Source organism: Meriones unguiculatus, assembly GCF_030254825.1.
Source record: "Meriones unguiculatus strain TT.TT164.6M chromosome 13 unlocalized genomic scaffold, Bangor_MerUng_6.1 Chr13_unordered_Scaffold_47, whole genome shotgun sequence".
Taxonomy (NCBI): domain Eukaryota; kingdom Metazoa; phylum Chordata; class Mammalia; order Rodentia; family Muridae; genus Meriones; species Meriones unguiculatus.
The window spans coordinates 338,223-410,311 of NW_026843653.1; the positions used below are offsets into that span (position 1 = coordinate 338,223).

The 72,089-nt window shown below is 38.0% G+C and overlaps 1 protein-coding gene across 1 annotated transcript; it reads left to right on the plus strand.

Annotated features, from left to right (window-relative positions):
- Window positions 1-12,081: 12,081 nt before the first annotated feature.
- On the plus strand, window positions 12,082-35,436 carry LOC110542747 (vomeronasal type-2 receptor 116-like; the record flags this gene model as incomplete). The annotated part of the gene is made up of 6 exons (XM_060376576.1): window positions 12,082-12,239; window positions 18,093-18,384; window positions 19,152-19,964; window positions 21,970-22,197; window positions 26,753-26,876; window positions 34,550-35,436. Coding segments are annotated over exons 1-6 (2,502 nt in total), but the record flags the coding sequence as incomplete, so codon positions are not given.
- Between the last annotated feature and the right edge of the window lie 36,653 nt (window positions 35,437-72,089).

Here is a 72,089-nt window from a genome sequence, read left to right on the forward strand (position 1 = left end):
CCGCTCTTCACTCTGCTGCTGCTCTGTGACATTTCGTCGTCCTCAGAGCACACAAGGCCTTTCCCCTATACTAGGCGTCTGTGCATCTCCCTGGCACGCCATAGTCTCCCTGGGATACGATTGTCCAGGTACATTGTGACGTCATCGCCCCGCCCCCTGTCCCAGAAGTCAACACACTTTGTTGCTGCTCCTGCTGCTATTGCAATAAAACATGTCCAGTCCCTTGGAGCTGGAGAAGAGTTTGTTTCTAATTTCAGTGCCAATAGCTTGTGAAGGCTCTTTGGGTCTCTGCAACTTTTATTACGTCATTGGGAGTCAGACACAGGTAATAAATCTCTTTTAAATATATATATTTTTAAAGAGCTGGGTGTGGCGGCACACCCCGTCGTCCCAGTGCAGGCAGTGGCAGGCGGTCTCTGAGCTTTTTTTCACCCCAAAATCCCATTATTAGATGAATTGTAGCTATTTTGTGTGACAGTGATTAATACTCCATTTTTTAAATTACATGACGAACTGCTGGCATGATGACTCAGTCGGTAAGGCGGTGCCTGCTGCTCCAGATGGACCTAGGTTCAATTCCCAACATCTACTACTGTCTGTGAATCCAGTTCCAGTGCATCTGACTCCCTCTTATACACAGGAAGGCTAAGAGATACTTTTCTAAAAAAAATAAAATAAAATTTATTAAGGAGAACAAAAGCTCTGATCAAAAAAGGATTGTGAGGACGTCAGGGATGTCGGATTTAATGTCTATGCACACACACACACACACACACACACACATACACAGATAATATAATCAGAGGTCCTTTCATCCACCCACTCATAAATCTTATAAAAAATTTAGTATATAAGAAACCCTCCTAAAAAAATTCTTAACAGTCTAAGGTCTTGCCAGATGTGATTACATAAGCCTTTAATCCAGGTACACAAGAATCAGACACAGGCCAATCTCTGTGAGTTCAATGTCAGCCTGGTTGACAGAGAGTCTAGGACAGACAGGCCTACACAGAGAAACCCGCTATTCAAAACAAAGCAAAACAAAAAATAAGATTCAAACAAAAATCTGAGCCAGGTTTGGTGGCACAGGCCTTTAGGACCAGCACTCTGGCGGGCAGCAGCAGGCCAGTCTCTGTCAGTACAAGGTCAGGTTATTCTACAGATCTAGTCCAAGACAGCCATGGGTAAAAGGAGAAACACTGTCTCAAAAATACCAAATCATTAATGTATATAAATATATTTTAACCTGTATGTAAATATATATTTATTCAATCTATATTTTAATATATTTATATAAAATATTTAATAAATACATAATGTAATTAATATATATTTAATAAATAGTGTTTTAATCATATATATAAAATCTGAGCCAGGCATGGTTGTACATGTCTATAATCCCAGATCTCCAGGAGGCACAGCTATGCTGTTTTGTGTGAGTTAAACATCACCCTGGTCTATAAAGCAAGTCCAGGATATGCAAGACTACAGAGAGAAACCTTGCCGAATAAAACGAAGGCTTTCATACCCACATGTCTAGATATGTCTGAAATCACATACTGTGACTTCAACTAGGCTATTAGAAAGTCATGTCAGGCATGGTAGCACAGATCCTTAGTCTCAGCACTTGAGAGGCTGATGAAGGTGAATCTCTATAAATTCAAGGTTAGCGTGATTTACAGTGAGATTCCTGGATTGGCAATGATGCACAAAGACACCATGTCTCAAAAAACAAAACAAAACAACTCCCACCACACATTAAATTAAATTAAGTTAAATTAAATTAAAACAAAAAATCAGAGCCTAGCAGGCTGAAACATGCCTGTAATACGAGTACTCTGTCTAGAAGTAGGAGGTTGATCTATGTGAGGTCAAGGCCTGCCTTGTCTAGAAAGTATGTCAGGTAAGTCAAGTCCATTCCGAGAATCTGTCTCAAAAAATAACATCCTGGTATGTAAACAAATAACTTCTAATAACGGAAGGCCACTGCTTTAATCATTTCTGAGGGCTGTGGTTGGAGCTGAGGACAGAGGTCTGCTGAGCTGGAAAACTATCCCAGTCATTCCTTTATTTTTTATTTTTATTTTTTCATTTTATTCACATAGCCCAGGTTCACGTTCACTTTGGATTCATCCAGGTTTTCCTGCTCTGCTCTATCTACATTCTTCCCCACATCTACAATAGCTTTCTTCTCCCCCATACCTGGTACCTATCAGGTTCCTTTCTTTTATATTTCTGTTTTTGTTCTCACAGCACTTCTGGTCACTCACTCAAGGGAGAAAAAACTTTGCATTTTCCCTGTGGGGAATGTGACTCCCACTAAACTGACTCAAGCTGGAAACCCAGTCCCCAGGAAACAGCTTGAAAGCTCTCTTATGGACTTAACTGTGTTCTTTAAACAACATGTTGTAGGCCTGTGGATGCATTTTAGTATAGTATTTGTCTGGCATGTAGAAAGCCCTGGTTTTCATCTCTAGCACCACATATACTATGTATGTTGGTCCCTTCCTGTGATCTCATTATCTGAGAAGCAGAGGCCAGAAGATCAGAGATTCAAGGTTAGCCTCAATTTTATACTCTGACTTCAACCTGGCTACAAGAGACCCTCCTTTAACACAACCAAACACACAAATCGTTAAATGTCGACACCAACTGAAATACAACAGGTGAGAGAGCAAGGGCAGAACTGACACCATCTTGTTTTTCAGACACCATTTTGAATGTCCCTGTCCTTTAGGTGACTCAAGTTCTCCCACGAAGATCTTGGCAAATAAAAATATATACAGAAGGAAACTGGCAAGTGAAAAATGCCAGGGGAAACTTGGCAACAGCAAATAGGCCCACAGGATGAACTTGGCAAGAATAATTAGGCTCCGCTCCTGGAGCCAACCAGTGAAATAAAAGTACATACATAGTTCAGGGCATTGCCCAAGTCAAAGTTCCTTTTTCAATAGCCTGTTTCCTCCTTATGGATTGGCCAACTGGTCCAAAACAATCAGCTTAAAGGTCAATCTACCTCAATCTGCCTACTCACTTCTTACCCAACTGTGTAATGCCAAGGCTTGGAATTTCCCACTTGTTGTTTTCCTTAAAAACTCTACCCTCTCTAGGCTCAGGGACTCTCTTTCTGAATTACTGTGTCAGGGATGATTGATGGCTTAAGCTCAAGCTTGAATAAAAACCCTTATGTGTTTGCATCATACTCGTATTCCTGCTGGTCTCTTGGAGGGGGGGGCATCTCAGGATCTAGGCATAGCAACATGACATCTTTTAAATATAAACCTTTTTTTTCTCCCAGGATTACCATGATCAGATGAATTTTTTTTATGCTGTAACAATTCAGGCAGAATGTTGGGTGAATGTTTTGAATGGCAAACATTGTTATAAACAAAAATGAAAATCCCAAACATTCAATTTTACCAATAAAGAGTCAGGGGCCATATGCTGCAGTGAAAGCCTTCTAACTCAGAGAAGAAGAGAAAGCACCCAGCTGGAATTACTTTTCAGCTCAGGTCCAGATGGGAAATAAATCCCAATAGGTTCACTAGGTCAACTAACACCCAGGAGGAAAAGGCCAAAAAACTAGAGGCTGAAGGCTTGCTAGGTCAAAGTCCCCAAAACTAGGGAGCTATGGGCTGAAGCATAAGCTAAAGCCAGAGTTTAAGATAACCCCTTTCTTCTTCTCCACACTGTCTTCAATACACCTCAACTCAAAGTCCCTCCTGCTCTTTAATCTCTGTCAGCTTGTTTTTAGGTCCACCTCTTGACCTATGGTTAATTTGCCAAATCCCCTTCACAGAAAGCTCAAAACATAACCTTAATTTTGTATCATTATACAAATGATCTATACCAATGTAACCAATTATGAGCTTAATTTTGGTATCAATGTCCAAACATCTATAAGAATAGATTCAATAATCTACTATTTTCCTATTGTTCCTATATTCCTTCTGTTTTTAAATTTATTTTTTATTGACTTTAAATTATGGTTGTAGCCCCATCCCTCCTCCCCTCTCAGTATCACCTTCCCTACCTTTCTCCCTGATCCTTCTACCCTTGCTTGTTCCTAAGTAAAGGGAAATCCCCTTTTCCATACAACCCAGACCATCAAGTTGCGTTAGGAAATAGCATGTCTTCTTCACTTGTAGTCTGGCAAGAAAGTCCCACCAGAGGGAAGTGATCAAAAAGCTGGCAAGTTAGTCAGCCTTCAGTGAAGACCTCACTTCCCTTACTAGATGAGTCACAAGATTCCTAAACTTCTCATCTGCTACATCTTAGTAGGGGCCTAGGTGCAGTTGCTGCATGGATCTTGGTTGATGCATCAGTCTCAGCTAGCATCCCTGGGGCATGGTTGGTTGGCTCTGTTGGTCTTCATGTGGAGCTCCTGTCACCTCCAGGTCCTTATCTCTTTCCTCCCACTTTTCCACAAGACTTCCTACTCATTGTCATATGTTGGCCTATGAGATTCAAGATATGTTTTGAGGCACTACTACATAGAGTCTCTCAGAGGATATGTCACAGGCTCCTGTCAGAAACCTTAGCAGAGTATCATTTACAGTAACAGAGGTGGCCACTCTCCCATAATATGGGTATTTATTTGGGACAGGCATTGGTTGGGTATTCCTTCACTCTCGGCTCTAACTGCTCTATCATTTTTCCTACACATCCTGAAGGCAGGGTAAATTTGGGATTGAATTTATTGAGGGTGTGTTGGTGTTCCCCTCCCTGTACTAGGAGACTGCTCTAGTTAGAGGGTGCACTGTTCAGTCTCTATGGCCTCTGCTATTAGGAGTCTCTGCTTGAATTTCCCTCATATCCTCCCAGGAGTCTATTCTGAGTTAGATCTCCAGCTTGTCATAGAGATACAACACCCTCAGGACATTTCCCTAAAAGCCTTCTGTCCTTTTTCTCCATTTCTGATCTCCACTCTCTTAACTATCTACACCCCCTCTCCAGCTTTGTTCCCTCTCTTCAACCACTACTTGTGTCCATGCTGACTCTACAACCAAGTGAGATTTATGCATCCTCCTTGGATCCTCCATGTTGCTTATCTCCTATGGGTCTGTGCCTCATAGTATACTTATCCTATATGATGTAGCTAAAATCCACATGTAAGTGAGTACACACCGTGTGTGTCATTCTGGATCTGTGTTACCTCACTCAGGATGATCTTTTCCAGTTCCACCCATTTTCCTAGAAATGTTGTGATTGCTTTGTTTTTAATGGCTGAGTAGTAGTCCGTTGTGTAAATGTGCCACGGTTTCTTTATCCATTCTTCAGTTGTGGGATATCTAGGTTGTTTCCAGATTCTGGCTACTACAAATAAATCTTCTATGAAAGTAGTTGATTAGGTTGTCCTTCTTGTTGAGCATCTTTTGGGTATATATGCAGTAGTGGTGTAGATGGGTCTTGATGTAATCTCCTCCCAATTTTCTGAAAAAGCACCAGTGCTTGTAAAAGTTTACACTCACACCAGCAAGGAAGGCATGTTCCCCTTTGTCTTCATCCTAGCCAGGATGTGCTGTAACTTGAGAATTTGATCTTAGCTGTTCAGACTGGTATGAGATGGAATCTCAGAGTCATTTTGACATGCATTTCTCTGATGCTGAGGGAAGGTGAACATTTCTTTAAGTGCTTCTAAGCCATTCAAGATTTCCCTGTTGAAAATTCTGTTTAATTCTGTGCAAATTATTTAATTGGGTCATTTTTTATTGGTGTTTGATTTCTTGGGTCCTTTGTATAGTTTGGATATTAACACTTTGTTGAAAATAGGACTGATCTTCTCTTCCTAATATATAGAATGACATTTAGTTCCATTGATAGTGTTTTTTTTTTTTCCTTATAGAAGTTCTCAGTTTCATGAGGTCCCATTTATTAATTGTTGATCTTAGTGCCTGATCTGTTGGTGTTCTGTTCAGGAAGTTGTCTCTTGCACCAATGAGTTCAAGGCTCTTCCCAACTTTCTCTTCTAACAGATTTAGTGTATCTGTTGTTATATTGAGGTTTCTGACCACCTTGGATTTGAAAGGGTTTTTTTTGCAGGGAGATAAATATGTATCTATTTGCATTTTTTCTACATGCAGAGACATTTCTGAAGATGCTGTCTTTTTTCCGTTGTACAGTTTGGCTTCTTTGTCAAAAATCAATTGACCAAAGGTATAAGGGTTTATTTCTGGGTCTTTGATTCAATTCCATTGAAAAACTAACTTGTCAATCTCTCTAACAGTACCATGCAGTTTTTATTACTATTGCTGTGTAGTATAACTTTAAGTCAGGGATTGAGATAATTCCAGAAGTTATTTTATTGTCTAGGATTGTTTAAGCTGTTAGGGGTATTTTGTTCTTCTATATGAAGGTTAGAATTGTTCTTTCGGGGTCTGAAAAGAACTGTGCTGGTATTTTGATGGAGATTGCATTGAATCTGTAGATTGCCTTTGGTTAAATGGCCATTTTCACTATGTTATTCCTACAGATCCAGGAGATAGAGAGATCTGTCCATTTTCTGACATCATCTTCAGTTTATTTCATCAGACACTTGAAGTTCTTTACATACAGGTCTTTCCCTTATTTGGTTAGAGTCACATCAAAATACATTATAGTAATTGTGGCTATTATGAATGGTATAGTTTCCCTAATTTCTTTCTCTGCACATATGCCCTTGCATACAGGAGAGTTACTGTTTTTGTTTTTAAATAAATCCTGTATCCAGCTACTTGGCTGAAGCTGTTTATCATCTATAGGAGTTTTCTGGTGGAATGTTTGGGGTCTCTTACATACACTACCACCTCACCTGGAAATAGCAATATTTTTACTTCTTCCTTGCTGGTTTTATTATGCCCTTGATGCCCTTAGTTGTCTTATTATTCTAGCTAGAACTTAAAAGTACTATATTGAAGAGGTATGGAGAGAGTGGGCATCCTTCTTCTGTCCCGGATTTTAGTGGAATTGCTTTGAGTTTTCTACATTTAGTTTGATGCTTGCAATAAGCTTGGTGTATATAGCCTTTATTATGTTTAAATATAGACCTTGTATTATTAATATCTCTAAGAATTTCATCATAATGGGGTAGTTGGATCAGATGCAGACATTTTCAGATGCAGAAAATGTCTGCATCTGATCATGTGATATTTTTCTTTGAGTTTGTTAATATAGTAGATTACGGTGATGATGTTTTGTATGTTTAACCATCCTTCATCCCTGGAATGATGGTTATGATGTGTTCTTGGATTCAGTTTGAATTTTATTGAGAATTTTTTTGCATCGAAGTCCTTGAATGAAATTGGTCTGAAATTCATGGTCTTTGTTGGGTCTTTGTGTGGCTTAGGTGTCAGGGTGACTGTGGCTTCATATAATGAATTTGGCAATGTTCCTTCTGTTTCTATTTTACGGAACAGTTTGAAGAATATTTGTATTAGCTCTTTTTTAATGTCTGGCAGAATTTTGTGCTAAAACCATCTGGACCTGGGCAGGTTTTTGTGTGTTTGTGGGGCGGGAGGGGGGGATTTTTGATGATTCCTTCTATTTTCTTAGTGGTTATTGGAATGTTTAAACTTTTTTTCTGATCTTGACTTAGCTTTGGTAGGTGAAATCTATCCAGAAAATCATTTGTTTACTTTAGATTTTTGAATTTTGTGGAATACAGGCTTTTGAAGTAAAACCTAATGATTTTTTTGGAATTCCTCATTGTCTTTAGTTATGTCCCCCTTTAGTTTCTGTTGTTGTTGATCTGGATAAGCTCCCTCTGCGTTTAAGTTAGTTTGGGTAATGGTTTATTTATCTTGTCGATTTTTTTCAAATAAACAGTTTTTTGTTTTATTGACTTTTTTGTATCAATCTCTTTGTTTCCAATGTATTGATTTCAGCTCCAAGTTTGAATATTTCCTGTCATCTACTCTATGTTGGTGTATTTACCTCCCTCTGTTAGGAACTTTCAAGTGTGCTGCTAAATTACTAGCATGGGATCTCTCCATTTTCTTTATACAGGCACGCCATTATTTAAAATGCTGTGAGCTTTTCTTTTAGCATTGCTTTCATTGTGTCTCATAAGTTTGAGTATGTTGTACCTTAATTTTCATTGAAAACTAGAAAGGCTTTAACTTCTGTCTATGTTTCTTCCCTGACCCAATGGCATTTCTCTTGTTGTTGAAATTAACCTATGGTTGTCTGATGAGATTCACAGAGTTATTTCAATCTTCTTATATCTGCTGAGGCTTGGTTTGTGACTGATTATATGGTCAAATTTGGAGATGTTTCCATGAGAAATATTCTGGAGGTATCTGTTTGGCCCATTTGATTAAAGACGTCTGTTAGTTTCTTTATTTCCCCATTTAGTTTCTGTCTTGATGATCTGTCCTTTGGAGAAAGTCGGTGTTAAAGTCTCCTACTATTAATGTGTAGGATTCAATGTGTGATTTAAGTTTTAGTAATATTTCTTTTATGAATGAGCCTGCCCTTGCATTTGCACTGTAGATGTTCATTATATTGAGTGGCTGTTGTGGTGGATTTTTCCTTTGATGAGTATAAAGTTTTCTTCCCCATCTCTTTTGATTAATTTTGATTGAAAACCTATTTTATAAGTTATGAAAATGGCAACTCCATCTTGCTTCTTGAGTCTGAGATACAGTTAGAAAATTATTCAATAAAATTAAAACTGAGATTAACCTAGAAATTAAAAAAAACTGAAGAGGTCAAGCAAAAACTCAAGTGATAAGGCTTTCCAACACAGTCCAAAACATGAAAAAGGCACTCTCAAGTGCTATTGTGTTTAGCACGTCTTTTTCATTTCAGGGAGTGAATTCAAGGTTATTCTTAATTTCTCATCCATCAGATTTTCTATTTCTTGATTTTACTGAGTTCTTCAATCTATTTTTTGGTGAGTTTTGTGCAGCATGATAGATAGGGATCTATTTGAATTATTTTATATGCATACTTCCAGTTTGAAAACAACAATGTGTTGAAAATGCTGCCTTTTTTCCAGTGTTTATTCCAATATTTCTTATTTTAAAACTATCAAGTGTCCACAGGTATGCGAATTTCTGCCTGAGTCTTCAATAACATCATTGACCAAAGTGTTTGTTACTTTTCCAATAACATGCTGTTACTTTCTGCTATAGTTTTGTAGTTCAATTTAATATTTGAATGGCTGATACCTCTAGCAGTTCTTATTTAGGATTGTTTTAGCTGTCATCGTTTGTTTGTGCTTCTATTGAAGCAGAAAATTGTCCTTTAAAAATCTGTCAAGAATAGTCTGGAATTTTTAAGAGAATTGCACTGAATGTGGCTTTTTAATAGCCACAAAGGACATAAAGTACCTTGATGTAACTCTCATCAAGCAAGTCAAAGATGTGTATGAAAAAAACTTTCAGTCTCTGAAGAAAGAAATAGAAGAAGATACCAGAAGAGAATTCTTGAAAGAAATAATTCAAATGGCTGAGAAACATTTAAAAATCTGTGTAAGATCCATAGTCATCAGGGAAATGGAAACCAAAAGTGGTTTGAGATATGGTCTAAAGAGAGTCACAATGGTTAAGAATATTCAGACATCGCTAGTAGGAGTACAAACATTTTTAGCCGCTAAGGACATATTTATGGCTCTTCCTCAGCAAGATAGGAGTTGTTATGCCTCAAGATCCAGCTATACCAGTCTTGGGCATATATCCAAAGAATGTTTCATCCTTCTATGTAAACATTTGTGCCAACATGTTTATGACTGCTCTAATCAACACTTCCAGAAATTGGGTATAGCCCAGATGTCCATCAAGGGAAGAATAGATAAAGAAAACGTGGACATTTATACAACAAAATATTACTCAGTCCTTTTACAAAATAAATCATGAAATTTCAAAGTAAATGCATATCTACAGGTAAACTAGAAAAAAATCAGTCTGAGTATAGTAACACAAGTTCAAAAATGCAAATATGGCATGTATCTACTTACATGTTAATATTACTTGTAAAGTGAATGATAAGCAACCTACAGTATGTATAACCATGTAGGATACACACAGAATGAGGGACTAGTGTTTGAGAAGAAGTAAATAGATCTCCCAAAGATAGGGCAATAAAATAGTGATTTATAGATGGAAGATGGTCTCAGAAAGGAGAATCAGTTGGATGTGGGAAGGGAAGAAGACATTAAGGAAAATAATATGAAGAGAGACAGCTAAAAATAAGTGTTTTGTTAATGTTACTGTAGTAACTTAATACAGCAGAAACTTCCTAACATATATACATATCATGAGGTGATCCAAATGAAATAATACGAGAGTCCCAACAGGATGTCACTCATCATCAAATGAAGACCGGGTTATATGTACTTGAGGAGGTGGATAAAGGAGTCTTATTGGAATGCCCAAACAATGCACACATTTGTCAATATTATAATTTGCTCTCCATAAATTCACTGCAAGTTGCTATCGCTCACACAACTCACTGAACATAGAGAAATTAAGCTGGTGCCTATATAGAAATTGCATTATATTGGTATATTTATCTATATCTAGATGGGTAGTTAGAGAGATAGATACATAGACAGATAGATATTGTTTGTGTATGTAATCTGTATATATATTTTTAAATTCCAGTAACCAAAACTTTGTAAAATTATACATAGGAGGCATCAATTAATTATTTTGTTTGTTTATATATAAGAATTAACATTACATCATTTTTTCACTTTCCTACTTTCAAAGCCTCTTGAAATTTAATATCTGCATTTTCATGAATGGATTTTACATAAGTTAGATATCAAATTTTGATTTGCATTATATTATATGTATCTTATTATAACAATACATATAATAATACCATGAAATTATATCAGTAGTAATTATGATAAAGAGTATTACAGTAAACTAGAAAAAGTATAGAGATGTAGTATTTTTCTTTTTGGTTGTTATGAGACAGTTGACTAAATCTAGCCATCTCAAGTCTTCTGCTGCCAGGTTCAAAACTGCGTTCATATTCACAGGCTCCAAAACTTACTCCTATCATGATTCTTAAGGTGATTCATGTTTGACTTTTAATCAGGAAAGAATGTAAATAGGAAAGTGGCTGTTAATCTAAACTAAGCCCACAAGCCATAAATGTGTTGCCTGTTATGACTTAAATTGACTATAAGCAGCTTGCCCCCACTTTTGGTCCTGTGTAATTATGAATTTGGTGCCAGATGTCCAGGATAAGATCTGAATGCAAAAGCTGAGTTGAGTACCTTGGACCCAGGTGTCCTGCATAAGGCTGAGTCACCAATATTTACTTTCTTGGTCAAAAGTATAATTGGAATCTCTAGCTCTCCAGCCACCCCACATCCCTCCTCTAACCCACTGATAAGGGATGTCTTCCTCCTCTACTATCTTAATGTACCCTATCAGGTCTCATCAAAATATTCCAGAACCACTTTCCCTGTTGCCTAGTTTATCCACCTTGACTGGTGGAAGTGATCAAAGAGCTAGAAAAGTGATCAAAGAGTGACTGCCCCTGCATCTCTTACTAAGAGAAATCAAATGCTCAAATTTCCTTTCACAACAGCAATCCAAAACATGCAAGCTGTTTTCCTGATGACCTACAGTTTTGCCTCAGACTATGGTGCTCTCCAAAGTCACTGTGGACCATAATGAAATCATACAGGTTGTTGAAGGAAGAAAGAAAGAACCAAACATGTTTTTAACCCACATAGAGGAACCAGGTGCAGAGCTCCAGGGCTATGGGATTACAAGAGTACATGGATGACAGGGAAATACAACAATAAAAAGACAGCAAATTCAGAGCAAGTCTGGCTACAGTGACAGAAATATCTCAGTAATGTCACCCTCAGTTGTCTGGACTTTGCTACAGTGTTTGCACTGACCTCTTATGAGAACCATTGGGTATGCACAGACTGAGAGACTGAAGCAACAGTAGGAAGCAGATAGAGCATACAAAGTCTTCTCTGAAACTGTTGAGGTCTGAGCCTGTTCCAGGACCTAAGCCAATAATCTCCTTGGATCAATCCAGATGCAGAAGACTCTCTCTGTGTAGTGAAGAGCCTAAATGTTCCTTCTTTTGCTTTGTCTCATCCTACTCCAGCAACCTGCATATACAACTATGGGGATCTCATGTTTTCATTACAGGGAACCCAGCAACTACATGGAGGCAGACATAATCCTCGGCACATTTATCCCCATTCACATCCCACTTGATCTAACCCAAAATGTCCAGAACCTTTTTGACAGTGAACCAAGTCCTCTATGGAACACCTTTCAGTGAGTACTTTTTTGAATGTGCTATGTTTGTTCTGTCTACAAGATAGTACATCACCTGCTAAACACATGTAATTCCATTGAGAATTATGAACTAGTTACAGAACAATGTGACAGTTTGACATTTTCCAGCTTCATTGTGCATCTACAGACGTTTCCACTTCTCTTTGTTATGTTTCCAGTAAGAAAGAAATCAGGAAGAGAAACCACCAACTTTTGTGTCTGCTCCATGGTGTGATTCCATGGACAAACATTTTTTTAACATATTGATGCTAATATGTCAAGATAAGTTTCCATTCTTCTCTTGTCTATTTGGCCATCTAACTGTGTTATGTTTTAATATCTGTTTATTTCAAAAATTGGAGAGTTTCTGCTAAAGTGAACTTGAATATCCCTATGTCCTCGGTACAAAACTTAGAATCTCCAGTTTCATGTGTTCTGGTTTTAGTATATTTAAAGGATCTCAGGGTTTAGACACTGGTCATACTTAGAAATTATTTATTTTTCATTGATATTGTAATGTAGTGTTCTGAAATTCATGACATTCATGCCCATATTCTGTCCTCTGCTTAGTTAGCTGTGCTGGAAACCCAGTGTTCTGTGATATGATTAGAGGTTTTATGATTTTCATTTCCAACTTTTCTATCTGTCTTTCTCCTCCCCACAATCTCAATTTTGTCTTATGATTTGTCTTTTAGGGTACTCAGTCTTTCCTGTGTATTGCTGTTTATTCTATCCCTCATCCAAGTTCTCATAGAGAATATTTATTCTTGTCTCAATGCCCAGTTGAATCCATTTCTTGGTTCTGTCTTCTTTTCTGTTGTTTATCTCTTTACTTTCTGAAGTATTTATCTGCCACTTTATCTCTCTGATAAACTGTGAGTTAGGTTGTTGATTATTTATGATATTGTGGAGGAGTCAGTAGGCTTTTTCATATTCCTGTTTTTTGTTGATGCTATAATTGGTACATGTGTTCATTTGAACATCAGTTTTGGGATTAGGATGGTCCTTTGATGAAAAGTATCTTTTTGAAACCTCAATACATATTTCCACTCTGAGCAGGAAGCAAACATACTAGCGTAAGATCCTGGTAGTTGTATTGTTGTGGAGTACTTGAATAGAAAAAAAAAATCAGGATTCCTAATTTATGTTGGAAGTAAAGAACTCATAAGAATGTTTTCACAAGATAGAGAAATCATTGTTCAGGAGCCCACTGCAGCTAGAAAGAGAAGGAATGCCAACATAGGAGGAAGGAAAGTGCCCATCTTCAGATATAGACAATAGATAGAAAGACTGCATTATTAGTTGACAAAAGTCTTGATCTAGATTCTATTTGACCAAAAGCAGTGAACAAATGTCTGTAAACAATTAGAGTAGACTGAAACTTTACAGATAAGCTTGGGCAACAAAAAGGATGATTCTGGACTAAAAAATGAGCAGCCTTTCCTGTCTCTGAATGTGTAATTGCAGGTAAGATTTCAGCACAATGAGAAGCATTGAAGTATACCTTCAGCAGGAATGAAAGGACATTAAAAAGTCTGATTCTGTAACTTTGAGAAGACTAGCCAGGGCTTTCACCTGGTGGTTTTCATAGCATATCAGAACTCCACTGATTCATATTTGAAAACTCAAAGTTTAAACTCTTTAAGTGTCATTTTCACATACTTTCAACCACTCAGATTTTTATACCTTGCATTTACATGCCTTAAATCCATTTCTTAGACATTCAAAATTTACATCAACTTTAAAGTGTTTGTTTCCAACATCCAGGCATGGCATTTAACCAGAGACAGATTTGTTTGAAGACTGAGAGAAATGATTGACAAGCAAGTTCTTTTAAAGGAAAGAACCATAAAATGTGAACTGTTAGGTATTAGTAGCTTCAGTTTGAATTTCATTTAAATCTAATTTTGTGAGATTAGATTTTTCAGTGTGAAGCCAGCAAGATAATATCTTCTTCAAAGAGGAATCTTGTATCTGTAGAAAAGAACAAGGCCTGAATTTCATGTATGATATGGACTGACCATGCAGCTGCAGCATTGTTCAGAGGAGCTGTCTAAAGTTTCATAACTTCTGTTAAACTTTTATAGTGACTACCTGCTATGAAAATGAGAAGAGATCTGAGATGGGTAGATTTGAGCAGGAAGTATAATCCAAATGGCCTCTATACCAGTCAAAAAGACAGAGATTTAATAGATACCTGGGCACCCAGTCTGGGATCCTCCATGCATTTTCAAGACTATATAGTGAGCAGAGGTCAACAGTCTTTGGATGCCACACAAAACAAAATTGTCTTCAGCTGCCACACAAGGCATCATGAGCCTTCAAATATCAGACTTGTGCAGCCTGAGAGATTTTTTATGGAGCAGGAACTTGGGAAAAATAACCATCCTTGGCCAGGCAGAGTAGAGCATTTAATTCAACAATGTCTATAGGTTGGGCAGGGATTTATTGTTGGGTGAAGCATGTGGCAATTCATGGTTCAGTTGACCTTACCACAGTTGAAATATGATAAAAGTAAAGGCCATTTCTGCCTATCCTATTTTTGGATAGGCATGACAACTGACTCCAGATATCTGTTAGAAAATTCCTTTTTTATTAAATTCCTTAGATCTATACTCAGCAAAACTCTCTGAGGGCTTTGGGGTAGAGCATCTAATTTATTACCATATTTTTCACTTGAATATTTTCATTAATTAATTCAATTTACATATTTGTCATAGGCCCCACCAAATCCTCCCAATCCTACTCTGTCTCCCACATCCTCCTCCACTATTCTGCCCACTACCTACACACCCCAGCCCCTGTAGCCTTATGATGACTGAGTTTTTGTTCCTCCCCTGTGGTCTGTTAGGGCAGTTCCATCCAGGAAAAGTGAACAAAAACAGAAAACATAGTCCATGTCCACTCCACTAACTAGTGGGACCACATGAAGCCTAATCAGCACATCAGCTACTTATATATACAGGACCTAGATTGAGGCCATGCATTATCCTTGGTGGGTGCTTCAGAATCTGTAGGTCCCTCTGGGCCCTTGTTGATTGGCCTTAATAATCTTCTTTTGGAGTTCCTGCCCCACAAATATAAATGAACAAGTATACAGATATAACCAATTGAATAGATTTTAGTCTTTATTATTGCTTTTATGTGATTGGAAAAAACATAAGCCCTCAGCTCAAAGGGTAAAAAAGAGAATATTTCTTGAATACATTTGAGAGTCTGTGAATATAATTTAGGTTATCCCAGATTTCATGATACAATGTGGAAACAGCTCCATGCATTTTTCATAGTAACAGAATAAATAATGAAAACTATAAATCCAATACATCACTGGAAACCTCAGAGAGGACGTTGACAGCAAAATGGGGCAAGGTATCATACAGGCCCAAGATGGCCATGTGATGTCATTCTTGTCTTTTAGATTGGCAAAACCCAGTAGTATGCTGGGTTACTACATTCTAAAATGATTTTATACATCAGATATAGGATATCATCTTAACTGCCGAGATGTCAAGAAATGTCTACTCAGGGTGCTACAGGTAGCCTGGGCTATGGTAATGAGCCTCTCAAACTACACCCGTGCAATATCTCCACAACAATGAAGTTTTTATAGCCAGTCTTTGCAAACACAGCTCTTTTCAGGACTTTTCATTGATACATGTATACATTATACAGTTCAATATTTAGTGTGGGAAAATTCTTAGGGAAGAGTAATTCTCTTTCAGTTGTTGCTAGTTGCCTGCTTTTGCCGAATAGATTGTCTCTTAACATAACATCTAGCCACAAATCTCAGATTAATGTAGTACAACCAAATGGAATATCTTCCTGGTGATGGCAGGTCAGAAGGCAGAATTGTTAATTCAGTAGAACCCAGTGGACTTCAGGCTCATGATTTCTGTTAAGCTCCCTCTATTAGGGTCACCCAGACTCTTATCGATCAAAGGTTTTGAAACAAGCTCTGATGACCCATCCCCAAGCACTGAAGGCTGTGTGTGACACAGTTCAACCAACCTACCTGCAACAAAGTTCCACTTTTCTCCCATTGTGAGCACTTTTTGTACTGTCTTAATGTACTTGGAGTTTTCCTTTCTTTTCTATGCTTCTTTAACTTACTCCCGCCCACCTTACCCAGGAAACTCTGCTCATTCATTTAATCTGCAAGCTTAGAGTAATACCTTTCCTTTATTATTTTTCACTACTTTTTGAATTTTTTATAAATATTTATTAATTTTTACATTATGTTTACAAGTGTTTTGCCTACATGTTTGTGTGCGTGCCACTTGTGTGCATGTTACCTTTAGAGGCCAGTAGAGAACATGGATGCCCTAGAACTGGTGATACATATTATTGGAACCTAAAAGTGGCTACTATGACATGAATCAGTGTCCTCTTCAAGAGTATTGAGTAGTCATAATAACTCAGTCATTTCTCATGCCCCAAGAACACTTTTTTACACAAGTTAAATTATTTTTATTTCATGTATTTGAGTGTTTAATTTCTTGTATATGTGCATGGTGCCTAAAGATGCCAGAAGAGATCTTATAATCTGGAGCTACACATGGTTCCAAGGCCATCCTGTGGGCACTGAGAATTAATGCTAGCTTTTATTCAAAGGGACAGTGTGCCTCGATGTCTGGACATCTGTCTATGCCCGAAAGAGTCACTTTAAAACTACAAGTACAGATAAACAAACTTCTTTTTTTTAATACTGGTTTACAGTTAATTTATTCATCATTTAATGATTCCATTGAAAAAAAAATAAGTGAGGATATACCCTGTATGTCTTTCTGCTTCTGGGATACCTCACTCAGCATGATCTTTTCCATTAAAAGTATTTTTATGATCACATCACAATGAATTATAAATATATGAGGTAATAAATGTGATAAATACATTAATTTTATTATTTTCCATGAAGTGTGTTAAAACATACTGAACAACACCCTTAAATATATGTTATTAGTTTTATTAATGGAATTTTTTTTTCAATGCAGTTTATTCAGGAACCTTGAACAATCATTGGACCCTGGGGAAAGCCAGCCCACAGCTTAAATAGCCTCTGGGTAGCCAACCCAGGCGTGCCACGTGGGCAATGCAGATAGGTCCACATACATGGAAGCAAGCCAGATCCTCAGCCTTAGCCAAATGTGGAATTGTTCGTGACAGAGAGCACTCACCATCGGGAAGGTGGAAGGCAGAAACCAGCTCCATCTTTAAGGCATAGCATTCCGCAGCTCTCTACAGTTCCCCCTTTTTGTTTTAGACGCATCAGGCAAGAGTAGAGGTCTGATCTCTGATATTAGAAATAAATTGGGACTTTGTACCAATGTTCATTTAGGTGTCATCCACCCAAAGAGCATCAGACCCGTCCGATACCTTCTGGACATCTGTCTATACCCCAAAGAGTCACTTTAAAACTACAAGTACAGATAAACAAACTTCTTACAATGTTTACGTGAGTTTGAAGTTGAATCATTACAAAATAAAAGGACATTGAGCTCTTATTCACACTCCTGGTGGACACCATAGTTACTCTTCCATATCCCAATGATATATCCCAATGATTCCATGAACAGAAACATCATAAGCACCATTTAATCAGCATTTATAAGACACAGACAAGTGACACTTTATCCACACAATGCACAGCAACAAAATAATTACTAGATACAGTTTAATTTCTGAGAGTTTAGGAACCATTCCATGATGTTCCTGAGTTGTCAGGGTCTTATTCACAACAGCTTTACATGTCACAGGCAAAGTCGAGGCCTAAGACCTCTATGTTCCTGAATTTGATAAAGACTCCCTGTGATAAATGAACTGACTATACTTTTTGTTCTACCTCTCCGTTTTTAGCTGGAGATGGAAAAACTATCAAATTTTGCTGACCTTATACTTTGCCATTGAGGAGATCAATAAGGACTCACAACTGCTTTCCAATATGACCTTGGGTTTCCATGTCTACAATGCCTTTAATTCTAACAAAAGAACCTTGGAGGGTCCTCTGATGTCATTGTCTGGAAGGAGTGATTATATCCCTAACTACAAATGCAAAACACAACATAAAGCTCTAGGAATCATTTCAGGCACCAGGCCGGGATTTTCTGCTGCTATTGGAACACTTTTGGAGCTCTACAAAGTCCCACAAGTAAGTCAGAAAAGTATTTGAATGCACAATCACATAGGAAAATATTAACAAAAGAAAAACAAAAAGAAAAAGTAGTTTATGTTTACTGTATGCATATTTCAAATAGCAGTGAATGAATTACCTTGATATTTCAATGATTAACATTAGAAAGAGTTTGGTGAAAAGCATGAGCAGCACATTCTGAGACTTTTGAAGCGGATCACTTAGTAGTTAGTATTCATGATTCTATCTCCAAATGCTGGCAAGGTGCACTGTGGATACTCAGGCTTTATTTGCTCATGAGTCAAAGTGTAAAACACAGATACCTCATAATCTAGCATATAAATGTTTCACAATTCATAGAGTGCTCAATATCTGACATAAGAAAATTGAAATTACAGGACATGTAATTAACTTTGGAATAATCCTCAAGACCATCACCAATGAAAATATTCCAAGGAATTTTCGTGAACTCATTCAGGATAGTAGATCTCAGAAGAGTAGTTGTAGAGAATACCTACTTAGATATATTCCCACTACTGACTTGCCAGTCTATACTGAAGCAAAGCATCTGTCATTACTACAAGGCAGTCCTACAAACAGAGAAACCACTGGGTGAGTGTAAGTGTCAGGAATAATCAAGATTACAAAATTCACAGAGTAACTCTGATTGTTATCACTCAGTTTAACTATTCATATGTCTACAGTGAACCCATTTCCTTTCATAGGATGATGATCCCAAATACCTAGAAAATCAGAATAGCTTTTTTTATTCTTTGCTTCTTCAGGTCATATACGGGCCTTTTGATACTGAGCTTAGTGACAAAGAAACATTCCCATCCCTTTATCAGATGTCTCCAAAAGACAGAGGTCTAACCCAGGGGGTTATCTCTTTATTGAAGTACTTTGGCTGGAATTGGGTGGGGCTTTTTGTGGTTGATGATCTGAAAGGAAAGGAGTTCCTCTCTCACCTGAAAGCACAAATGGCATCAGAAGATATCTGTGTGGCTTTTACGCAAACATTCCCTGGCTACTGGAAGCTAGGGTTAAAATATGCTGTTGGTTTGGTGGACTTGAACCAACATACACAAGTAAATATACAGATATTCTATGGTGATATAGATGACTTGCTGTTATTCTGTAATGATAATCAAGTTGTTTTAGCCAGAGGGAAGGTGTGGATCATGGCAAAGCAACACTTAATATATTTACAGTCTGCAGCAGAGGAAGATTCTGTGATAAAATTTTTCAGAGGAAGCATCTCATTTTCAAAGACAAGAACTATCCCTGGCTTCAAGTGCTTTCTTGAGAATCTTACACCTTCCCAGTACCCAGGAGATTTTTACTACTCTAAATTCTGGATTGACAATTTTTTGTGTTCACCTCCTGCTTTGCCATGTAAATATCCAAAACCCTGCCCAGCAAATATTTCCCTTAGGATTAAGCACGAAAAAATTGATATGATGACCATTTCTGAGCCCAGCTATTCCATATGGAATTCAGTGTATGCAGTTGCCCAAGCCCTCCATAAAATGCTATTGAGCAAAACTGAAATGAGATCTAAAGAAGACAGAAACACGGACTGGATTCTACCATGGCAGGTAACCCTCACTCATAAACAGGGGAAGCACTGGGATCTTACATTATTAGTAATTTACTGTGGTCAAGCCAATAAAACATTTTCATCTTATAATTAAAAGTATAAGTTAAAATGGAAACGGTCCAATTGCACTGTATGTGTATATGTCTGTGATTATCTTACATGATTTTGGGACTGAAAGCACTGATTTAAAGACAGTAAATTTGAATGTCATTTAACAAATCTTTTCCTAGTGTGAGATGAAATTCTGTAAGATATAGATGTAATCAGTGTAAAAACAAAGTATGTTCAATAATCAAAATTTATATGCTTTCATGGAATGTGAGTGCCATAAGATACAGACATAGTGATCATATATCCAAAGCTGCAATTTCACTTAAAATGCAATTTATTTTCATAACACAAGACCATAGAAAGAACTTTTTGTGTAAAATAAAACACCTATACTAAAGTCATAAGTACTGAAAAGAAATTGCTTTTACAAATTATCCTTAATTGTGTAAAATGAAGGTAAAACCGAACTGTGCTTCCATTCTTAAATGTTCAAGCACAAACAGTGTTAATAAGCTGAGGCCATATCTCCATGTTTTAGTATAAATGGATGTTTTGGGGTTTTAAACCAAGATAAAACCAAGACTCATTCACACATAGGAGCCTCGATGATCACCTTCAAATAGCTTATCATCAAGAAGATTATTGAACATGTCAATTGAATTTTATTTTATCAAAGATAGATAAATAAAAAAATAATTATGAATGCATAGTGTACTATGTAATCTTGAGTATCATGGAAAACAATATTTGACAGACAGTGACACAGTTTGTGAACCTGGCTTTCCAGAGTTGTAATATTAGGTAAGTTAGTATATCCCTTGTATAGATAACAGAATACCTAAGCCACAGTTCTTTATAACACAAGTTGTTATTAGGTAACACAACAATGAATATCTTAAGTTGAAGTATTAACCCATTGTATTTGCTAGATATATAATTAAATCATGGTAGATGGATGACTTAGCAATTATAATCACATGCTGCTCATACGGGGTACCCGATTTTGGTTGTCAGCACAGATACAGTGACTCACAACTGTCTTTAACTGTAACTCCAAAAACTCTGACACACACTTTTTCTCTCTGCAGGCATCAGGCATGCACTTTGTGTACACATATACATACTTGTGGGCAGTGAACAAAAATAAAAATAACACATATCTAGGGGCCTGAGGTGGCTCAGTGTTTAGAAGTACTTCTTGCTCTTGAAAATACCCATTTTCTTCTTGTTATCTGGATAAAAGCTTACAACTGTCTGTAACTCCACTTCCTTCTTTTTGGCCTTCAGAGGCACCAGATATATTTGTAGTGCATATTACCCCACATAGTGTTCATATCAAAGCTGAAAGTCAAATGTTTTGACCCAAAGAGGAATGAAGGCAGGCAGCGTGTCCTTTTTCCATTTCCTGAGTTATAACTGACATACATTTTGTGTTATTTAATATACATTTTAAATGTATCTGGGGCTCTGTATAAACTCCTACTAATACAATCTCATTAATGAAATCTGTATGTACATGTATATCTGTTTACCTAATTGAAACACACTCATATTCTTTGTTTGACACTAAAAATGGACATATCTTAATACATATGAACCCCCTGAAATAATGTTGTTTACATTTTACCCAAAATTTTCACTACAAAATTTTACATTTTCTAATTATAAATATTTTGCTGGTGCTGGGGAAAGACACAGGGCCTTGTTCCCTCAAAGAACATGATCCACATTTTCCATATCTTAGACATTTCTACTTGTGTTCAGTAATTTTTGCCTTACTTTCATGGGAAGAACTGTTCATCTCACTAAAACAAGTGGAGTGGACATTTAAATAAACTAAGCCTTTTCAAAAACAAAGCCATGTTAGAGAGAGAGAGAGAGAATGGATTTCTCTTAAAGATCATCAACCAGTAATTTGTATGGGCCACTCATCAAATGATGTCTCTCTTCAGTTGCATCCGTTTCTGAGGAAAATTAAAGTGACAAATGCTGCTGGAGATGAAATAAGCTTTGATGAAAACAAGAATATTATGGAAATGTATGATATACAAAATTTTGTTGAACATACTAAGCATAAGTCATTATTAGTTAAAGTGGGAAAGTTTCTTTTCAAGAGTCCAGAAGATCAAGGCTTTTTCATCAATGAAGTTCTGATTAAATGGCCAAGCAACTTCAATCAGGTCTGGAATTTTTCAATATTTAATATGTAGAAAATATTTGTAAAGAGTTATTAAAATTATGTGATGTTTCTTTGAAATTTTAAAAATATTTTTTTAATTTCAGTTTACTTTCTTTATATCCCAAGGATGGTCCCTCCATCCTCACCTCCCACCTTCCCTTTTCCCCCTCTCTTCTGCTTTCTTTCTCCCTTTGCCCCAGAAAAGGGGATCTCCCCTCCCACCATATCAACTCTCTCCAGCACATCATGTCACATCTGGACTGAGCATATCATCATCCACTGAGGCCCAGCAAGGCAGCCCTGCCAGGGGAAATTGCTCCAATACTAGGCAGTAGAGCCTATGTTAGAAACAGGCCCCAATCCCAACTAACTTGCCAGGTGACCCACATGAAAAGCAAACTATTCATTGTCCACATATGTGAAGAGGGCCTAGGTCCAGACCGTGCATGCTGCTTAGTTGATGACTCAGTCTCTGCAAGCTCCCATGGGTCTGAGTTAGCTGTCCCTGTTAGCGTTCTTGAAGAGATCCTGTCTCCTTCAGGTCCTTCCTACACTTCCACAAAACTCCTGGAGCTGTGCCCCATGCTTGGCCACAAGTCCCAGCATCTCCACCCAGCTGCTTGGTGGAGCCTCCAAGACAACTGTTCTGTAAGGCTCTCTACTGTGTGGTGCGTTAAAGGTTGAGCCAATTACTGGTTGTACTTTCCCTCAATCTTTGTTCCCTCTCCATTGCCGAACTTCTTGTAGGCAGGGTAATTTTGGATCAATTTTTTTGATGTGTGTTTTCCCTTCACTTCACTAATCCTGCCTGGGTAGGAGGTGGTCACTTAAGGCTTCATGTTTCCCTCCCTGTTAGGGATCCCAGCTAGAGACCCACTCATCCTCCTTGGAGCCTACCCTACCACTGGACTCCATCTTGAGAAAGAGATGACTCCATTTTAGTTCCCTCTTTTTCCCAGCCCTAGAACCTCCCACTGCAATTGTCCACACATCTGATCCCCATCTTTGTTTCGCTCCCAATTCCATCTCCTGTCCAGTTTCCCCTTCATCCAGTTCTGATGTCTAATCTATTTCCTCTTCTGAGTATCATTCTGGCATCCTCACTTGGGTCCTCCTTACTTAGCTTCTTTGGGTCTGTGGATTGTAGTAAGGTTATCCTGTACTATAGGTCTAATATCTGCTTATAAGTGGGTGTATGCCATGTATGTATTTCTCTTCTGGTTTACCTCACTAGGGATGATATTTTTTCTTTCTATCCATTTGCTTGTAAATTTCTTGATTTCCTTATTTTTAACATCTGAGTACTGTTCCATTTTGTAAATGTAACACAATTTCTTTACCCATTTTTTGGTTGAGGGACATCCAATTTTTTTTCCAGTTTCTGTTTTTTAAAAATATAGTCACTATGAATATAGCTGAGCAAATGTCCATGTTGTATGGTAGAGCATCTTTTGGGTATATGCCCAAGAGTAGTATAGTATATCAGGGTCTTGAGGTAGAACTATTCCCAGTTTTTTGAGAAAGTGCCAGCTTGATTTCTAGAGATGATGTACAAGTTTCTACTTCCGTCAGCATGGAGGAGTGTTCCCTTTTCTTCACATCCTTGCCAGCATGTGTTGTCATGTGAGTTTTTATCTTAGTCATCCTTACTGGAGGAAAATGGAATCTTAAAGTCGTTTTGATTTGCATTTCTCTGATGGCTAAAGCCATTGGGAATTTTTTGGGTGCTTCTCAGACATTTGAGATTCCTGTTGTGAATTTTCAGTTTACTTCTGTACCCCATGTTTTAATTGGATCATTTGATTTGTTGATGTTTGATTTCTTAAGTTCTTTGTGTATTTTGGATATTAGCCCTCTCTGTGATGTAGGGTTGATGAAGATCTTTTCCCAGTTTGCAGGTTGTCAGACTGTTCTATTGACGTGCCCTTTGATTTATAGAAGCTTTTCAGTTTCATTAGCTCCCATTTATTAATTGTTGATCTTAGAGCCTGTGATATTGTGGTTCTTTTGTCTGCTATTCTAATGAGTTCCAGGCTTTCCCCCACATTGTCTTCTAATAGATTTTTGAGTCTGGCTTTACGTCAAGTTTTTTGAGCTACTTGGACTTGAGTTTGTGTAGGGAGATACATATGGGTCTATTTGCATTTTCTGCATGCAGACATCCAGTTAGAAGTTCAATTTGGTTCTATTGACCAAAATGTTTCTGTGCCAATATCATGCAATTTTTATTACTATTTCTCTGTAGTATAGGTAGAACTCATGGATGTTGACACTACCTGAAGTTCTTTTATTGTACATAACTGTCTTGGCTATCCTTTGTGTTTTATATTTTCATATGAATTTAATGGTTGCTCTTTCCAAGTATCCAAACAATCGTGTTGGAAATTAATGGGAATTGTATTGAATATAGTGATGGCTTTTGGCAGGTTGGTCATTTTTTGTATGTTAATCTTACTGATTCAGGATCATGGGAGAACTGTCAGTCTTCTAAAATCTGCAGTTTCTTTTCTCAAAGACTTGAAGTTCTGGTCATACAGGCCTTTCAGTTGCTTGGTTGGAGTATTTTTAGCTATTGTGAAGTGTGTTGCTTCCCTGATTTCTCTCTCAGCCCTATTGTCACTTGCATATGGGAGGGCTACTGATGTTTTTTTTTTTGAGTTAATTTGGTATACAGACAATTCTATGACAGTGTCTAGTACCTGTAGGAATTCTCTGATAAAATCTTGGGGGTCACTTATATCAAATAATCTACAAACAGTGATACATTGACTTCTTCTCTTTCAATCTGTAGCCTTTTAATCTCCTTTCTATTGCTCTAGGTAGAAAATCAAGTACTATATTGATGGGTTATGGTGTAATAGGCAGCCTTGTTTTGTCCCAGATTTTAGTGGAAATGCTTGAAGTTTTTGTCCATTTAACTTGATGTTAGCTATTGCCTTGCTGTATGTTGCCCTTATTTTGTTTAGGTATGTGCCTTATTTCCCTGATTGTGTGATGTCTCTTTGAAATTTTAAAATAATTGTTATATGCTGTTCTTAGTTGTATTGTGATTGTGAGCTTGTGTGTGAGTGCTCATGATGTGAGCACATGTACCTGTTAAGGCAATAATCAACACTGGTTATCTTACTCAGTTGCTCTGCCTTTTATTTTCAAAATGGACATAGCTCTGAAACCTTCATGATTTTGATGTATTCAATCGACACCATTTCCTTGACTTTCTCACTGTCTTCAGGATCACAAAATTTGTATTATAGGAATATTTTCTACACCCAACTTTTTTTTCCATCCCTTCAGCATGATCAAATTCAGGTTCTCATGCTCATGTGACAAGCATGCTAAACACTAAATCATCTCTTCAGTAGTATTTTATTACTTTAATTCAGAAATAAAATTCTATATTTCAAAATTATGTATATATACACATAAAAATACATAAAAAGAAACTACTTCCTCTAGCTAAAATTAAATAAATTAAATTTCAATGTGTGTTCATTCATGCTGCAGTGAATATATGAATTTTCATGGTTATATTGGTGTGTGTTTGTGTTTATATGTGTACACACACATGCATACAAACATATGTATAAATTCACATATTTTTATTATGCATGCATGCTCATGCTCAAGCATCCTTCCATTCATACAACTCATATTCAAGCATACCAATAGATTTACAAGGTTGTGAACTAGCATGAACAAGAAACAAATTTTGGATTTTGATACAAGACATTTCTGTAACCAATGTATATGTGCTGCCAGATATGTGTATCAGGAACTGAACTCATATTTCTCTGCAAGAGCAGTATGCACCCTTAACTCCTGAGATAGTTATCCAGAAGCAAATTACTGTTAATATATACATATTTATGAGACAGTAAATCCAAATCAAGGCATAAACGAGATCTAAGAAAAGATATAAATAGTTCATGTTCTACACAATTTTTAACATATAACAAACTAAGGTTGTGTTAGAAGTTTAGTAGTTAATGTGATTAACTAAGGTGCAACTAATTAAAATCCTATGTGATGAAGTCATTAATGTTTAAGAAGAAAGGCATAGAATTATTCCTAGCATTGGGATTTGAGGGTAAAAGTCACAGTAATAGATCAAAATTCACCAATGGACAAACCATCTTCCATGAGAAAATTGAACTTTCTTTTGCAGCTGAAACACTACAGGACTGGAAATGTAAAGGTAGAAATAGATGAGTCAAGAGTGACTGGGTTTCTCTCTCACAGTCCAAACCTTCCATAACTCATATGATAAATGAGTTCTGGCTTGCTGCATCACAGGAGATAATAAATGGATGTCATACACATTTCAAAAAGGCTAGGAAGAAGTGAGTCACAGTTTAGTCACCATACAGGGATGTTGAGCATTTAGTATTGGGAAGTGTGCTAACTTCAAATCTCCATTCTACACTCCCTTATTAAAATCTCTGAGTTCCTCGTGCATACATAGAATTTACATAGAATATGTACATATAAGTTATTTAGCCTAAAGTATTTTAAATTAATGTACAATATTATGACCAGTTTTTCTGTGTTGCCCTCAGACTCCACAATCTGTATGTGCACAGAGCTGTGGTCCAGGGTTCTGGAAAGTTCCACAAGAAGAAAGACCCGTCTGCTGTTTTTCTTGTGTATTTTGTCCAGAGCGTCAAATTTCCAACCAGACAGGTAGAAAACTAATACCTTTCCTCAAACTGTTTGGGAATGTAGAAGGAGAAAGCTAAGAAGTGACTATGGTGTTGGATTGCTGTGCTTTTCCCTATGTCTCTTTCACTTATCCCTTAATCCATTAGTAATTACTGATGTTGTCACACAATGTATGAATGTTTGAGTGGCAGTTCTCATGCTAATGTGTCATATTCAACCTACTTTAAAACCCTCCCTTTTGGTGCATGTAATGGCCATCTCAACTCTTGCAGTGACCCATGCTATAGGCTCCCCAGTGAATGTGAGAGCTCCAGTTGTCCAAGATAAAATTTTATTTCTGTAACAAAGAAAACCTAATGATTCCTGCCTAAAATAACTCCATGAAAAATACATATGTGATTGTTTCTTCAATGCACAAGAAATGAAACTGCATTTGCAACAATTATAGTTGTCATTTTCAGTATCAACAATAGTAGAAAAAGCCAGTTTTTGTAAATATAAATATGGCTGCCTGTTTAGGATTATACTCAACTATGTGGTAGCATATACAAGTAGCATCATATTGGAAAAGCAGGTTGTATTTTTGAATATACACACATAAGCAAAAATACAATATTTAATAAAAATAAGAATCCATGAATATGAGAGAGAATAAATATAAGGTGGATCCAGAAGGGCTAGAGAGAAGAACAAGAAGAGATATAGTGAGGTAATTGTGTTATTTTTAAAATGAAAATTTTTATAAAAGGAATAAAAAGTCAGAAGGAATATACATTATAATGATGATAATTACTATTTATTATATTCAAAAAAGACAACTTTTAGAAAAATGGATAACCAACAGTACTTTTATGTTTTATTGACAACAATAAAATGTTGAAAGATTAATTAAATATTCATTATTTTCTAAGATCTAAGGCTATCATAGAATAAATTCTTGGCAGTGTGCTATATGACTTCAATTACTTTGTTGAAGAGATATGGAGAGAGCAGGCAGCCTTGTCTTGTCTGTGATTTCAGTGTGATTGATTTGAGGTTCCCCCCATTTAATTTGATGTTATCTATAAGCTTGCTGTGAATTGCCTCTACTATGTTTAGGTATGTGCCTAAACATATTTAGTATTGAGAAGTGTGCTAACTTCAAATCTCCATTCTACACTCCCTGTAGAGTGTAGAAATACACTCCTGTATTTCTGATCTGTCCAAGCCTTTAAATATGAACTGGTGTTGGATATTGTCAAATGCTTTTTTTGACATGTAAGGAGATGATCAAGTGGTTCTTTTTCTTTCAGTTTGATTATATGGTAGATTACATTGATGGATTTCCATAGACTGAACACCATTACACGCCTGGAATGGAGCCTACTTGGTCATGTTGGATTATATCTTTAATGTGTTCATGGATTTGATTTGCAAGTATTATATTGAGTATTTTTTCATCAATTTTCATAAGGGTAATTGGTCTGAAGTTCTCTTTCTCTGTTCGGTCTTTGTGTGGTTTAGGTATCAAGGTGAATGTGGCCTCATAGAATGAGGTTGGTAATGTTCCTTCTGTTTATATTTTGTGGAACAGTTTGAAGGGTAGTGGTGTTAGCTCTTCTTTGAAAGTTTGGAAGAATTCTTCACTGAAACCAGCTAGCCCTGGGCTTTATTTTATTTTATTTTTTTGGATGGGAATTTTGATGGCTGCTTCTATTTCCTTAGGGAAAATAGGACTATTTATTTACCTGATCTTCATTTCACATTGGTAAATGAAATCTATCATGAAAACTTTCCAATCCAAATAGGTTTTTAAATGTTAAGATGCATAGGCTTTTGAAGTAAGATTTAATGATTCTTTTGATTTCCTTGGTGTCTACCTATGTCCCCCTTTTCATTCTTTATTTTGTTCATTTGGATAGTGTCTTTCTACCTTTTAGTTACTTTGGCTAAGGGTTTGTCTATGTTGTTGATTTTGTCAAAGAACCAGCTCTTGGTTTTGTTGAGTCTTTGAATTATTTTATTTTTAGTATATTGATTTTAGAAATGAGTTTTATTATTTTCAGCTGTATACTCCTCTTGAATTTGTCTACATCTTATTGGGATTTTTTTTCTAGGTCTTTCAGGTGTGTTGTTAGATTGCTTGTATGAGATGTCTCAAATTTCCTTATAAAGGCACTGAGTGCTAAGAAATTTCCTCTTAGCACTACTTGCAATGTGTCCCATAAGTTTGGGTATGTTGTACCTTAATTTCCATTCAATTCTAGGAAACATTAAACTACTTTATTTCTTCCCAGACACCTGTCATTGAATAGAGAGTTGTTCAGGTTCCATGTGCGTATGAGCCCTTTTGCTATTTCCGTCATTACTGAGATCCAGTTTTAGAACATGGTGGTGTAATTGGATTCAATGGATTATTTTAGTCTACTTGAATCCATTGGCTCTTGATTTGTGCCGGAACACATGGTTAACTTTGGAGAAGGTTCCGTGGGGTGCTGAAAAGAATGTATATTCTTTTGTGTCTGGATAAAAAGTTCTGTAGACTCTGTAGACATATCTTATGTCCATTTGGTTCATAACCTCTGTAAGCTTCATTATTTCACTAGCTTCTATTTCAATGATCTGTCACTTGTTGAGAGAGAGTGGGTTGTTAAAGTCTCCCACTATTACTATGTTGGCACTGATGTGTTATTTCGGCTTTAATAATGTTTCTTTTAGGAATTCAGGTGCCCTTGTATTTGGGTATAGTTGTTCAACATATTGAGGTTGTCATGATGGATTTTTCTTTGATGAGGATGAAGAATCCTTCCACATCTCTTTTGATTAATTTTGGTTGGAAGTCTATTTTATAGATATTAGGATGGTACTGCCACTTTCTCCTTGGGTACATTTGATTGGCAAACATTTTTTCAGCACTTTACCACAAGGAATTGTCTTATCTTTGTGACTGAAATGTTGTTTCTTGTATGCAGCTGAATGCTGGATCCTGTTTTTGTAACTATTCTGTTAGCATGTGTCTTTTTAGTGGATTGTTGAGTCCATTGACGTTGATACATATTAGTGACCAATGAATGTTAATTCCTTTTATTTGTGGAGTTGGTTTGGATAGTGTGTTTCTGTGCTCCTTTTCTTTCTTTCTTTCTTTCTTTCTTTCTTTCTTTCTTTCTTTCTTTCTTTTTTTTTCTTTTGGTGTGACTTTATATATAGCCTATATTTCTTGGGTTTAGTTGACCTCATTGGGTTGGAGTTTTCCTTCTAGGAGCTTCATTATGTACATAGTACTTCACAGATACTGTTTAACCTTAATTTTGTCATGGAATATCTACATTGACTGTAAGTTTTACAGGGAATAGGAGTCTGGGTTGGTACCTGTAGTCTCTTAATGTCTTCAGGACAACCTCCCACACCCTTTTGGATTTCATACGCTCTGTTGAAAAGTCTGTTGTAATTCTGATTGGTCTGCCTTTATATTATACTTGATCTTTTTTCCTTGCTGCTTTTAATATTTTTTTCTTCATTGTGTAGACTTAGTGTTTTGATTATTATGTGGTACAAGAATTTTCTTATCTAGTCTATTTGGTGTTCTGTAAACCACATGCATGTTTATGGGCATCTCTTCAGATTTGGAAAATTTTCTTTTGTGACATTATTGAAAATATATTCTGAACCTTGGAGCCTGGAATCATTTTTTAGTATATTCCTATCATTCTTAGGTTTCATCATTTCATGCTGTCCTTGAATACTTGGACATTTTGCATCAGGAATTTTCCATTGTTATGTTTGCTTTGAGGGATGTATCAGTTTCCTTAATTGTATCTTCAAAGCATGAAATTCTCTCTTTCACTTCTTGTATTCTGTTGGTGATGCTTATCTCTGCGGTGCTTGATCTCTTCTCTAAGTATTCCATCTCCACAGATTTTTTTGGTTTGTGATTTCTTTATTGATTATAATTCCATTTTCAAGTCTTGAATAACTTTATTAATTTTCTTCACCTGTTTGGTTGTGGTTTTCTCTCTATGATGACCTCTCTTTATTAGGTTTTATTTACCTGTACTTCTTTGAGAGATTTGTTCTTTTCCTCTTTATATGCCTCTGAAAACTGCATAAATAGAAACTAAAGGTCCTGTGTTTGAGTTGCATTAGAATATCCATTATTTTTTTGGGAGGAGGGGTTATGGTGGAGCAATGATGTCATGATTTTGGTTGACTATGTTCTTATGCTGGTCTTTAGCCATCTGATTGTCTATAGCCTTAGCTGTTTCTTCCTGAGACTCGCACCAAAGACTGAATATTCCTGTGTTTTGAGTCTAGAGTAGTGTTCAGGAGATGAGAAATGTGTAGTGGCTCAAGAATGGGTGCTGGCAATTCAGATACCAGTGTCTTGAAGGGCAGTGTGTGGGCACACAAAGAGGTGTGGGCTGGAGAATTGAAGATCATTGGGTGTGCATGCACTGGAGGCCAGGAGTTCTGGGTGCAGGTGCTAGTGTGGTCATGAGCATGGTACAGGAGAAGGTGCCCCAAAGGGCTCTAGGCACAATTGGCATCCTTGGAGTTCCTCTGAAGAAAGCTGGGCTACAGCTTGCAGGCTTGCCCAAAACTGTGTTCCTTGTTCTCAGATTCCTCAGAGCTCTGCCATCTTGGATCCAGGAGCTGTGTGATTCTATTGTTCACTTGGTGCCCACAGGGTGACCAGAAGAACTGTCATTTTGTGGCTAGGATGCTGTCCCAGGAATCCTGGTGCTGCCCTCAGGGTAGTAAGAGGGATCCGAAGTCTGGCTGCTAGAATGCAGAGTTCCTGGATCTGGGGGTCCAAACACACTGGAGTATGTGGAAGGGCATGTTGTCTAAACTTTGCTACTCCTGGAGCCATGAGATGGCCTGGATCATATTGACTCCAATTCTGGGATGTCCTTTCCAGAATGGGAACCACCAAAGTTGATGCTCTGTATCTAGCCACCTGTCCACTTACTGAACTCATAGTCTCTGAACCTCTATCTCTCAGATATGGTGCACAGTGGTCTCCACCATCTTGAATTCTCCTTTTTTAAAAAATCTTTCATCCTTCCTTTCTTTTTTGAGGGGAGGCTTTGTGAAAAATTGAATTTCTTCATGGGTACTTAGTTGAATTATTGTTGAATTCATGTTTAAATCATTATTGCTTCACAAATCTAAAACTTATACACATAAAGTGCACATATATGTGCATTTTAGAGCTTACTGGAATAGGGTATTTTTTTATGTTTCCTTTGAATATTCTAAATTTCTTTGGTTTCTGTAGTAATGTTTTTCTGTTGTTTCTGATTTTGTTAATTTGAGTCCTCTGTTTCTTCCTTTGATTTACTTGAGACAAGTATCTGTTAATTTTGTTTGTCTTCAGAAAGAGCTAGCTCTTCCTTTGTTTATTCTATGTATTGTTTTCTGTTTCTATTTCATTGATTTTTATTACAGTCTTTTTATTTCTTTTTAAATATATTCTTTATTTTGTCTATGTAATATTGCAGCATCTGTTCACACCTCTCCTCCCAGTCTCTCCTAACCTCACCTCCCAAGCCATGTGTCACTCCTCCATTTCTTTATCAGAAAAAAAAGAAAGCCTCCAATGGATAGCAACCAGCCTTTTCATATAAAGTTGCAAAAAGATTATGTACAATTTCTGCTATTGAGGTTACACACGGCAGTATGATTGTGGGAAAATGATCCAATGGTAGGCAAAAGAAACAGAGACTGCCTTCATCTTGGTAATAGGTGGCCCCCATGAAGACCAAGTAGAATGACTGTTACATATGTGCAGAGAGCCCAGATCTGTCTCATGCATGTTCTCTTGTTGGCAGTTCATTACTGTGAGATTGTATCAGGAGCCTTTCTGTGGGGCCATCCTCAGCAGGGAAATGAGAGTTGGAGAGTCTTTGCATACAGGTTGCTCCACAGAGCAGATGAGGGGACTGTGAGGGAAGGGAGTGAGTTAGGTACAGTGGTTAGGGGAATCTTGCTGCCGTCTTCTAAAATTCAGGATTTTCTGTGGCTCTAACTTACTATCAACAAGGCACGTGTTTATTCAAGTTTCACAGTACAAACAGACACTAATGATTATATAAGTGGTACAGAGTGGCTGTTTAGTTTATTCATCACATACTTAAAAAGTACAAACAAAAAAGATTTAATTATTATTATTATTAGCTGTATAACTTTAATTTAAGGAATCTAAATAATGTCTCCTTCAAGAAAACACATTTAATATATGACAGTCTGCTTTTAGGCTGGTAGTTTTTGCAGTATGACCACAGTCCTGATAAACAGATAATACCTAATCTGGTCTTTCTATGAATAGCAAATACTAATAAATAACTCCCTTTATTATATATATCATCATCTATGCTATGAAGTAGGAAATTTTTATTTTAGTCAGTCTATCATATTTATTGTGTTTTATTCCATCAGGAGTGTATCTTCTATGTCCTCCTGTCTTTAAACTACATTTTCAGGAAGCTCTAAGCCTATAATAAAAGAATGTCTTAAATCTGTAACAGAATATCCTGTCCTGCCAAGGTTTTATATTTTCTCTGTTTACCCTGAACCAATATACTGTTTACAGGCAGATACCCCAAAAACATTCCTGTAATAATGGCCTCATCTTTCTATCTGCTTATCTGTGCTTAATGATCTCCAGGGCATAAAGAAGATTTCCAAATAATGGATAAGTAAAATCAAGTATAGGATTATCATAAAAAGACTCAAAACTATTTTTGGTAGAAACAAACAAACAAACAGAAATTGAATCATGCAGAAAGCCCCTAGTAATGCAACACACAGAAAACAAACAAACAAAAAAAAGAGTTAGAGACAGAAGAATATGGATTGGACATTCAGCTCAGCTTTGCTGGAATTTTGTCAATTAGCTGTGCTGGCTTCATGAGTCTCACCATTCCAGTGAATATGGTTCTGAATTTCCTCATTTCTGATTTAATGATTGATACGTATAGACTTACTGTATGTCATGTAGGGCATTGTTTTAGTCTTCAAAACATGGGTAGAAGAACAAGAATGAAAATTAGAACAATTCCCAGTATTAATCTGGAACTTAATAATGAAAGACAATGGAACCTGTCCTGAGTCAAAGGATGTCAAAACTATAGATATTTATGGGCAACTTCCAAAGCAGTTGATCTGACCCTATAGCTGAAATTGTTGATGCAACTGTTGTGTATTTACTACCAAATCAGAGTTGTTCCATAGGTCATGGAGGTGGTATCTAACTTATTCCATGTTCCCTGAGAAAAATTATATAGAAGCAGGATAAAAAATATCCACTGAAACTGTGAGAAACAAGAAAAATGAGAAGAGCCCATGATGGTGATGGTGGAAACAAGGAAGTGTATTTCTGTTCAAAATATAATAATATATATATATATATATGTACTTAGTAACTCAATGTATTAAAAAAAGCATTTGAAGGATTACTTAACAATTTTACTTCATCTGAATATGAGTAATAAAGATAACAATGCCCTAGAGAAACAGTGATAAATTGTTAAGCAGAAAGATTATTATTAAGTAAATAAGATAAAAAGTAGAAATGGAAATTATACAGTTCATGACCTTGGCAGTATCAGGAAGCAGAATATGCAAGGCTTCATTGGAAAGCACTCTCATGAATTAAATGTGCAATGACTAAATAATTGCATTAGCTGAAATATTGATTCACTTCTTCCCAACAGATCAGCAGGAGTGCTTATTTTGCCCAATTCAACAGTACCCAAATTCTGAGAGAATCCAGTGCCTGCCCAAGATAGTGACCTTCCTGTCCTTTGAGGATCCTCTGGGCATGGCTCTGGCCTGCACAGCTCTGTTCTGCTCTGTTAGCACAACTGCAGTTTTGGGGATCTTTCTCAAACACCGAGAATCACCCATTGTTAAGGCCAATAACAGAACTCTCAGCTACATTCTGCTCATCTCCATCCTCCTCTGCTTCCTCTGCTCCTTTTTCTTCATTGGCCGCCCAAACACAGCCTCTTGCATACTGCAACAAATGACATTTGCACTTGTGTTCACTTTGGCTCTTTCCACTGTTTTGGCAAAAACTCTAACTGTAATTCTGGCCTTTAGAGTCATGAAACCTGGGAGAACAATGAGAAGGTTGTTTGTATCAGGTGTCTATAACGCGGTTCTCCCCATTTGTGTCCTGATCCAACTTATTCTTTCTGGAGTCTGGCTGGGAACTTCCCCTCCCTATATTGACACAGATGTACATTCTGAACATTATCATGTCATCATTTTATGCAACAAGGGCTCAGTTACTGCTTTCTACTGTGTGTTGGCTTACTTGGGAACCCTAGCTCTAGGGAGCTTCACTATGGCATTTCTGGTGAGAAACCTGCCTGACACATTCAATGAGGCCATGTTCCTGACATTCAGCATGCTGGTGTTTTGCAGTGTCTGGGTCACCTTCATCCCTGTCTACCAGAGCACCAAGGGCAAAGCCATGGTAGCTGTGGAGGTTTTCTCTATCTTGGCCTCTAGTGCAGGGCTGCTGGGGTGCATCTTTTTGCCAAAGTGCTACATTATTCTCTTAAGACCTGAAAAAAACTCTTTGAGATATATTAAAAACAAAAATAGTGAATAAGCTGTTAGATCCTTTGAATTTGATGTTGGCTGTGGTCATACGGTTGTGTGCTTGGTTGCTTTTTGTTTTACTGTAGTGGGGTTATTTATTTTCTGTGTTTTCTTGAATGTAGCTAACTTTCTTGGATTGTATTTTCCCTTCCAGTGTCTTCTGTAATGCTGGATTTGTTTGTAGGTATTGTTAAAATTTGTTTTTGTCATTGAATATCTTGTTTTCTCCGTCTATGAGGACTGAGAGTTTTGCAGGGTATAGTAGCCTGGGCTGACATCTGTGTTCTCTTAGGGTCTGCATGATATCAGTCCAGGCCCTTCTGGCTTTCATAGTCTCTGTTGAAAAGTCAGTACAAAGTCCCAATTTATTTCTAATATCAGAGATCAGACCTCTACTCTTGCCTGATGCGTCTAAAACAAAAAGGGGGAACTGTAGAGAGCTGTGTAATGCTGTGCCTTAAAGATGGAGCTGGTTTCCGCCTTCCACCTTCCCGATGGTGAGTGCTCTCTGTCACAAACAACTCCACATTTGGCTAAGGCTGAGGATCTGGCTTGCTTCCATGTATGTGGACCTATCTGCATTGCCCACATGGCACGCTGAGGTTGGCTACCCAGAGGCTATTTAAGCTGTGGGCTGGCTTTCCCCAGGGTCCAATGATTGTTCAAGGTTCCTGAATAAACTGCATTGAAAAAAAATAGTGAATAAAATTGATACATTAGTTTTCTAATAAAATCTATTAGTAAACTGAAATTAAATTACCCACTTTTAAGTAACTTTTATTGAAATGTATATTTAAACAAAAATAAGAGTCCCTCACTTTGTCTCACAATCACAGACATTCTATTTCAGAAAAGAAGCTACTGCTAAAAACACATTTTAGTAAGTTATGCAAATTAATTATTAACTTGTGGAAATATACATATTCAAAATGTAATTACATGATAGTAATTGAGATAAATAGTACATGAACTAGTTCTCTGTTATTTTGGGAAGCATAGCAGGGTTTTGTGTGGTATTTGGGATTCTTTTATAGAACAGGCAAGAGAATCATTCTCTAGAAAGGGGAGGGCTTTTAAACAGTTTGAGACATTCTAGAAATCAGTGTAGAGAATTTTCTAAAAGTAAAAAAAATAAATTTACTACCTGATTCTGCTCTCTTTTCCTAGACATATGTAAAAATGACTCGACATCCCACTCTAGAAATATGCTCTCAGTCACCTTTATTGCTATTCTATTCAAAATAGGTAGGAAATGGAAACTCATAAATATCTTTAACATAATAAATGGATAATAAAATTATCATACACATAATAGATGTAAGTAGAAAAATTATAATTTAGGTAACCCATATCGAGAAGATAAATATCTCTCATTCTCTACACTGGGGCATCTAACTCCAAATGTTCATATGTGTGTATTCACGATGGAATAACTGTAAAAACAAGAAAACTTGGTGGGCAAGCAATACAATGGCAGGGAAAAGGTCATCTGATTGGAATAATGTGCGGGAGTTATTCTAAATATGAAGTTGGATAAATATAAATTAAGGAAGGGAATGAAATAACAGTAAATATTTATAAGAGTTTTAAGCAATCATACTGTGAATCATCTGTATAAAATTTTTACAATACATGTAAGTCTATGCATGGATATAAACATGATGCAACCTAAATATTTTTAATAATGCACACCATTAAGTATACTTCACCACTGACCAAAGAAGCTTTTCTTGGCAACAACAATCGTGACTGAAATCCACAACCAGTCATAAGGCAAAATTCTGAACAGTCACACCTGATACATCTACAAAACAATTCTCAGATCTAAGGCTCAGAGGTCATGCAGAACAGGTGGAAAAAGAAAATATATAAAGGAATAGCATCAGAGTATGTTCTGGTAGTGTGTCCCCTAATAATACCAGAAGCTACAGCCCTAACATTTAACAAGATAAAAAATAAAAAAAGCTTACCAATATACTTGCATAACCTTGAACTGCAAGTTGGAAAATGCTAATAGACATGCAAATTTCCTCCAGAAACAAATCATTGGCCTCAATCCTATGCAAAAATTTTCAGGGAATTAATAAAGGCTGAGAGTGGGTTAAATATTCTTCCCAGGAAAGAACATAAAATCAGTTAGTCATCTAACCCCAAACAATCAGCCCTGAAAACATGCATAGAAATCACACTATTAGGCTTTGCAACTTATATATAGAAGTCTACATTATATATATGCACATAATATGAATTAATGAAAAAGAGAGACAGGAGAGGTGTTTGGGAAGATTTAGAGGGAAGAAAGAGAAAACAGAAAATTATGTTATTGTATTATAACTTGAAAAATGAACTAAATATTGGTTCATTCATTCCTGATTTTAAAATGAATTACTATTCAGTAGTTTAAAAAATAAAATTTTCAGGTAAATGGGTGGAACTAGAAAAAAATCATGTTATCTGAGGTAATCCAAGCATAGAAAAACAAACTTCAAATTTTCTCTCTTCTATGCTTCCTAGCTCAAAACTGAGTATTTATGAACTGAAATGTGAGTCCATATCTGGCAGTAATTGCAAAAACCTGGAATAGAAAAAGGATTATTTCCAAGGTGAAAATGGAGTTATTTTGGGGGCAGTATGATATAGAAGGTTACAAGTGATTTCAAAGTGAAAATGGGAACACAAAAGGTGTTATAATAATTATGGAGGTGAGACTGAGAGAAATACTAAAGGGAGGACGGTAAAATAACAATAAAGATGTCTGAAAAAAGTAGTATGGAGTCATACTAGTATCTAGCTACCTAAAACATTTATAATCCATGTAAGTTGTATAAAACTAAAATTTAGTTTAAATGAAAATTTGCCATCTTTGATAACAACTGTCCCTCCATCTCACAAAAACTCTAACACCAGGCATGAGAAGTCCACTTTTGTGTTACTGGTGGGGGTTGTCTCAGAGACTCCTCAGACATTATATGCTGCTGCTATTTCCCTTTTTGTCCCAAACTTGGAAGCCATTTCCCTTTTGCTGATGACACCAAATACTTCACACGCTAGCCCAGAGACATCTGAGCTGAAACTGACTTGAACACACCCTCCCTGAGGACTAGCATTCATGTATCAGAAGTTGCAATGCATGGTTTCAAAAGAGGAAATGAAGCAATAATAGTCCTACCTTGCTATGATGCCTATCAACCACAATGATCAGCATCACATGATAACCTTAAGCATGAAGTAGTGGCACACATACCTTGGCAGAAACCAACCTACAAAATTCTTAACCTCATCCTTAGTATATATCCTTATTATCACAGATAAGCATGATCTTCATCCTGAAAATTTAGGATTTTTTTATGTAATTGAGATGGAGGGAGTACGAATGTATAAGAGACGAAGGATCAGGTATTTTGACATAAGATTTTATTTCCTCACAATAGCTATAGTTACACTGAAAAAATATGTGTGTGTATGGGAGTATCTGGAGGGAAGAAAGAGTCGGTGTAATGCTGAAATTATATCAACTGGTAAACAGAAGTCAAAATAAAAAGATAAATAAAATCACTAATGTTTCTTTGCTCATATTTTTAATTGATGGGATTGAATAAAAATTCAAGGAAAATAAAGGACAAGATATAGTCCCTCTTTCTAAAAATGAGGAACTAGAAGAATAATTTAGAGTGTTCTCCATTTGTAATCTTTCTTAGACCATGGTTACTTTTTTGAAATTTTTATTTCAAAAAATTTTTAAAAAGTAAATAAAAATTTCTTGAGACTATATACTAAGAGCCATTCATTTGGGGAAGCTTAATATGCATGTGAGCTTTCTGGAAGAGAGAGCTGGTGATTTGTAAGGTCTGTTCCCCAATGCACACAGAATTGTTTCCAAACCCTGACACTCCTTTATTCTGTGCTACTGTGTCTCTTAACAAATTCTGGCTTAGCACCAACACTCACTTTTTGGATTTTTACCATCTCTGATTGCATAAACTTCCTATGGGATCTTTATGAAGATGCATTGTTATTCAGGTGAATTAATTCCTGATTATGGAATTCCTGATTTGACTAAAACAATCTTAGAAGTTAACTTGTTCTAAAACAAGTTTATAATTTTATGGCAGCAATAAATACCTTTCTGGATGCCTCCCAACGCCTCACTAGGATTGAGATAGATTTGTGGCTTCAGAGAATTTCTCACTCTAGGGATGGCTTCATTAATTCTTGTACACACCATAAATATAGGGAGTTTTTCTGGTCCCCAAAACCAAAATATAATGAGGACATATATCTTTTTGTAACCTCTTGGACCCTGTTAACCTTTAACACTTGTCAACTTTTGTCACTATGAACTTCTATAATGGATACCCAAATATGAAATGTTTAGTTTTAATGAAAATACATGTAATCTGTTGCATTTTCAAATTCATCTTTATCTGTAATCATTTTTGACTATGAAGTAATTCCTTTGTCTCAGAAATATAAAACCTATGAACATACAATAGCAAGATTGAAGCAGACTGGGATTTGCTTCATCTATGCATTTTAAATATGTATATTGATGTTTGCATGAAATATGTCCAACTGTTTTTTTTTTGTACATGTGACATGAATGTATGTCAATTCACTGCCTGCAAGGAGCTCCTTTTTATAAACCATGCAATATGTGCATAAGTACATACAGGTTTATATGTCTGATCATTTGTCTATGTGTAAGCATGAGGGAATCAGCCAAAACAGGTGGTCAAAGAAGATGTTTTCCCCAAGGGCAGCCTTAATATGCTACAGTTTCAGCAGGGGAGATGCTAGCTGAAATCAACATCATCATATGTAAGCTTGTGGGAATTTCTTAAATTTCTTGTTCCATCCACTTTTTTTCAGTGAGTTTATGTGGCTGAGACTTCTCTCTTTTATCTCCATTTATCTTTCAATTGCAGAGGGTTAATGGGCCCCTAAACCTCTACCATCCCTCTCAGCCTACCTCAGAAAGAGGACAGAGGATTGCCACTGAGCCCATAGAGGCCTGAAGAGAGTCTCTGATTCAACAAGCCTGGACCTGTTTGTCATTTTAACTAAGACCACCTGTTGTTAAACAATAAAGACATTAGGGAAAGAGTGATTTTGGTGCCAGAGAGAGCAGAAAGACTTAAATGGTTCAGCTGGTAAAGTGGCTGGCTCCAAGTCTGGAGTTTGGGGGTTCGCACCTACATAAAACTATTTACTTCCTCATCAAGATGTCCAAATAAATTAAGTTTAGGTATACAGAAAGATACAAATATCAGTCCCTGACCCTGAATTCACCTGCCTCAGTTTTTCCACCCTGGGTATTGACTTCTGGATATTAACACTTACAAATAATTTTAAGGATATATTTTGATTACAAAATTTCTTCCTTCTCTTTTCTCCCTCCAGGCCTTCCCACATGTTCCCATCTGCTCACCTTCAAATTCACAGCTTCTTTCTTCATTGTTATTTCATGTGTTATATATACATGTATTTTGAAATATAAACTGCTGATTTTTATGAAGCTATCTGTATATATGTTTTCAGGGATAAACAACATATTTCTTTTTATAAGGAAACTGAATGTTCTAAGTGATTGTAGTTAAGTTATAGTTAAATATAAGAATGAACACAACCAATAATAATAATTTTTTTAAATCTAAGGATAACACCAAAATAAAAAAAATAATGGGAATTTATAAACATGTTCCAGTAAAACTTCAGCAGTAACAGACTCAATTTTACAACAAAGTGGCAAAGATTGTTAAACAGAAAAAAATTGATTAGAATTTTTGCTGCCTTCAAGAAAGTTTAATATATCAATGATAGTGATTTGATTTATTTTTATTTCTATTATTTTTCAATTCTGATATAACTTCAAGCATAATATAACTTCACCATTACCTCTTCTCATTCCTCCTTCCAAAAACTCCCATACATTCCTCATGGCTCTTTTGTAAAATTGTGGTGTCTTTTTTTCATTGATATTACACACACACACACACACACACACACACAACACAATAAAAACATTAACAAAGAAAAAAAATCTCAGAATGGAAAATGCTTCCCCCAAAAGTACCCCATGCTCAATAACTGCCAGTACCCATAATTCATAATGAAACCTCAGAGGCAGGACTAAGGCCAGAAATTTATACACTGAACCACCATATGTTCTCCCCATCAAGCCACTTAAAACCTGCAGCCCATGATACTACAGCACAGAATCTCCACTCCCCCCCTCAAAAGACTAGTGCATCAGTGTTCTGTTTGAGAGAAAAATCCTCGACCTGGAAATGCCTGTCTTTTCTTTTTTAATTCCATGTCAACTGCATCAATCCTGATCTAAAAGACACTACAGTGTGCTGCTGGGAATTGAACTCAGGACCTTTGGAAGGACAGCCAGTGCTCTTAACCTCTGAGCCATCTCTCCAGCTCCTAAATTTTTATTTTTTATATTATTACATTTTATTCACTTTTATCCTATCTGTAGCCTCCTCCCAAGCCCCTCTCTAAGTCCACTGATAAGGGAGGACCTCCTCCCTTTCCTTCTGCCCCTAGCCTATCAGGTCTCATCAAGACTGGCTATATTGCCTTCCTCTGTGGCTTGGCCAGGCTGCTCAGGGTAGGTATTCAAAGAGCCAGCCACTGAGTTCATGTTAGAGACAGAAGTTCATCTCACCCTAGGAAAATATTTGCTGAAATATATTTAAATTTAATGTCTTCAAATCAGTGCTTTCAGTCCCCAAACCATGTAAGATAATTACCAATATAGACAAATAGCCTGTGATAGAACCTTTTTCCATTTAAACTTATATATTTAATTATAAGGAAAATAAATATTGTATTGGCTTGACCACAGTAAATTACTTACCAATGATTTTAGATCCTAATGGTTCCCGTGCTTGTGAGTAAGGCTTCCCTGCCATTGTAGAAGCCCCTGCTTGTTTTAGTCTTCTTTAGACCCATTTCTGTTTTGTTCAACAATATTTTATGGAGGGCATAGGCCACTGCATACACTACATTCCATATGTTGTAGATGGACTCACAAATGGTCATTACACCATTTTTTTTTTGTTTAATCTTTATAGAAATATTTGCTGGGTATGGTGTATTATTTTCAGATAGCAAAACAGGAAGTGAGGAATTAAAATTGTCAATCCAGAATTTATGGAATTAAGACTCCCTTGGGTACTGGGAGGGTTGTAGGTGCCTTGAGAAAATGCCTTAAGCCAGTGATAGTTCTTGGCTTTGAAGAGGAGATGCTTCCTTTGAAAAAGTTTACCAAACCATTCTTATTTGATACAGACTCTAAATATAATGTGTTGTTTTGCCATGTTCCACACTTTCCTTCTGGCTGAAAATATTTTATTTAACATGTAGAAAAACATCAATTATTCATATCATCATAGAATACCTGCACATTTAACTGTGTATGTTGGTTCAGATAAATCAAAACAACACCAAATAGTATCCATGTTTCAATTAGCTGGGAGTTTTTCTGTAAAACCACACAGATGTCTTTCTTACTTTTCTTCCTTCCTTTTCTCTTCTTTATCCTCCTCCTTTTTGTCTTTGCCCATGTGTGTATGCCTTCAGGCCAGCAGAGGTGGCAGGATCCTTATGTACTGAGTTCCAAAAATCCTAACTGCTAAGCCCAGAGCAAAAATCCTAACTGCTAAGCCCATAGCTACTCAGCCCCCTGCACCCTAAACACTATTTATACACTGTTCAGCATGTGTGTATGCTTTCAGGTCCACAGATATGGCCAGATCCTTATGTACTGAGACCAAGCACCCTAACCACTAAGAATAGAGCACCTTACCTAATCAGTCTCCAGTACCCGAAAATTATTTATAGTGTCCTGCCTGCTCGCTTACCTGCAGGCCAGCAGAGGGCACCTATACAACCTATACAAGCTCATGCACACCCTGAACCCCTGGCAGCATGCACCCACCTCCTCCAGGATGCATGCAGACATGGTGGGAACCTCATGCACAAGCCGCTCAGGGACTTCAGGGAGACAGAAAGGTGGACAGCCTCCCCATGTGAGTGGGACTCAAAGTTTAAGCAAACAGCTTGGGATAAGAAGGATGCTGACAAGGGGAAACCAGTCCTGACAGTGGCACAGGTTATTGGAAGTCCCACCCCTTCAGGCTTTGCTTCCGTATCCACCATGCGGGGAGCCAGAGACTTCCTGGCTCAAAGGCTCTTAGGCCGACCCACCATCTCCCCGGCCTGGCCGCTTCTCCGGGGATGTAAACACAAAGTTTCTAGTCACAGACAGACTTATATTCCTTCAGCACTCCCTTCGGAGTGCTCCCTGATCATGGAAGTGCCAATCATCCCAAGATTCATTGCAGCAGAGGTCCACCTGCCTGATAACTACAAATATGGCTTTGGAGCATGGACTTCTGGGATTGTAGCTGAGAACTATATAAATGCCATTCTGGCATTGTGATGCATACTGGGATTGCTTCCCAGTATCCTACATGGATGGCCTGAGTGTCATCTACAAATCCCAGTATCTACCACGTGCTGTTCCCAATATAAAGTGCCTGAGTTCCTCAGCTTCACTCACTGGTTGCTTGGCAAGGAGCCTGGAAGTAGGAGGCTCAGAAAGCCTCTTCATGCTGCTGCAGGCAGCTGTAGACCATCACCATCCTCAGAGCCCACACAGCATTTCCTCTGGTCTCCCTGCCATGCCATAGTGTCCCACAATTGGCCAGGAGCTGTGTGAGGTCATTGCCCAGCCACCTTTTCCAGAAGTCACCACATCAGGAGCTACAGGTGCTGCTTCATTAAATCATGTCCAGTCCCTTGCATTTGGAGAAAGTATTCTTGGGTCTCTGCATCTTTGATTACAGCATTGGGAGTCAGACACAGATAATAAATCTTTTTCAAATATTAAAAAACAGCCGGTGTGGTGGCACATGCCTGTCATCCCAGCATTCCTGCAAGCAGTGGCAGGCATGTCTCTGAATTTTTTAATATTCATTTATTTTATTACAATGTTGTCTTCACGTACACCTGCACACCAGAAGAGGACACCAGATCTCATTATAGATGGTTGTGTGCCACCATGTGTTTGCTGGGAATTGAACTCATGAACTCTGGAAGAACTGAGGGACCACCTGGGAATGAGAAACAACTGTGATTCTTTGAATTGAAACCAGGTGCAGAGAGCTCTTGAAGGCGGGGTGAACTGTTCTGAGAAACAACCAGCTGTAAACTATCTACAACCAGCTGTAAACTATAGAGCAAAAGTGACCTGATTTTAAGGTATAAAAACCCTGTGCTTTGCAATGTTCATGGTTGGCTCCTATCTTTGGAGGGGTGACCCTATTGCAATAGCAATAAAACCTCTTGCTTTTGCATCTTTGAGAGTCCTGGGAAGGGCACGATCCTGAGCAGTGAGACACCAGGTCTTACATTTTTGGTGCATTGGCCGGAAAACAGCGTGCCCCTTCCCATCCCTCATCAGACTGGGTTTGAAAGACGAGCTCAGAACAGGCTAGTCTGATTTCTGGTATACCACTCTGTATCTGGGAACTGGAGGACGCTCCAGATTCCATCTGGGGAGGCTAGGTCTGTGATGGTCCTCCTCCCACCTGTAGGAGTCGGCTGCCAGGAGGCAGCCTTTCCATATGGGGAGGCCAGGTCCGTGATGGTCCTCCTCCCATCTGTTCTCAATCAGAATTCCGTAATACCACCCATAAGGGCATCCTTATCTGAATTTCCGGTCATGCTCTCTTTGTCTCTATCATTGTTGTTTCTTTGACCTTCTTGATCCACCAGCTTTTCCCCACTAATCCCCCAGCAGATCTGCAGCAGGGTGCCACCGGTCCCTCAGCAACACCAGATTCTGAAAGCGAGAGTGCTGCCAGCAGTCACTCTGCACTGATGTAGTCGCCACCAGATTCTGAAAGTGAAAGTGATCCATGGGTGGGAATGTGGAGTCGCCGAGCAACTCAGCCAGACTCCATGGCCCTTCCTTTGCAGGCCTATGGGCCCCCTGATGATGATGGAAATCAATAAGTGGAAGGCCCACAACCGCCTTTTCTGAAAATCCTCAAGCTCTAACTGATTTTTTTGAATCTGTTCTATTCTCACACCAGCCCACTTGGTATGATTGCCAGCAACTCTTGCAGGCCCTCCTGACTACCGAGGAACGGGATGGGTTCTCCTTGAAGCGAGAAAGAATGTGCTGGGAACGGACGGGAGGTCTTCCATCCTCCCTAATGAGATTAAGAATGGCTTTCCCCTCACCTGCCTCAACTGGGATTACAATACACCTAGAGATAGGGAGCACCTGAAAGTCTACTGCCAGACTCTAATGGCTTGTCTCCGTGGGACCGTGATGAAGCAAGAAAATGACCCAGGAAACATTTGCCCATGGCTTTTGCCTTAATTTTCTTCAAGATTGACTTTCTATGCTAAACTCCCAAAATGATGGACTGTGATCTGACAGTACCAAATTAAGCATGTAAATCCATTCATGACCTGAGATCCTTTTAGTTAGGGGATTTAGTCACAACATCAAAGTAGCAAATTAGAACAAAAAGTTATATGCAAAGAGTGATTTTACTGCTGGACAGAATCTTGGAATATTTTCTTTTAAAGGACTGTGGAAAACATCAGGACTTAAGATGGCAAAAGCATTACAAAGGTGTAAACAGAGCTTCATTGGCTGTTCTGGTAGGACCTAGAAGATCCGGGTATTGAGAGTATTGCAGACAGAGGAAGTCCATGTCATAGGATTTCGGTGCACAATAGACTCTATGGAAAATTAAGCTAGAGGTCATTTGTGTGATATTTTAGCTGCAAATCATACTTATTCTGCCCGTGCCTTGAAATTGAGTAAGGCAGAATTAAAAAATGATGGACAGGATTTCTTAGATGGAATATTGAATCTATTGAATGGTTATTATTACAGAGACATTCAGGACCACAGGGAAAGAAAGAGACAAGTGGAGCAGAAATAACTGTACTTTGATTTGTAGAGAAAAACATTACTAGGTAGTTTCAAATGGCAGTCATGTGATGAAAGAGAGGTAGAATTTTTCAAGGAGATTATCACCATCAAAGAAAAGGTCCTACCTCTGCATTTGAAGCTTAAAATGATATTCATAGAGTAAATGCCTTCCTGCTAATTCTTCTGTTAATGGAAGGAGGACTCAAAGTGATTCCTAGTGCCAGGAATGAACTTCATATAAAGCCTGCTCCAATTGGTTTAAGTGTGGCACAGTTCATCCCAATTTTGTATCCAAATTGACAGGCTCACCCATGTTGTGCTTTTTCTGAAAACAAGAAAGATGCAAAATTTAACATAATAGATTCTTTGTGGTTTCTGTTCAGCACGGTGCCAGCCATCTGTGTTTGGCAGAGTCAGATCACCAGTGAAGATACTGTAAATGTTCATTGCATGAAGCCATGAAGGTGAAGCCTGAGTTGCATCTTGACACTACAAGATGTTGAGATACCTAAGTTATGAGACACCTGCCATAGAGTGCTGCCTATAGGGAGTGGAAGTGACCAATCTGAGAGATGTATGAGACGTTGCATAGATAGGACCCTCTAAACCTTTTGAAACAGCAACAGGATTTGCTGTTTTCCTTGCTGGTCTTCTTTCCTTGGTACAGTCTTCCCTCGCTATGTATACATTCCTCTGTACTGGAATGGGAAGGGGTATTCTGTTCATCTATGTTTGAATGATGTAACTTGCTTCTGATGTGGCAGTCAAGAGATATTCTTATATGTCAGAAAAGACTTTGGACATTTAAACAGTGTATGAGTTACTGCCAAATTTTAGAATCACTGAAGTTAGGCTACATTTTCATCATGGGATTCACAAGCCAATAGTGAATTTGGTCAGAAATTATTTGATTCAATAAAAAAGCTCCCAGAGAAGATGACGTTTCTGGTTTTGACATTGAATGAAAAAGTTTCTGTGTATCCCAGACTGTCCTGAAAGTCATGTAAGTATGTACACCAGGCAGGTTTTGCACTTACAGGTCTAACTCCAGTTGAGGGTTGGGGTAAAATTTAGGCCAACATGCCTGGCATCAACATCATCATCATTGGCTGCTGAGTCTGGAATGTAGGGTGTTGGGTTTTTATTTAGTTTTGTTTTGTTTTGTCTATGTAAGCATAGTTTTTTTGTGGTGATCTTCATCTACATCTTGCATTTGAAATTTGGCAGAGAGTATATTTAATTTTTAGGGGCATGTATTCATGAGATTAACTCTGAGCTTTCTGAGTCATTGAATTGCAGGGGTGTGACATTCTTCCAACCTGTTGTGGTTTTTTTTAAACTTTATTCATTCATTTTATTCCCATTTAATTTATTTTTTATTTAAATGTTTTTTTGTAATTTATTCTCTGACATGAACTTGGCTCTTTAATCACTCCTCTTGGGGGTGAAGCCTTGCAAGGCCACAGAGAATGATCATGCAGCCTTCCTTGATGAGACCTGATAAGCTAGAGTCAGATAGAAGGGGAGGAGTTAGTTCCCTATCAGATTAGAGAAAGGGCATAGGAGAAGAGAAAGGGGGTGGGTGGGACTGGGAATAGATGACAGAGGGGGCTACAGTGGGCATACAAAGTGAATAAATTGTAATAAATAAAATTTAAAAATAATTTAACATCTCAATTGTAGCCTCCTCCCTTGTCTCTTCCTCATCTCATCCTCCATTCCTCTTCCCCCCTTGTCCCATTTTATCAGATAGGGGGAGCCCTCCTCTCCTACCAGTTGACCCAAACTTATCAAATCTCACTAGGACTGTCTACACCCTCTTCCTTTGTGATGTACCAATGCCTCCTCCACCATGGGGAAGTGATCAAAGAGCAGGCAACAGAGTCCATGTCAGAGCCAGCCCCTGCTCCCCTTACTATGGATCCCACATGGAGACTGAGCTGCCTATCAGCTACATCTGAGCAGGTGTATGGGTCCTCTTCATGAACGGTCTTTGGTGCATGCATCAGTCTCTGCATGTCCCCACAGTCCCAGATTTGTTGGCCTTGTTGGTCTTCTTATGGAGCTCCAGTCAGCTCTGAGTCTTTCTATCCCCCCCCCACTCTTTCCTATGACTCCTTGTTTTCTGCCCAAAGTTTGGTTGAGTCTTAGCATCTGCTTCAATCCCCTACTGGGTCGAGTCTTTCAGAGGACATGTATGTTAGGCTCTCATCCTGTTCCCTCTTTTCATTCATGTCTGATATCGATTCTATTTGCACTTTTGAACGAGAATTGAGCATCCTCCATAGGGTCCTCCTTTTTATTTAGCTTCTTTAGGTCTGTGGATTATAGTATGTTTGTCCTGTATTATGGCTATTATCCACTTATAAATGAGTATATACCATGCATATCTTTCTGGTTCTGAGATACCTCACTCAGAATAACCTTTTCTAGTTCCATCCATTTCCCTGAGAATTTCAGGATTTCCCTGCTTTAAATATGTGAGTAGCATTCCACTGTGTAAATGTACCACAATTTCTGTAACCGTTGTTCCATTGAGAGACATGCAGGTTGTTTTCAGATCCTGGCTATTATGAATATAGATGCTGTGAACATAATTGAGCAAATGTATTTATTGAATGGTGGAGCATCTTGTGGAAATATGCCCAGGAATAATATATCTGAGACTTGAAGTAGCACTATTACCAATTGTCTGAGAAAGCATCAGAATGATTTCTATTGTGGTCGTATAAGTTTGAACTCTCACCAGCAATGGAGGAATGTTTTCCATTCTCCACATCCTCACTAGCATGTGCTGTCTCTTCAGGTTTTGATCTTAGCCATTCTGATGGAATATCAAAGTCATTTTGACTTGCATTTCCATGATGACTATTGATATTTAGCATTTCTTTAAATGTTTTTCCACCATTTGCTATACCTCTGTGGAGAATTCTCTGTTTAGTTCTGTACTCCGGTTTTAAAGTGGATTATTTGGTTTGTTGGAGTTTAATTTCTTGAGCTCTTTATATATTTTGTTTATTAGCCCTCTCTGCTGTATGTAGGGTTGGTGAAGAACTTTTCTCAGGTCATAGGCTGTTGATTTGTTCTATTGACAGAGTTCTTTGATTCATAGAAGGTTTTAGTTTCATGAGATTCTATTTATTAATTGTTGATCTCAGAACCAGTGCTCTTGGTGTTCTTTTAAGTAAGTTATCTTCTATGCCAATGTGATCAAGGCTTTTTCCCACTTTTTCTTCTAAGTGATTTAGTTTGTCTGGTTTTATGCTGGAAGTCTTTGATCAACTTGGATTTTAGTTTAGTGCAGGATGATAAATATGGATCTATTTTCATTTTTCCACATGTAGACTTCCATTTAGACCAGCACTATTTGTTGAAGATGTTGCCATTTTTGCATTGCATTGGTTTGGCTTCTTTGTGAAATATCAAGTGTCCATAGGTTTGTGGGTTTATTTATGAGCCTTCGCTTCAATTCCATTGATTTACCAGTCTGATTCTGTAATAGTACCATGCTGTTTTTATTACTGTTGCTTTATAGTATTTATAGTATACTTTGAGATAAGGGATGGAGAAACTTCCTGAAAATCTGTTATTTTACAGGATTTTTTTTTAACAATTGTGTTTTTTTTTTCTTTTTTCTTTTTCTCATGAATCTGAGAATTGTTCTTTCAAGGTTTGTAAGGAGTTGTGTTGATATTTTGATGGGAATATCATTGAATCTGTAGAATGTTTTTGGTAATATGGCAATTTTTACTATGTTGATCCTACTGACCCATGAGCATGAGAGATCTTTCTATCTTTTGTTATCTTCTTCAATTTCTTTTTTCAGAGGCTTTAAGTTTTTTTTAATTTTCATATAGGTTTTAAACTTGCTTGGTTAGGGTAACACCAAGATACTTTTTGGGTTTTTTTTCTGGCTATTGTGAGGGGTGTTCTTTCCCTAATTCTTTCTCAGGCAGTTTGTCTTTTGTATACAGGAGTCCTACTCATTTTTTGTTAACTTTGTATCCAGCCACTTCGCTGAAGAGTTTTTTAATTGTAGGCATTCCCTGGAAGAACTTTTGGGGACACTTATGTATACTGTCATTTCATTTGTGAATAGTGATACTTTGACTTCTTCCTTTTCAATTTTTACCCCCTTAAACTCCTTTGTTGTCTTATTGCTCTAGATAGGACTTCAGATACTGTATTGAAGAGATTTGGAGAGAGTGGGTAGCCTTGCCTTGTTCCTTAGTTCAGTGGAATTGATTTAACTTTCTTTCCATTTAGTTTGTTGTTAGCTATAGGGTTGCTGTGTATTGCCTTCACTGTTTTTAGGTATGTGCCTTGTACCCTCGGTCTCTTCTAGACTTTAAACAAGAATAAGTGTTGGATATTGTCAAATGCTTTTGTAGCATCTAAGGAAATGATCATGTGGTTGTTTTTTTTCAATTTATTTATATGATGGATTACATTGATTGATTCCATGTATTTAACCACCGCTGCATGCGTGGGATGGAGTCTACTTGGTTATGGTGGATGATATCTTTGATATGTTCTTGGATTTGGTTTGTGAGTATTTTATTGAGTATTTTTGCATTATTGTTCATAAGAGTTATTGGTCTGAAATTCTCTTTCTTTTTTGGGTCTTTGAGGATTTATCAAGGTGACTGCAGTCTTACAAAAGGAGTTTGGTCATGTTGATTCCATTTATATGTTATCAAATAGTTTGAAGAATATCAGTATTCTCTCTTCTTTGAAACTCTGGTAGAATTCAGCTCTGAAATCATTTGTCCCTTGGTTGGGAGTCTTCTGATGTTTGCTTCTATTCGCTGAGGGGATGTAAGACTTTTAAATTTCTTTACCTGATCTTGATTCAACTTTGGTAAGTGGAAACAATTAAAAAACTGTATATTTCATTTTGATTTTCAAATTTTGTGGCATATGGGCTTTTGATATAAGAGCTAATGGTTCTTTGGATTTTCTCAGTGTCTGTTATATCTCTCTTTTTATCAGACTTGGTTGATTTGAATAGTGTCTCTCAGCCATTTTCTTAGTTTGACTAAGAATTTGTTTTTTTTTTTTATTTTCTCAAAGAACTAGCTCCTGGTTTTCTTGATTGTTTGAATTGTTCTTTTTGTTCCTAATGTATTGATTTCAGCCCTGAGTTTGGTTATCTAGTGGTCTACTCCTGTTGGGTGTGTCTGCTTCTTTTTTCCTAGAATATTCAGGTGTGCCATTCAGTTCCTTGTATGGAAAGTCTCCAATAGCTTATGAAGGCAATTAGTGCTATTAAATGTCTTCTTAAGACTGCTTTCATTGCATCTCATAAGTTTTGGCATGGTGTGCCTTCATTTTCATTGAACTGTAGAAAGTTCTTTGTTTCTTCCCTGACCGAGATTTCATTGAGTAGGGAGTTGTTCAGTTTCCATGTATGTGTAGGCTTTTTGCTATCTCTGTTATTGTCAAGATCCATCTTTAGTCCATCATGGTCTGATAGGATACAAGATATTACTTCAATCTTGTATCTTTTGAGGCCTGGTTTGTGACCTACTGTATGGTCATTTTTAGAGAAGGGTCCGTGAGGTGCTGGAAAGAAGATATATTCTTTTCTGTTTGGGTGAACATTTCTCTAGATATTGGGTAGGTCTATTTAATTCATGACATCCATTAGTATCATTATATCTCATTTTAGGTTCTGTTTCACTGCTCTGTCTTTTGATGATAGTGAGCTGTGTGGTCTCTCACTATTAATGTGTGGTGATTGAAATGTTCTTTAAACTTTATCAATGTTTCTTTTACAAATGTCGGTGCCCTTGAATTTAGGGCATAGTTGCCCAGAATTGAGACACCATCTTGGTGGAATTTTCCTTTTATGAGTTTGAAGTATCCTTCCTCATCCCTTTCAATTAATTTTGGTTAAATGTCTCCTTAATTAGATATTAGAATTGCTACTCCTGCTTGTTTCTTGGGTCCGTTTGCTTGAAAACTAACAATTATCATGTTTTGGGAGTTAGAGTATATCTTTTGATTTCCTTCTTATGTTAAAGTTTATGTCAAACACTTTGGTATTATTTAATAGGCTTGCAGCATGTGTAAGTTACTTGATCTTTGTCAATGCAACTTTTAATAACAGTTTTTAAGATTTTGTGTTCTAATGTTTTCACTATAATACATTGTTAAGGTTTGCAAGCCATTCCAGGAAACTGACCAAGAAGGATGATTGAAAGGAAAAGAAATAGGGGAGGAAGCCCAGTATTTCTTCTCTATAATTAGAGACTGGCTACACGGCTGCTAAGGAGGAAAACTAAAAATGACCACTTCTTTTTCCCTTACTAAAGAAAAAGCAGCATCTAGCCAAAAGTGCAGAGGGTTATAAAAAGGGGGCCCTTTGTTCTGAGATTAGCTCCTGACATAATTAAAGGAGACCCAAGGACCCCTTCTTCAGCTACCAGGGACTGGGCATTTTAATGTAGTAACAGGAGCAATAAAAACAGCAGCCAAGCGTGTTAGCTTATGGGACAGGGGGCGAGGAGTAGACGTCACAAAGCTCCTGCCCAATTGTGATGCCAGGAACAGTATGGTGTGAGAGAGAGATTTACAGACACCAGAACCAGGGGAAAGGCTGTGTAAGGTCTGAGGACAAAGATGTGCCACTGCGTCCTGCAGCACCTAGAAGATGCTTCCAGAGGCTATTTCCAGGCTCCTAGCCAAGCCACTAGGTGAGAAGCTTAGGAACAAAGGCTTATGATGGTGGGAACAGCACGCAGGGGATTCTGGGATCTGTAGGCAACTCCTGGGCCACAGTTCAGGCAGCCTACAGGGAGAGACACAGACTCGTGACTACAAGCAATCCCCGGATGCATCGCGCCGCCTGGATGCCATTTTTGTAGTTCTCAGAATCCCAGAAGTCCTTGCTCAGAAGCCATGTTTGTAGTTCTTAGGCAGGTGGGTGTCTGCCGCAATGCATCTTGGGACCGTTGGGACTTCCGTGACCAGCGAGAAACGAAGGGATGAAGGTCCATCTGTGACTAGAGGGTTTGTGTTTACATCCTCATGGCGGGGGCCAGGGAGATGGCGGGGCGGCCTCGTAGCCTCCGAGCCTGGAAGTCTCCACTCTATGCGGGGCAGATACCGGAAGCGAAGCCCGAAGGGGCGGGACTTCCGCTAGAGACGCATTGCTACCCGGAAGGGTTTTCCCAGGTCAGCAATCTTCTTATCCCAAGCAGTTATGGACTCATAGTCCTGCTCACACGTGGAGTGGGGGAGGGGAGGAAGGGGAGTAGGAGGGATTTTGGGGTTCCCCGCCTCCCACCTCTGTCCACTCTTCGCTTTCCATCCATCCTCCTGGAGTCCCCGAGCGGCTCGTGCATGGGGTGGAACCGCAGGCAGAGAGATGGCGGAAAGAGAGCACAGTCCTCTGCTCCCACCAGTCATGCATGCTTTCTGGGGGAGATGGGTGCACCACACCCAGGGAAAAGGCTGTGCAGGACCTTATATATGTTTTTCTGGCGCCCTCTGCTGGCCCGCCTGTGCACGAGCAAGGGGGGGCTGGGGGTTGAGTAGGTAAGGTGCACTGGGCTTAAATGTTAGGGTGCTGGGGACTCAGTACAGAAGGATCTGGCCACCTCAGCTGGTTTAAAGGCATATACATATGGGCAAAGAGAAAAAGAGATGGAGGAGGAAGGAAAAAGAGAGAGAGAGGGAGGGAGGGAGGGAGCAAGGAAGGAAGGAAGAGAGGAAGGAAGAAAGAAAGTTCTGTGTGGTTGTGCAGAAAAACAGGCAGCTAATTGAAACTTGGGTACTATTTGCTGTTGATTTGCTGAATTTGAACCAACATACATAGGTAAATGTGCAGGTATTCTGTCATCATATAAGTAACTGCAGTTTTTCCACATGGTAAATAAAATATTTTCAACCAGAAGGAAGGTGTAGAACATGGCAAACTAACACATTTTATTTAGAGTCCGTGTCAAATACGAATGACTTGATGAACTTTTTCAGAGGAAGTGTCTCATATTCAAAGGCAAGAGCTATCCCTGGCATAATGAACTTTCTCTAGTCACCTACACTCTCCCAGTACCCAGGGGATTTTACTTCCATAAATTCTGGATTGACAGGTTTGATTGCTTACCCCCTGCTTTGCTATGTGAAAATCATGACCCATACCCAATTTCTATAGAGATTAAACCAGAAGAAAATGATGTGGTGACCGTTTCTGAGCCCAGCTATTCCATACGGAATGCAGTGTATGCAGTGTCCCATGCCCTCCATAAAATGCTGTTGAGCAAAATTAAAATGGGACCTAAAGAAGACAGAAACATGGACTGCCTTCTTCCATGCCAGGTAAGCCTCACTCATAAGCAAGGGAAGCATCAGGATTTTATATTATTCGTAAGTAATTCACTGCCGTCAAGCCAATAAAACGTTTTCATCTTATAGTTGAAAGTAGAAATTAAAATGGAAAAAAGATTCTGTCAAAGTGTATGTGTATATATTTGTATCTTTCATGATTTGGGGACTGAAAGCACTCATTTGAAGACATTAAATTTGAATGTCTTTCAACAAATATTTTCCTAGTATGAGATGAAATTCTCTAAGATATCTGTATACATAGTGTAAAAATATAGCAAGTTTCTTCAGTGCTGACTACAATGTCCTCTAATGTGGCCTAGCAAGCCTGTTCCTCCCTTGGGGAGAAGGTCAAAGAGCCAGCCATTGAGTTCATGTCTGAGACAGTCCCTGTTCCCCTAACTAGGGAACCCAGTTGGATACTGAGCTGCGATGGGTTATATATGGGCAGGGGTTCTAGGTTATATCCATTCATGGTCCTTGGTTGCACTGAAGAGGCGTGATAAGCTAGGACCAGATGGAAGGGGAGGAGAACCTCTCTCATCAGTGGATTTAGAGAGGGGCAGGAAGGAGATGAGGGAGGGAGTGTGGGATTGGGAGGGAATGAGGGAGAGGGCTACAGCTGGGACACAAAGTAAACAAACTGTAATTAATATAAAAATAATAAATAAAAAATAATGTACAATGAAAAAAAATATAGCAAGTTCAATAATCAAAATTTTTATGATTTCATGGAATATGTCCAATGCCATGAGACATAGAGTATGGCATCACATCCAAAGCAACCGTTTCACCTAAAATACAATCTATATGACAAAAGACCATAAGAAAATCCTTTCGTGGACAATAAATAGCCTGTCCTAAAGTCAGCAGTAACTGAAAACTAATTGTTTTCACAGATTATTGATTATTAGTAAGGTCTGATGAAGGTGAAATCAAAACTGTGCTCCCATCATTAAATTTTAGAACACAGACAGTGCTCATGAGTCTGGGCCATATCTCAACGTGTTAGTGATAAGTGTAATGTGTGGGTTTTAAACCAACAAGATATAAACTAGGCCCCGTTTACACTTGGAAATCACCTTCAAATAGGATATCAAGATGATTGTTGAGCAAGTAAATTGAACTTTTCATTCAGTCAATGATAAGGAAATAAAAGATAAAATGTGAATGTTTGTATACTATATAATTAGTATTATGGGAATCAGTAATATTTGACATTAATAATGACATAATCTGTAATCGTGGCTTCCAGTCATAATGTATTAGGTAAGTGACTATTTCTCTTGTACGGATAACTGAGTACCTGTATAGAAGTTCTTTATAACATGACTTATTAATTAGTTAACACAATATTAGGTTGTGTTATTAATTTTCAGAAGTTGATTTTTTGTAATCAAGATAAAGCTGCTGGTGTCTTAACACAAATATGGAAGTGTTTCTTCCTTTTCCCTTATGTGGAATACTTTGATGAGTATTGCAATGAGTTCTTTGAGACTCTTGTAGAATTCATGCTGAATCTCTAGACCTAGGCTTTTCTTTTTTTTTTCTTTTAATTGAGAGATTTTTAAATTACCATTTCTATCTTGGTTGTTATGTGTGTTTTAATAATTTATTTCATCTTGATTTAATGTTGTTAGATTTTATACATTTAGAACTCTACCCATTTATTTTTTTGCATTTAAATGCTTAGTTGAATGAAGACTTTTAAAATAGGAACCTATGATTCTCTGCTTTCCTCAGTGCATGTTGTAGTGTCTGTTAGATCAGGACTGATGCAGTTGATATGGACTTAAAAGAGAACAGACAGGCATTTCCAAAAGCAGGATTTTTCTCTCAAACAGAACACTTATATGGTAGTCTTTTGAGAGTGGAAGTGGAGATTCTCTGCTGTAGTACCAGGGGATGGAGGTCTTAAGTAGCTTGATGAGGAGAAGGACACACTGTGGGGATTCAGTGTATAAATTTCTGGACTTAGTCCTGCCTGTCTGTAGGTGTGTGTGTTTATTTCTGGGTATTTGATTCAATTCCATTGATCCACAAGTCTGTTTCTCTGCCAGTACTATGCCATTATTATTACTATTGTTCTATAGTATAACTTTAGATCAGGGATGGAGATAACTTCAGAAGTTCTTTATTGTACTGGGTTGTTTTAACTATTCTCTTTTAATTTTTTAATTTGATGTTGAGAATTGTACGTTCAAAGTCTGTAAGGAATTGTGTTGTTGTTTTGATGGGATTTGCATTAATCTCTAGATTTCTTTTGGTAGGATGACCATTTTTGCTGTTATTCTTACTGATCCATAAGCATGGAAAATCTTTCCATCTCTGATATCTTCTTCAATTTCTTTCTTCAGAGACTTGAAGTTTTTTTCATACAGATCTTTCCCTTGCTTGGTAAGAGTTAAACCGATGTACTTTATGTTATTTGTGACTATGTACTTTATGTTATATTGTGACTATTGTTGTTGCCCCAATTTCTTTCTCAGCTCACTTCTCTTTTGTACACAGGAAGACTTGGGATTTTTTTCTTAGTTAATTTTCTAACCAGCAATTGTGCTGAAGGTGTTCATCAGCTGTACTAGTTCTCTGGTAGAATTTGTGGGTCCACTCATGTATACTATCATATCATCTGTGAATAGTGATACTTTGACTTCTTCCTTTCTGATTTGTATCACCTTGATCTCCTTTAGTTGTTTTACTGCTCTAGCCTGGACATGGTGGATGGTATCTTTAATGTGTTCTTAGATTTGCTTTGTAAGTATTTTATTGAGTATTTTTGCATCAATGTTCATAAGAGAGATAGGTCTGAAGTTCTCTTCTTTTTGTTGTTGTTGTTGGGTCTTTGTGGGGTTTATGTATCAAGGTGACTGTGGCTTCCTAGAATGAGTTTGGTAATGTTCATTCTATATCTATTTTGTGGAATAGTTGGAAGAGAAGTAGAGTTAGCTCTTTGAAAGTCTGGTAGAATTCTGAGCTGAAACCAAGTAGAAGAGAGACTTTTGATGACTGATTCTATTTCCTTGGGGGATATAGGTTTATTCAGATCTAGATTTAATTTTGGTAGATGGAATCTATCAAGAAAATTGTCCCTTTCATTTAGATTTTCAAATTGTGTGGCATACAGACTTTTGTAGTAAGACCTAATGATTGTTTGGATTTCCTTAGTGGCTGTTGTTATGCCCCCCTTTTCATTTCTGATTTTGCTGATTGGGATAGTTTCTCTGCCCTTTACTTAGTTTGGCTAATGATTGTCTCTCTTGTTGATTCTCTATAAGAACCAGCTCTTAGTCTCCTTGATTCTTTGAATTATTTTCTTTCTTTATTTTTTAATTTAATTTAATTTTTTATTACTAGTTATATTTTATTAACTCAGTATCCCAGCTGTATCCCACTCCCTCATTCCCTCCCAATTCCATTCTTTTTCCCTTGTCTTCATTGAATGGTTTTGGCTTCTTTGTAAAAAATCAAGTATTCATAAGTGTGTGGATTTATTTCTGGGTCTTCTATTCAGTTCCATTGATACTCATTTCTGTTTCTATGCCAATACCATGCAGTTTTTACCTGTACTACTATTGCTCTGTAGTACAGCTTGAGATCGGGGATGGAGATACCTCCAGATGATCAATTTTTTTTACAGGATTTTTTTGGAGATTCTGGGTTTTTTTGTTTCTCTATATGAAGCTGAGAATCTTTCTTTCAATATCTGTAAAGAACTGAGTTGGTATTTTGATGGGAATTGCAATGAACCTGTAGATTGCTTTTGGCAGGATTGCCATTTTCACAATGCTAATCTTACTAATCCATGAGCATGGGAGAACTTTCCATCTTCTGATATCTTCGTCAATTTCCTTCTTCAGAGACTTAAAGTTTTTTTTTTGTTTGTTTGTTTGTTTTTTTTCAAACAGGTCTTTCACTTGCTTGGTTAGAGTCACCTCAAGGTACTTTATATTATTAGTGGCTATTGTGAAGGGTGTTGTTTCCCTTATTTCTTTCTCAGCCCTTTTATCTTTTGTATACAGGAGGGTTTCTGATTGTTTTGAGTTGATTTTGTATCCTGCCACTTTGCTGAAGGTGTTTATCAGCTGAAGGAGTTCTCTGGTTAAATTTTGGGGGTCGCTCGTGTATACTATCATATCATCTGTGAATAATGACACTTTGATCTCTTCCTTTCTGATTTGTATCCCCTTGATCTCCTTTAGTTTTCTTATTTCTTTATCTAGGACATCAAGTAATATGTTGAAGCGATATGGAGAGTGGGCAGCCTTGTCTTGTTTCTTATTTCAGTGGGATTGATTTAAGTTTCTCTCCGTTGAGTTTGATGTTGGCTATAGGCTTGCTGTATATTGCCTTTACTATCTTCAGGTATGTGCCTTGTATCCCTGATCTCTCCAAGACTTTAAACATGAATGGGCATTGGACTTTGTCAAATGCTTTTTTGGCATCTAAGGAGATGATCATGTGGTTTTTCTCCTTCATTTGTTTATGTGGTGGATTACACTGATGGATTTCCATATGTTGAACCATCCTTGCATGCCTGAGATGAAGCCTATTTGTCCATGGTGAATGATATCTTTGATGTGTTCATGGATTTGTTTTGCAAGGATTTTATTGAGTATTTTTGCATCAATATTCATAGAAGAGATAGGTCTGACGTTCTCTTTTTTTGTTGGGTATTTGTGTGGTTTAGGTATCAAGGTGACTGTGGCTTCATAGAATGAGTTTGGTAATATTCCTTCTGCTTCTATTTTGTGGAATAGTTTGGAAAGAATTGGAGTTAGCACTTTTTTGAAGGTCTGGTAGAATTCTGCCCTGAATCTATTTGGCCCAGGGCTGTTTTTGGAAGGGAGACTGTTGATGACTGCTTCTATTTCCTTGGGGGATATAGTAGTATTCAATCTATTTACCTGATCTTGATTTAATTTTGGTAGATGGAATCTATCAAGAAAATTGTCCATTTCATTTAGATTTTCAAATTTTATGCCATATAGTCTTTTGTAGTAAGACCTAATGATTGTTTGGATTTCCTCAGTGTCTGTTGTTAGGTCTCCCCTTTAAATTCTGATTTTTCATTTCTAAATTCCACTCTGAACAAATTGCTTATCCCTGATATGGCACAGCATAAGTCAATAAATATGAAAACCACATAAATGACGTATAAACAAAAATCAAAAAATCACATGAACATCCCGATAGCTTAAACAAACAAAAAAAACAAAAAAAAATCTGTGAAAAAATCCAAATGCCTTTATCATAAAAGTTTCAAAAGTTGTAAGGCTAGAGGCAACACCTCTCAACACAATAAAGGTATAGGTGAGAAACCTGCATCCAAATCATCACTAATGGAGAAAAGGTTTAGGCTAGTTTACTCAGATCAGAAGTTTGTCATCTATGCTCACCACCCCCACTCCTTTTCAATATTTTGTGCAAAGTGTTAGTTTAGGCAATTAAAAAAAATGTAAAGGAATATAAATAGGGAAAGTAGAATTCAAACTATCATGTTGTAGATGGTGTTTAATATTTACTATTGATATATATTCTGGTAAAGCTTGCTGTTTATCCTAAACAGCTGTATACCCAAATCACCACACAGAGACTAGGCTTATTTAGTTAACCTAGAACACAATGCTGGGCAATTGTTACTCCATCCTAAACCTCCAAGCCCTCATAGTTTCCTAACATTTAGATTTCCCACATTATACTTGCTTTTAGTTCTAAGATCTCTCTTTCCTGTTTCTTTCTCCTAGCTCTCCTCTCGCAGCTCTCCTCCCACTCACCTCTGGCCCCTCCCCTCTTTCCTGTCCTCTGGATCCTCCCATTGTACATTGTGGCTAGTTGTTTTATTTTGGCCTGTTTACAAGCAATTTACACAGTATGCTTATGGTAAGTATCACAATGCAATATCTAGATTGAAACCAGAGAGTGGGGGGGGAGAAAGCAGCATTTGATTGAACATTATACCAACACTATCACTCTTTACAGATGATGTAATAATATGGATTACAATTCCCCAAAATTCTATCACAAAAATTTATGAAATGATTAACAAGGATAGCTATGTGACAGTATACAGAACCAACTTAACATGTTATTAGTATGTTATAATGATAATGATGTGTTATTGGCTCCGTGCACAGGACCGATGGACTTGACCCTGTGTGCAAATCCTTCAGCCCACTGTGCACTCATTCATTCATTCACTCATTCATTCATCCATTCTCCTCCTCCTTCTCTTCCTCCTCCTTCTCCTCCTCCTTCTCTTCCTTCTCCTTCTCCTCCTCCTTCTCCTCCTCCTTTTCCTTCTCCTCTTCCTCCTCTTCTTCCTCCTCCTTCTCTTTCTCCTCCTCCTCCTCCTCCTCTTCCTCCTCTTCTTCCTCCTCCTTCTCTTTCTCCTCCTCTTCCTCCTCCTTCTTCTCCTCCTCTTTCTCCTCCTTCTCCTCCTCCTCATTCTCCTCGTACTTCTCTTTCTCCTCCTCCTCGGCCTCCAGAATCCAGAAAGCATCTTAAAGTCTTGGGGAGACAGTTGATAGGTCAGACCCCCGTCCTCACCTCCACCCCCAGAGTGTGTCTGACTGTGACCCTCTCCTCACCTCCCCGTTCCACCCCCCAGCAGCGTTCTTCGCCCACAAGGTGGAACACGAGAGCAAGACCCACAATGGCAGGAGCTTCCAAAGGACCGGGACACTAGCCTTCAAACGCATCTACACTGCCAAGTGAGTCCAAACCTGGTGGGGGCTGCTGGCTGGGGTAGGGAGGAGAGGGAATGGGAGGGGAGGGTGGTGTGTAGGTTCCTTCAGCATTCTGGAGCTCGGGGATGCGTGAGTTCGAGGCCAGCCTGGTCCACAGAGCAAGTCCGAGACTTGGCCGGGGCCACACGGAGAGACCCTGTCTCGAAATAACTCACAAGAAATGGGGCAGCCTGGGAATTCTTTCTCTCTTTCTCTCCTTCCTTCCCTCCCTCCTTCCTTCCTTCCTTCCTCCCTCCCTCCTTCACTCCCTCCTTCTTTCCCTCCCATCCCTTTCCCTTCCTCCTTCCTTCTCTCCCTCATTCCCTCCTTCCTTCCCTCCCTTCTTCCCTCCCTCTTTCCTTCCTTCCTTCCTTCCTTCCTTCCCTCCATCCTTCCTTCCTCCCTCCTTCCTTCCATATCAAAAAGGGGGCAGGCCAAAGGTAGCCCAAACAAATGTAAAAATCCAGGTACAAGATGCCTAGCATATCCTTAAATGCTAAAGGAGAAAGGGAGTTTATATAAAGTCTGGCTACAAAGGCCCATCCTGTGTAAAAAAAGGGGGCAAGCCAAAAAATAGTCACAACCAATGTAAAACTGAGGTACAAGATGCCTGTGGTATGCTTAAATGCTAAAGGTAAGAGGGAGTTTAAATAAAGTTTGGCTATAAAGGCATAACTCCCCATTCTATATAAAAAGGGGGATAGGACAAATAGCTACAGCATATATAAAAACCTAGGCCTAAACCTTTAAACAGGTACAGGATACCTAGGGTATGCTTAAATTCTAAATTAAAAAGGAGTTTATATAAAGTTTACCTAAAACATTCCTTTTCTGTTGCTCAAGGCAACCAGCTTGTCTCTCTAATGGGAGTCCTCTCAGGAGATAGGTAGCAGCTTTGCCTAATGCAACACTTACCCAAGACTCCAAAAAAGATACTTTGATTTATCCAACCTTGTTTTAATTTCAACGTGATAATGATTGTATGTTCAGTAATAATGATAACTTATATTGCTGATCCCTTTACATGGAAACAACTCTCAACCTGACTGAGATATAAAAAATAATGTCTCCAGTCAAAACATCAACCATACATGGCCAATAAATCCTTGGCTATAATATCTTTAAATTTTTCATTATGCCATTATTTAAATTGGCATAGATAAAATTGGCTTACAGTTTAGTTTCATCCTGCACATTTCATACACTCATAATTTTAGAACTGTATGATGTTTGTGAGAAATTATATGTGTGCAGAACAAAAGGACTGGACACTGGAGATGCTGGATCAAACCTGACAGAATCCTCTTTCCAGCATGCTGAGACCTTAACATATCTATTCCAGCATCTTGCATGTTCCAGCATTCTGCTTGTTCCTGCCTCAACTGCTTCAATTGCTGTTTCTCATCAATATTTCAATATTATTTGGTGATATTTGACAAAAAAAAATGGGCTTCTTCTTCAGACTATGTTATCTGAACTGAAATTTCTAGGCTAGGTGTATGAGCGAACATACCTGTAGGGTAAGCAGTCAGTAGGCAGAGGCAGGAGGATCACATTGCCAGACACATTTTCAAGAAGGAATTTATGGTATTAATTTGTTGGTGGTCCCATCATTATTTCATTCATTCTTCCTTCCTTCCTTCCTTTCTTCTGATTTATTTATTTATTCATTTATTTATTTATTTATTTATTCATTCATTCATTCATTATACAGTGTTCGGCCTACATGTTCACCTGCAAGCCACCAGAGGGCACCAGATCTCACTATAGATGGTTGTGAGCCACCATGTGGTTGCTGGGAATTGAACTCAGGACCTTTGGAAGAACAACCAATGTTCTTGTCATCTGAGCCCAACCCTGGTCCCACTTTGTTTTAGCTCATGTTCCATAAATTTTCTAAAACATAAATGAATGTGTAAGACATTAAGAAATGTCTTAATGATTCTTTACTGTGGTCACACATAAGTTTGAACAAATACTGCTGAGTTCATCTCAAGAGCTCACGTCACCATGTGGTGAAATAAATTTATCATTGTGTTTTCAGGATGATAACTATTTCTTACCTATGACCACTAGGAAGCTGTATGCTGCCTTAGCTGATCAAACTGGATGGATGAGTAAACAGCAGCTTTTAAGCCAGCCTCGATCTTGTGATCCTCCTGTCTCAGCCTTCTGAATGCTGGGGTTCCAGGCTTGGGCTGCTAAAGTGAGAACAATGAAGCAGATGGTACATTTATCTGTTTGCATGGGGGGGAATTATCACATTTTTACATTTCCAAACTTTATATGCATAACATATCTCCCACATTTAATAAAATATTAAAATGTGTCACTCTGCCATGGAGCCTTGACAACCCACAAATATGCCCTTGAATTTTTCTGTTGCCATCTATTGCTGCTCAGGGGGCTAACTGGTTAGTCTGGTTTGTGGCCCCTTGGAGAAAACTAACTTTAAAATTTATTATTAGTATAATTTAAAGAGGTAGTGAGTGTTCTTTTTGGAGGGAGGGGAACTTTATTGATGATCCATGGTGTATTATTTCTTTTGAAAATTTATTATTTGTAGAATATTCTGCCTGCATACCAGAAAAGGGCACCAGATCTCACTATAGATGTTTGTGAGCCACCACATGGGTGCTGGAAATCAAACTCAGGACCTTTGGAAGAGAAGCTTGCACTCTTAAGCTATGTGATGTCTCTCCAGCCCCATCATTTATTATTATTATTATTATTATTTTAATTTTTACTGATTCATTGTACATCCCTGTCATAGACCCCTCCCTCCTCTCCTCCTGGTTCTACACTCCCTGTTTCCCCTATCTGGCTCTCAGAGAAGGGGATCAACCCTCCCCTGTGTTCACCCACCCACACCACCATATCAAGTCGCATCAGGACTCAGTGCATCCTCTTCCCCTGTGGCATGGCAAGGTAGCCACAACAGGGGAATGTAATAGAAAGCTAGCTTGTGGGTCAGGGTGCATTCATATGTGTGTTGGTCCTGCTGTGTTTAAAAGACCTTGTTACCCTCGTGTCCTTCATCCCCTCTGGTGCTTACACTCTGCACACAGAGTTCCTTGAGCCCTTGAGAGGGAATTGCTGGAGACATCTCATTTAGGGTGGAATGGTCTAAGGCCTCTCACTGTGAATCAATTGGTTTTGGGTCTCTGTATTTGTTCCCATCTGCTGCAGGAAGTTTTCTATGATAATCAAGCAAGGCACCGATTTGTGAGTACGGCTGTGCTCCTTTAGCAAAACCATAGCATTTACATTTCTCTGATGTCCCTGGCCTGTGTAGACTTAGGTTCCCTGCCACTCAAGCCATGTTGGATCAAGGTTCCTTTTCATGGAGTGAGATTCCTGAAACTCAACCAGATATTAATTGGTCACTTGCATGAAATTTGTGCCACAAGCACACCAGCAAAACTTGTACCCAGGTTACCATTGGAGAGTGAAGGGTGTATGGGTGAGTTGGTGTGTACTTTCCTCTTTAGGTGGACTGTGGTGAATGTTAAGGGGAATGTGAGCACCCACAAGCATGCATGCCATGTCTTCAATGTCTTATGTATTGTTGAAAAAGCAGGCACTTGAGAATAACTATAAAGTTATGCTCCAAGAATCTGACACTTGGTGGAAATTAAACTTTCAGGAGTTACCATGGCTCCTCTTCATTTTCCTAGTTCCTCCTGTATCATGTTATTTTCAGGTATTTCAGACCGAACAAAAAACATCTTTTCAGGCTGGAAATGGACTGTAGTTTTCAGGTTAGATAGCAGTAGCATAAAATTTGGTCAGTGGTGAACTATACTTATCTGTGTGCATTATTGAAAATATCTAGATTTCAACATGTTTATATTCATGAATGGACTTACATGTATTATAGGGATTTTATGTAGATAATTCACAGTATGATTGCTTAAAACTCTTTCAAAAATTTACTATTATTTCACCCACTTCCTTCTTTTATATTTATCCTCCTTCATAATTAGAGTACCTCCCCTGGTTTATCCCAATCGGATCAATTGTATCTGCCATTATATTGCTTACCCACCATGCCTTCATGTTTCTATAGTTATTCCATGATGAATACTCACAAATCAACATTTGGAGCTAGATGCCCCAGAGTAGAGAATGAAATATATTTGTCTTCTGGATATGGGTTACCTAAATTATGTTTTTTTTTACATACATCTATTTATATGTATGATATTTATCATGATAAACATATTTATGAGTTTCCATTTCCTATCTATTGTGAACAGAATAGCAATGAAGGTGACTGAGCAAGTACTTGTAGAGTGGGATGTCGAGTCATTTTTACGTATGTCAAAGAAAAGAGAGAAGAGTCAGGCAGCAGATTTATAATTTCTGTTTAGAAAATTCTCTACTCTGATTTCTGGAATGGCTCAACCTGTTTAAAAGAGACGCCACGGAGGGTTTGGGGATTTAGCTCAGTGGTAGAGCACTTGCCTAGCAAGCACAAGACCCTAGGCTCAGTCCTCAGCTCTGGAAAAAAGAAAAGACACACCATGGACCCCTTTCCAGAAATTGATTTTCATGCCTCGTCTATAGAAAAATCTCAGATATCACCCAAAGCCCTGTATACTCCACAAAATAACAAAGAAAACAAGTATTTGTTCATGTACTATTTATCTCAATTACTATCATGTAATTACATTTTGAATATGTATATTATTAATATGAATATTAATAAAAACATGCATAACTTACTAAAATGTGTTTTCAGCAGCAGCTTCTATTCTAAAATAGAATGTCTGTGATTGTTCTACGAAGTCAGGGGCTCTTATTTTGTTTAAATATACATTTAAGAAAAAAGTTACTTAAAAGCTACTTTAAGTTACTTAAAAAAGTTACTTAAAAGTTACTTAAAAATAATTTAATTTTAGTATACTAATAGGTTTTATTAGTAAAAAGAAAACTAATATATCAAAATGATCATTTTTTATTTTTAATACATCTCAAAGAGTTTTTATCAGGTCTTAAGAGAATAATGTGGCACTTAGGGAAGAAGATGCACCCCAGCAGCCCTGCACTAGAGGCCAATAAGGAGAAGACCTCCACAGCCACGACAGCTTTGCCCTTGGTGCTCTGGTAGACAGGGATGAAGATGACCCAGACACTGAGGAAGACCAGCATGCTGAATGTCAGGAACTTGGCCTCATTGAATGTGTCAGGCAGGTTCCTTACCAGGAAAGCCACAGTGAAGCTGCCTAACGCCAGGGTCCCTAAGTAAGCCAGCACACAGTAGAAAGCAGTAACTGAGCCCTTGTTGCATAAAATGATGACATGAGCATGTACAGAGTGTTCATCAGTGTCAATATAAGGAGGTGAGGTTCCCAGCCAGACTGCAGAGAGAATAAGTTGGATCAGGACACAGATGGGGATGACAGCATTATAGATGCCTGAGACAAACAACCTTCTCATTGTTCTCCCTGGTTTCATGACCCTAAAGGCCAGAATTACAGTTATAGTTTTTGCCAAAATGGTGGAAATAGCCAAAGTGAACACAAGTGCAAATGTTATTTGTTGCAGTATGCAGGAGGTTGTGTTCGGGCAGCCAATGAAGAGAAAGGGGCAGAGGAAGCAGAAGAGGATGGAGATGAGCAGGGTGTAGCTGAGAGTCCTGTTATTGGCCTTAACAATGGCAGATTCTCGGTGTTTGAGAAAGATTCCCAAAACTGCAATTGTGCTGACAGAGAAGCACATAGCTATGCATGCCAGCGTGATGCCCAGAGGATCCTCAAAGGAAAGAAATGTCACTGCCTTGGGCAGACAGTAGTTTCTCTCTGGGTTTGGGTACTCTTGACTTGGGTAAGGGATGCACTCCTGCTGATCTGTATGGAGAAATTGGATCAACATTTCACCTTTTATAAATATCTATTTGTTGCACATTTAATTCATTAAAGTGCTTTCCAGTGATGTGTGTATTCTGGTATATTCTGCTTCCTGTTACTGCCAAGTACATGAACTCTTTATAATTCGCATTTCTACTGTTTATCCTGTTTAATTAAACATAAGCTTTCTTCTCAGCAGCTTATCACTGTTTCTCAAGGGCAGTGAAATCTATTTTACTCGTATTCAGATAAAGTAATACTGTCAAGTGAGCCTTCAAATCTTTTTTTACACTTTGAGTTTCTAAGTATGTGTACAGTGTATTTTGGTGACATCAATGTATAAAAATACACTTCCTTCCTTGTTTCCATCATCATGGGTTCTTCTCATTTTTTTTTTGTTACTCACTGTTTCAGTGGATATTTGTTATCCCACTCCTATAATTTTTCTAAGGTAACATGGGAATAAGTTAGGTCTCACCTCCATGGCCTATGGAACAGTTCTGATTTGACGATAAATATACATCAACAAACTCCAGCTATAATTTCAGACCAATCATTACCTATCTCAGCTGTGGAAGTTGCAAATAAATTTCTATAATCTTTGACATCCTTTGACTCAGGACAGGACTCTTTGTCTTTCATTATTAATTCCAGAATAATCCTGGGAATTGTTCTAACTTTCACTCTTGTTCTTCCAGTAATATTCTGAAGACTGAAAAATGACCTGCATGTCATAAATACCATATGTCTACAAAAATGTTAAATCAGAAAAGGGGAATGACACAGCCATATTCAATGAAATTGTTGAGAGTCATGAAGCCAGTACAGTTGCGTGGTGCTATTGCAGCAAAGATGAGCAGATTGTTATAATCATTGTTCTTCTATCTCTAACTTCTGGTTGTTTGTTTTGTGTGTGTGTGTGTTGCATTACTGGGAAATTTCTGCACTATGATTCAATCTCTATTTTTTCCTTCAGAAAAATTATGTCTGAGTCTTTTTTTTAAATTAGGAATTTTTAATTAATTATAGTTTCTTCACTTTGTATCTTAGCTGTATCTCATTCCCTCCACACCTTCCTGCCCTCATCTCCTCCCATGTCCCTCTCCAAGTCCCCTTCCTTCTGACCCTAGCCTATCAGGTCTCATCGGAGCTGGCTGCATTGTAAGGGGAACAGGGACTGACATAAACTCATTGACTGGCTCTTTGATCACCTCTCCTGAACGGGGAGCAGCCTTACCAGGCCACAGAGGAATCAGTGCAGCCAGCCCTGATGAGACCTGAGCCTTATGAAAATACTAAACTTAACTTTATCTGTCCACTGTTTGAAAATCTTCTTTATGCCCTGGAGATTATTAAGCAGAGTTAAGCAGATGAGAGAGATGAGGCCATTATTTCAGGAGTTTTCTTGGGGTATGTGCCCCAAACAGTGTATTGGTGCAGGGTAACCAAAGGCAATATTCGAAGCCTGAGAGGCCTGGAGATTCAGGTCTAGATTTACGATCTTTTATTAAAGGCTTAACGCTCCCTGAAAATGTAGTTTAAAGATAGAAGGTCACATAGAGTACACTCCTGACCGAATAAAACTCAGTAAATAAGATAAATTGACTTAAGTAAACTTTTTCTACTTTGTAGCATAGATGGTGATACATAGAGTAAAGGGAGCTATTTATTTGTATTTGCTATGCATAAAGAGACCAGTTAAAGTGTTTTCTGTTTCTCTGGACTACACTCATACTGCAAACAATGGGAGCCTGAAAGCAGGCTTTCACAGATTAAATGTGTTTTCTTTGAAGGAGACATTCTTTAGATTCTTTAAAGTAGAGTTATAGGGCTAATAATGATAATCAAATATATTCCGTGTGTACTGCTTATATTGTAACTGAGCTTTTACCCTGGATAATGAAAAAAAATCAAACACCCATTCTCTACCACTTGTATAATCATTAATCTGTGTTTGTACTGTGAAACTTGTATAAACAAGAAGAGCCTTTTCAACAATAAGTCAGAGCCAAAGAAAGGTCTGAATGTTAGAAGTCAGCTGCTAGATTCCTCTGACAACTTCAGCTGACTAATTCTCTCTCTCTCTCATTGCTGACTCCTCATCTGCTCTCTGTAGCACCCTGAAGACAAAGACCTCTCCTTTCCATGCTCAGTATTGCCCCACAGAAAGGCTCCTAGCACAAGCTCACAGAGAATGAACTCCCAACAATAGAGCATTCATAGGGCAGATCAGGGCTCTCTACACATACACAACAGTTGTGCAGCTTGGTCTTTATGGGGACACCTAACAGCAAGACCAAAGCTGTCTCTGATTCTTTTGTCTCCTAATTGGACTGCCTTGTGTAGCCTCAATGACAGAAGTTGTGCATAATCTTATTCCAACTTTATATGCCAAGGTTGGTTGATATCCATGGGAGACTTCTTTCTTTGAAGAAAAAGGGAGTAGAGGCACATTGGATTGGGAGGTGAGGTGAGAGAGAGGGTCTGGGAGGAGAGGTGTGAGCAGATGCTGCGATAGTACACACACAAAATAATTAATAATATAATAAAAAGAAATAACATTATAATAGAAATGAATGAAACAGAAATAAAGAAAACAATATATAGAATTAACCAAAGGAAGAGCTGGCTCTTTCTGAAGATAAAGAAAATTGACAGACCCATATCTCAAATAAATTAAGGAAAAAATAGAGTACTCAAATTAACAGAATCAGGAATCACAGAAAAACATTCCTACAGAAAACAATAAAATTCAGAATATTCTAAGGAAATATTTTTAAAACATACTATATTCCAGTAAGCTTAAAAATGTACATGAGATGGATAAGTTTTAGCTTTGCCCAAGCAACCGTTATTCAAAGATGAATTCAACAATAATTCAACAACCTAAATGGACCTAAACAGACCCATAAAGAAATTCAAAAGGTCACAAAATGTTTCCACCACAACAGAAAGGAAGAATGAAAGATCAAAAAAAAAAGAAGACTCTAAGATGGTGGAGACCAGTGTGCACTGTATCTGAGGGGCAGAGATTCAGAGACTCTGAGACCAGTATATGGACAAGTGGCTAGATCCAGAGCATCAACTTTGTGGCTTCCTCTTATGGACAGGCAGGCCATCTAGGAATTGGAATCGATATGATCCAGGCCCTCTGTGGCCATCTCACTGATCCAGGAGTAGCAAATATTGGGCCACCTGCCCCTACACATTCTCTAGTGAATTTGGATCCCCATATCCAGGGACTCTCTGCTCTAGCAGCCAGAATTCAGAAACCTCTTGTTCTGTGTGGGTCAGCTTCAGGATTACTAGGAGAGCATCCCAGCCACTAAGCCACTGTTCTTCTGGTCACCCTGTGGACACTAGGTGAACAATAGATTTACAGGGATCACAGATCCAAAGTGCTCAGGGGAATCTGAGTACAGGGAGCACAGTTTGGAGCAGGCCTGTAAGCTACAACCCAGCTTTATTCTGAAGAATCCCACAGATGCCACTTGGGGCACCTGCACCTGTACCATGATAATGATGAGTACCAGTACCTGCACCCCAAAATTCAGAGTTCCAGTACATGCACACCCCTGTCTTTCAATTCACTTGTCCCTACATATTTATGTGTCCATACACTTCCCTGTGCCTTATCCTTCAAGATGCTGGCATCTGAACTGCCAGCACCCATTCTTGAGTCACTGCATATTTGACATCTTCCTGAACACTACTCTAAACTCCAAAGACAGGAGGATCCAGGCTTTGGTGCAGGTTCCAGGAAGAAATAGGTAAGGCTACAGACAACAAGATGGCTAAAGACCAGCCTAGAAACACAGTCAAGACAAACCAGGACATCCTGGCTACACCAGAACCCACTCCAAAGAGCAATGGATATTCTAATGCAACTGAAACACAGGAAAAGGGCAATACATCTATGTTTATGCACTTATTAGAGGCATATAAAGAGGAAAAGAATAAATGTCTCAAAGAAATACAGAGAGATACAAGGCAAACAAAGAGAGGCCATCATAGACAAGAAACCACAATTAAACAGGTGAAGTAAATTATTAAAATTATTCAATTCTTGGAAATGGAATTTGAATCAATAAAGAAACACAGAGAAAACCCTGGAGATGGAATATTTAGAGAAGAGATCAAGTACCAAAGAGATAAGCATCACCCACAAAATGTAAGAAATGGAGGAGAAAATCTCAGGCATTGAAATTACAATTGAAGAAACTGATAAACCTCCCAAAGAAAACATAAAATTAGAAAAGTGCAAGGACTCCATGAAAAGATGAAACCTAAGAATAGTAGGAATAGACTAAATAGATGATTCCAGGCTCCAAAGTGCAGAATATATTTTTAATAAAATCATAGAAGAAAATTTCTCCAACCTTAGGAAAGAGATAACATTAAATATACAAGAGGCTTCCAGTAACCCAAATAGACTAGACCAGAAAAGAAAATCCTCTTGGCATATAATAATCAAAACAATAAATCTACACAATGAAGAAAAAATATCAAAAGCATCAAAGGAAAAAGATCAAGTGACATAGAAAGGCAGACCTATCAGAATAACACCAGACTTTCCAACAGAGGCTATGAAACCCAGAAGGGCCTGGGAGGATGTCATGCAGATGCAAAGAGACCACAGATGCCAAAGCAGACTACTGTACTAAGCAAAACTTACAATCAACACAGATGGAGGAAACAAGATATTCCATGACAAAACTAAATTAAAACAATGTCTATGTACTATCACTGACCCTCAGAAGCTACTAGAAGG